The following is a 72,089-nucleotide window of genomic DNA, read 5'->3' on the forward strand; positions in this document are numbered from 1 at the left end:
ATTGTATTGACCTATATATTTTTATATTTACCATGTAGGGTTTGAGGTACCGATTCTTTCTCCCCTAATTGTTTATATAATCGAGATTCTACCGTACCATGTTTGAATATAACAATTATATCTGTAAGCAATTAAAATGTGCGATTTAAAAAATGAGTTAGTGAGAAAAGCAATACATGTATCTAATCCCAATATGTATGTATAAGCTCAGTTGAGAAGCATCATGTTGCGACCATATGTAAGATTGAAAATTACAGTCACAGTTGAAGATACCTGTTTCCAATTTATGATTTTTATATACAAATATTCGGGAACACAAATAAAAAAAAGGTTTGTGGAAAATATGTTTAATCAATAAATGATTTGACAAAAATGTCATTAAATTTTGAAATCAAATTACATTGCTAAAATTTTGCGCTCCAATTTTTTTTTAATAGTAGTTCATAAATAAAATTAATCTTAGATTAACAAATATTCAAGTAACTTCGACTTGATGTATTAAGAATCGAGAAAAATTTTCAGAACATAAAAATGTCACATTGTTTGATTTTTTTAGAAGATGCATACATAAAACTAATGACTCGTTATACATTCTGTAAATAGCTATCAGCTGATTTCTCGATATGATGATTTGAGAATAAATTTGTGTTTGTTAACACACTTCAGACGGCAAAGGTATTTCATTACGTTTGGTCGATGAATGCTTAACTTAAGTCAATAAAGACGAGAAGGGTATTTTTACCTTCTGCGCCGGCCTCATTTCAAAGTCAGAATATTACATATTCAATGTTTTTATATGAATATTATGTACAAATCTCTTTGTTAAGGTCTTAACTATATGTACATAATTATCAAATCCCGTCGCCAGTGGTTCGCAGGTGTAAAAAAAACCGTCCGAAATGTGTTAACACATTAAGCCGAAGATAATATAGGATAGAATCGGAGGTTTACCCTCTCGATAAAAGTCACACTACCCCATACTGGATACAACAAGTAAACTGCCATTGTGGTAGGGACAAGGGGTACAATCTAGTGTCTAGACGTAATGCTCATTCTTAGAAGACCTTTATCACAGTTGGAATACGTTGAATATAATAAGTTCACACGATACCATAGTCCCGGAGTTATATATCACCCTGCTTCAGAACCGGGTTGTTCTTTACACCTGACATCGATACGGATACAATACGTTCGACAATTAGAGCTCATATGCTTCACACCTCTGTTCAACTCTAGTTTTACACAAGCAGTGAGTTAGTAAAAATCGATTTTAGAGTAATGTGACAATCAAACACGCTAATTATTTCCTTAGTGTATAATCTGACATTTACTGAATTATATTCATAATGATCAAAACAGATTCGACGATACTCCCAAACAGTAACACATGTGAGTGATGCATGATTGTCCCATACACCATATGAAATAAACACACACACACACATAACTTTTAAATGTCCTTAGGGTGATGAGTTTGATTGAAATGATTGTCACTACAATTAATGAGAAGAAAATACAATTGAGTCTACAATGCCATATAAAATATATGTACTCCTATAAATTTGTCGAGGCCCCTGTACATTAAATTATGAAAATGATGCTTTATTTTGTAGATAATTTCCCTCACAAGAAAAAAATACATAATGTTGTAATTATCAATTCTTTCTTGCACACGTTTAATAACTATGATTATCATTACATAAAAAATATTCACAGATTATGGGATATTTTTGTATAATTCTTGGCTCTAATTTGTAATTAGAATTCTTACACTGGGTACAAATTATAATTTAATGGTTTTACCAAATTCAATATACATACATATATATATATATATATATATATATATATATATATATATATATATATATATATATATATATATATATATATATATATATATATAGCTCAACTATTTACAAACAAATAATACACTTCTGAAGTTATAATTTAATTAACATAATGCAAAATAAGATGATCAAATGATTGACAAAATTACTATTATAATTAAAACAGAGACACAACTCAAGACATAAGAATTAATATGTTTTATGATTGTATAATTATTGCACATTAAAAAAACACATGCTTATTGAACTATTCTACTGAGTAATTTTAGTGGTCGAATATTTTAAAGACTACCCTTAATTTATATAAATAAATACATATACCCATGGGTTTTCAATAATTACAAAATGCAAGATGTTTACAGTCGATTCTGCTTAATTGAACCACAGCTTATTTGGGGCAAATCTTAAAGTATGGAAACTGAACCAATAGTAATCAGCAATATTTCGTTATTTTCTTTCAATTTATATTTCATTACGAATTTATCATATTAACACACTACGGATGGAAAGGTATTCTACCCATTCGGTCTATTGATGCTTAAGGACGGGAAGGGGACGTGGCACCTTATGTGGCAGCCTCATTTCAATGTCAGAAAAGAAGGAATTACATATTTAATGTTTTTATATGAATATAATGTAAAAATCTCTTTGTTTAGGTCTTAACTATATGTACATAATTATCAAATCCCGTCGCCAGCGGTCCGCAGGCGTAAAAAACACCCGTCCAAAGTGCGTTAAGACTAGGACAAACAGGGACACCAGCTAAATTGAACAAAATGTCTCGATCCCAATGTGACCCAATTAAGCAAATTCGACTGTAAGTAGAAGTATTTTCCGTGCATTAATGAAATTGCTTATAAGTAAATACAATAAGAAGAATAAAGTTATTATCGTTATAAGAAATACAGGTCACCTCGGAGAAGAGAAACTTGAATAATCACAGCAATATGCAACAGCGCACCTAACCGTAAATCATATAAATAAACTCACACTGATAAAGTATAAATTATATTTAAAAAATTTTAACGATAAATTCTAACATGTGTTATAGCACATTTCACAGTAGAGCGGCCGAGGACATCCTCCGGCCTTCCAAGCCATGACACGGCACCAAACTTCACACACTTTCACCACTCATGTTTCTGCATACATTTAATTTACACCTCCGCCCTAAGAGAAATACTTCCTAAATAAATCCTTAAGTTAACATAAGCCAAATTTGTAAGTTCTTCAATGTTGTTCGTTTAGAAAAAGACTTAAGTACTTTTCTTATTCTCCTAATTTAGTCCGGAACTATCTCTTCCCATCTTGTTCCCCACCTAAACAGATTCCAATATACACTTATCAAAGGACCCATCTGTAGCAGTACACACAAACATATCACAATAGTTTTACAACACTCTCTTGTTTGTAACGCATAATTAAATAAATTATTAATATATATATATATATATATATATATATATATATATATATATATATATATATATATATATATATATATATATATATATATATATATATATATATATATATATATATATATATATATATATATATATATATATATATATATATATATATATATATATATATATATATATATATATATATATATATATATATATATATATATATATATATATATATATATATATTATATATATATTGGGGAAACAAGATTCTATCTAACAAAATAAGGTATTTTTTCATTTAACTCTAACTTTATTCAGATTTAAATTTTGGTTCTATCTGTATAAAAATTACAACAGAAAACCAAATCAATCATCAGAAATTCAAAGGGAAACAAAGTTGTTCTTTCCCGGGGGCAATGGTCTAATTGCCCGGTTGGATTTTATGGTCGAAAATGTTTAATAGATTTAAATATTTACTACATTTAACCGAGAAGTTGCTAGTTATAACCGTGAATTAAAAACCAGAAACCAAAATTTCAATGAATGTTCCCTCGTTATATGCGAGATCTTGCTAGAACCGTACTCATATTAACCGAGTTCGACTGTGTATATATATATATATATATATATATATATATATATATATATATATATATATATATATATATATATATATATATATATATATATATATATATATATATATATATATATATATATATATATATATATATATATATATATATATATATATACTTTTTATAAGTTGTACTTTATCCTGCCTAAACAGATCTTAAGGATTATTTACTGTTCTTTAGTAGAATCCATATTAAGATATGGAATTTAATTTAGTCTTGGGGACATTTGACACAAACCAATTTAGAAATTATTCAAAATCTGCAATATTCCATAGTCGAAAATTGTACCCAGTCATATATATAATCAAAGGGACAATCCAATCTTGATATTTAAACATTTAAAATTACTGCCGGTGCGTGGAATATTGTGGATGGGTATCATCGTTGAACAACAAACTAAACAAAAATATTGAAATCTTCTAGTACACAACCAAGATACACGATTTACACGCATCAAAGGTTTGATAGTCCCAAGAATTAACAGGAAATATGGGAGTCGAACAGTTCAAAACAAAAATTTGTAGCCGACGGATGTTAGAGGTCAAAATAAAATATGGAACAAAGGCAAAATAAAGGAATGGGTAAATGATCAAGAGTTAATTTTATGAAAATTGTAAAATAGTTTATATTCTTAATTTTTCTCTCTTTTTTGTGTGTATATTAGGTTAAAATGGTTAAAAACAATAAAAACTGTATGTAAAAAGAACTCCACCGACAAGACACATAAGGTGGCTGGCTTGGTGGGTCAGTGCAATTATTTTTTTTAATGTTTAAAATTGTTCTTTAAATAAATGTATATAATTTATGTTAATACAAAAAAAAATATATGTAAACATATATACAATATATATATATATCTGCAGAAGCGAAACAAGAATACTCTAGGCTCAATAAAGATATACAAAGACATTGCCGACGAGACAAAAATAAACAAATTTCGGATATCTGTGCTGAGATAGAAGATAAAGCGAATAGCGTCACTACAAAGGATCTTTTCCAAAAGGTTAAACTCTTAACCCGTGCCTTCAAACCTCAGACATGGGCAATAGAGGACCAAAATGGAAGCGTTCTGACGGACATTGGCAGCGTCTTGGAGAGATGGCGAGGTTACTGCTCCGGACTATATGCCGAGACCTCAACAGCAGGAAGTCCTTCCTTTGAGAATCAAACCATGGAACCCGACATTTTGGAAGAAGAGATTCGAAATGCACTGAAAAAACTAAAATGCAACAAGTCCCCCGGCAATGACTGCATACAGGCCGAGCTTCTAAAAGAACTAGGGGATAAGGGCATAAAAACAGTGCTGGATCTCTGCAACCTCATATGGAGAACGGGAACATGGCCTCAGGAATGGGCTGAATCTGTTTTCATTCCTCTTCACAAAAAATCTCCTTAAACGAGTAGAGATTGAGAGCAAGGCACTGGGACTAGAGATTAACCAAAGCAAGACCAAGATCATGATCATAGATCGATCTAAGAAGTTTGGTGATCTCGGGAACTCACTGGAAGGTTTAGAGATAATAAACGAGTTCCAGTTCCTTGGATCTCAAATCAGCAATGAAGGAACTTGTGAAGGAGAGATTAGACGTCGTATCGCCATCGCCAAAAGTGCCATGTCTAAGCTAGACAAAATTTGGAAAGACCGGGGTGTGAGTAACAACACCAAGATGAAGCTTGTCAGGAGCTTGGTCCACTCCATTTTTCTCTATGCTGCTGAAACATGGACTATAAAAGCAGCAGAAAGGAGAAAAATTGATGCCTTCGAAATGTGGTGTTGGAGGCGCATGCTCCGAATTCCATGGACAGCTAGACGCACCAATGAGTCCATTCGCCAGGAACTACGCTTGGATGGCTTGTCTCTGGCCAATATCTGTACCCGACGGATTCTCCAGTTCTTTGGACACGTTGCGCGTGGCAACGAGGATAGCCTGGAACGCCTAGTTGTGATCGGTAGCCTGGAGGGAAAGAGAGGGAGAGGAAGATCCCCCACACGATGGACCGATCAAATTAAGGCAGCAGCAGGCACCTCAGTGGTTGGAGCGCTACGTGCAGCGCAGTCAAGGGATAACTGGAGAAGAGTCATTGCTTCTGCAAGGGTCACAACCCTCAGCAATGAGGATTAAGACGGAGAAGAATATATATATATATATATATATATATATATATATATATATATATATATATATATATATATATATATATATATATTTACATAAAAAGTTTTCTATTATTTATTTTATATAAAGAGCTATTACAGTGGAACCTCCTGACACAAATGGCAAATAAAAAAACCTGATATTAAAATGTCACAAATTTGCAAACTGTTTATAAGCCGAGGTTCCGCTGTACATTAAAGCTAACAGAAATGCTACCAATATTTCACAACACAGTACGAACAGTTGAGACGTTCTGCGCAACACATTCTTTTGGAAAATAAACCTTCCTGGAAAAGCCAGTCCTATTTCGGAGCGCAAATAACACACGTCTAACATACTTTATAAGGTGATATACAGATATTTATTTGTTTTATATTAATTATTGTGATTACTTACACATAAGTTCTAGCAAACCAAAGTGAGATCTTAGTAAATAAACACGACTAAATCACACACAAGCGACAATTGTCGGATGTCTGAACACAAATATTATACAGACGCGTATACTTTATATTATGTATTGTATAATAAACATTTACAACACCTATATATGTTTCTATCAATCCCACAACGTTATTTTATTATTTGTCCCTGAAGATTGCTGATTATTTCCTTATTTCTAAAATACCACAATATTCATTAAAATCGAGAGAACATTTCAAATAGCGATCTCAAAGTGGGCGATACAGGGCACTAACAGGCGATAGGAAGATATCTACTATACTTGGATATTTAGACCTCAATTTGAAGAAATCACGCTGAGAGTTTCCAAAATTCTCTTAAATCTTAAAGGCTACATCCGTACTTTGTACTATTTGAGTGAATTGAAATTACAATAAGTGTACACACACATTTGTTTTATTATGACTTAGGTGTATAAAAACGACAAAGAGCACTTATGTATTTATAGATATTGATTTAGTTTCACAGGATGCCACCTGAATTTTGGCCTTTATGTTTTATTTTAAATTTTATTTATAAGTAATTAATGGATACACAAGTGTTGGTGGCGCAGTTATCGGATTATTGTATTAATTCATGGACTAAAGCCTGGATATTAAAATAAACTGAAAATCTTCAGAAGTAAAAATCAATTTAAAAGTAAATATGTTACATGCCTAAATATATAGCCACTTAAGGCTACCAAAAGGTAATAGCGGGCATGAAGAACCAGCCTGACACACCAAGGTATTGCGATGCTAACATCAACAATAATTATATGTATATACATATGTTAAACTTTGAAAAATAGAATTAAACGCCAAATCAGATAATTAAGGCTATCTTAAGATTGCAAATTTGTTTAATTGTACTTTTATTCGGTAAGCGCACATTGGATGTTAGTGATGCTGGTGGAATTTTCCATATTAATTAATGAAATGCCTTAAGAAATATGTACATCTTTGTGTTTTTTAGGTTTCACATAATATATCAACTGTTAATAGGTAAAAACACTTTAAGCCACAATCTAAGTATTGAGGTGATTTATTAAATCATTAGCTATACTAACACTGCATAACGGAGCACTAATAGTAACTAGACGTGGCAGACCAAATAAATAACTTCCAAAAAGTCATCACTTAATTCAGTTTTTTTATTCAATCAATTGAAGCCAATCACGCCAATCAGCGCACAAATAAGGATGCAAATTGGTTATTTCTAGCCCCTAATATATTTGACACCAAATACTTAAACTGGATAGAAATATAAACCAAGAAAAAGTAATGAATACCATCCCAATAAAGTAATAGTTACCCGTTAGTCAAGCTCTAGTACCAGTTCAATGCATAGAAATAAAAACAAAAACAACAACAAAAAAACTAATTTAAAAGGCAAATGTGATTGGAAGTGCAAACCAAGAAAGATTGAGAGAGACGTGGTATCAAATACTAGATTGCATTATCCCGACTTTTACGGTTGCGCCTTAAATTTTTCCTATTCAATTTGAACCCTGTGGCATTTAATCAATATATGATATATGCAAAATTGATATACTTCATTCATCCTCAGGACCACCGACCCCTCCTTAGATCAAGAGTTCGTTACTTTTGGATTGTCATAACTCTATTTTTACATTCTAATTCTATCCATCTCCCCCCCTTTTAGAACTAATATGATATTTTTAGGTTTTTTTTTTTAATAATGAAAAAAATTACAATGACAGAAGTATATTTCGATTTTATTTTAATGTTAAATGAATTCCCTAAATGTGTTGAAATTTTTGATGTTCCAAATAACAAAAGTTCTGTCACAGATGTTGACATTGGATAGAAAGAAAGTTCAACTGTTTACAAATTAAGAAAAAGTTAAATAAGTTAATATTACATTACAAACATTATATCCATGGTTTCTGTTTGCACAATAACGGGCATTTTACTATAGTAACACCAATAGAATGCACAAATATTATTTCATATACTCAATACATTTAAACGATATCCTCAATGGAAAACACCCTATCGCTTAAAACCCAACTGTTTCAAACCTACAATACAGACATTTCATTGGTTAAGTTTTAACCTCATTATGGCTCTTGAAACCCCGGGAAAGGCAACACTATTTTGCATACCTCTTTAGCTTAGTATACAAGTTTATAAATGGGATCCATGTTTGGTCATCTCAATATAATAAATTTTACATACATCATAACTTGATAAAAGACCACGTTTGATGTCTATTTGTCAGGCGTTTAGTTAAATGGCTGACATCGTGGGCTCGAATCTCGATAATAGTAGTAGAATCTTTGTAATACTTTGTGAATAAGCACTTATATATGTTACTAGATGTAGGTTTCGTGGTAGAAGATACCATTATGGCGATGATATGTAAAAATGTATTTTTTATTTATCAAATGGGCATTTTACTAATTACTAATTATTAATCAAAACATAATTAATTTATGCGAAAGCTGTTTTGACTTGCGAGGGCATTTCAATAATGCATTAATTAATTCAGTAGCATCACTAGTTGTGTGTTGATTTGTATAAATAATAATGATAGCCATTGTTAAAGTTTAATGAAACATTTTAACAAGAAAACATAAAACAAGTAGTACAAACATAAGCATAAATATCTAGTGACTAAAATATATTAACTTTAACAAATTATTTACAGAATTATAAATAAATCGATACAATTTGTTCAGAGATATATGTACAGTAAAACCTCATTTTTAATTTCCCACTTTTATGCTAAAAAATCATATTCCTACTGCATCTTCATACAAATACTTGCTACTATTTATGCCGGTAACACTTTAAATTACTTCGGTTTTACTTTGTATCACCTCACTGGAGTTTTGTCAACATGTCATAAATGGATAGATATCATCAGTGCATTTCATACCATAACGACCAAGGAGCAGGTAAACATGCCCTTTTCTAAGATTCAATATAATAATTTATCTTTAGTTAAAGATCCCTTATTCGACCACAAATATAATATGTATAACATTTATTTTTATTTACACATACACATACTATTCAATTACACACATACCATTGAACATTATTCATTTCTTTAGTTTTATACCATGCCAGTCCTTAAAAACTGTAAAAAGGGGGTTTTACTGTATTAAAGATTTGATTACGATTACGAGAACTGATATTTTTAGTTTTTAATTGTTACAGATTCTGTTTATGTTTTATACTTGACATAAATGAACTCAATAGTTTTGTAGTATTTACTGCATATATCACAATATCAATTACATATTGTATTATCACAATATCAGTGGATGACTACTAAGTTAACATTATTATTGTGTTTCTATTAAATAGTTACAAAATTAGAAACGAGTCCTTATACATAACCTCAAAATTTTGCATCTACTCCTTTACTCCCTCTAAATGTACATAAGTAATCGCACTTGGATATTCCATAACTTAATGTTAAGAAATATATATTTCATTACTATTCAAAATGTGATTGCGAAACAACATTCTACACAAATTAGTGTCTAATTATTAATTTGAACACCTAAGCCAAACTTACCTTACAAATGGACATTTATTAAGGATTCTGCCACCATTTACAATTATTTGTTACAATTTGATACAAAAACGACAAAATTTATGACACTGTGAGTAATTAAAGGCCTCACAAAGTAAAGGAAAAAGTAAAGATAATTATATAAAGCGTGACGATTGATGTAGGAGAGTGGGCTCTGCGAGAAGACGAGGAATGGCATTTGAGATGGTCAGCGATCAGCCGGGATCTCCGAGTAGTAGTGCGGAGTGCTCAGGTAGTCCAGGAGGCGCCGCGGGAGGGGAAGGCTATTGATCAAGTCTATCCGGACGGCCTTCAATATCACAAACCTGCGTAAAAAATATTTCCATTATATATCCGAAAGCAAAGCTCATATCTGCATTTTTCTATTATAAGCGGTATCTTACGAGGGTTGTCTGAAAAGTTTCCGACCTAACAATGATAGATTTTTTTTCAATTTTCTACGTAATCTCCTTTTACATGTATACACTTCTCCCAGCGATGCTCCCATCTCTTCAACCAGTCCAAATAGGCATCTTTCCATGCGAAATAGTCATTTACGAAGGTGATGGCTTCCTCATTCGATGAAAATCTCTGTCCTCGGAGCGCAATTTTTAGCTTAGGGAACAACAAAAAAGTCGCTCGGGGCTAGATCTGGTGAGTAAGGAGGGTGGTGAAGTAGTTCAAACCGTAGTTTGTGAATTTTTGCCATAGCAGCCGCTGAGGTGTTAAAAGGCGCATTGTCTTGATGAAACATAATTATTTTCTTCTGCAAATGTGGCCGTTTTTCCGTAACTTCTGTATTAAACTTATCGAGTAATGATGTATAGTATGCTCCTGTAATAGTTTTTTCCTTTTTCTAGGTAATCTATGAAAATAACTCCGTGACTATCCCAGAAAACAGTCGCCATCATTTTCCCAGTCAAAGGAACAGTTTTTGCCTTTTTTGGAGCCGGATTCCCTATTCGCAGTCCACTGTTTGGACTGTATTTTTGTTTTTGGAGTAGCATGGTGTATCCAAGTTTCTTCTACAGTAATTAATCGGCGCCAAAAGTTTGATTCATTGCGCCTAAACTGCGCCAACAGAGCTGTGCAGATATTCATCCGAACACGTTTTTGGTCCGGAGTTAGCAAACGCCGCACCCAGCACGCGGGCAGATATCTCATCCCTAAATCTTGATTTAGTAAGCAACAAACACATTCTTTCGACATCTTCATAGTCTCTGCAATCTCTCTAACCTTGATTCGACAGTTGTTCAACACCATTAGCATTGTTATCATCAGTGGTAGTAGTTTTTGGCCGTCCCAAACGTTCATTGTCATTCAAGCTGGTACGTCCACGTTTAAATTCAGCTGCCCAAAATTTTACAGTAGGAAATGATGGAGCAGAGTCCCCGTATACAGCGTCCAACTCGTCTTCAATTTGCGCAGGCGTGTTGCATTTCAAAAGCAAATATTTGATGACTGCTCGATACTTAATTTTATCCATTTTTAACCGGATCCACGCGGCTCGCATAACCGTATGTGTTTTAACAAAACATGCCCCATACGCGGCTGACATAAGCGTATGTTTTTTTACTTTGCTCCAAGTTTCGAACCTCAGTTCAACTTGGACGGATTTTTTCATGGTGTGGAACTTTGGATAAAATAATACGTCAATCCTTGGCCTTTTGACATCTGTTGAAATATCTGACTAATAATTTGTAACATCACAAGGATAAATAAAAGAACAGATCCCTGATTTTTCTTGAGGTCGGTAATTAGTCCGCGCCATAATCATGCCCTATATCTGTCTCACTCTCGGCACTACGCATCGCCAGTGGGTAAGAGTGACACACGATGCGTGCTTTGATTTATTTATGTTACGATCTTATTAGTTTATATTACGATATATTTCAAGAATAATGTGACACACGTGTAGTATAGAGTACCAAAAAGGCGCAATGAATTCCATTGAACGTTTTTGTATAGGGAAATAAATCGTTTCTTAACTAAATACATGATAAAAGTAATCATTTAAAAAACGGCAAAATACCGCCGTGCACGGGCGTCTCTCAGGAACAAAGTTAACGCGGTTAAAATACGCTCACGGCAACTCACTCAAACGACTGTCAAACAATAACTATGGGTTCAAAATGGCCATTTTTATTGATAACTACTGCCAACTTCATGTTGAGGTCGGAAACATTTCAGACAGCCCTCGTATATTGACTAAATAACAAATGGCTACTTTTAAGGGGACAAATTTAAGAGCTACAACAAAGTTGACATATTTTATTTTATAGGCGCTTCTTAAAGAGGGATTACAAAATACAAAATACATTTTAGATTTAACTTATAAAACACAATAAAACAATAAGTAAATTTAAAATATCAAATAAAATAATGTTACATAAAAGTACAATACAAAATCTACTTGTGAATAAGTAATATACCTGCACATGTGCTGTAGACTTTGGACCCTCATAAATCTAGATACCGGATACAGAAGTTGAACCCTCATAGGTCCTAGGACGGGCCTGAGATTGAGGAAAAACAGATATCTGCCACTGCGAGACGTCTCCACTGCGTTTTCAATAAAGTCCACGATGGTCCGGGCTTTGAACATTGTGCAACTGCCAAAGCAGAATTTGCCTGCAACAACAGAATTGCCAACTGACTATGGTTAACGGAAAGGGGACTCATCGACCTTCATTTGAGCGCTCCATGTCCACAGACGGTTTGGATTCAATAGTAAACTAAATGCTGTACATTACATACGATCGAATGGATCATCGGTGCTATCTGACCTATGTAACTAAATGTTTGACCAAAATAACTATACACAAATCACATTTTTTATAAAGCAATAATACGCCATAGTAAAATACGCACACATAAATAAATAACAAACGTGTATGATAATAGTTCGCATAAAGAGGTCAAACAACATCGCAGATAATTTAAAGGATATAAAATAAAGAAAGAGAAATGCAATATGGATACTCTGGTACATGGTTGAAAGAGAAATGGGACTTCTCTTAGGAAGTGAGAACTACTATTCTCCAACTGAGACCCGAGCAACCAGCTGAGAAGGCGCGTAGTTCCTTGCTATATGGGAGTGAAACCAAGAGTTATTCCAGACCTTTGAGATGTGGCTCTATATTCACAAAATCTAGATACATGTGATAAGAACGAGAAGTGCTTTTTACCACTAAAATAGGGAAGGCGAGTATAAGATATATGTTATTTATTGATTTGCCAAATATAAAAGTAAAACACTCGTATGCTACTATTTTTTTAAGTTAATTAATGTAAACACGACTAGTCTCTATAGATGAAAATACAGTTTATTTTTCATCAACATGTGAAAATACAGATCGTATTTTCATCCGTTGATGAGAAAATCTACAGTTCTTGAAACTAGTCATGTTTACTTGATAAACTCAAAAAAGCAGTCTAATACAAGAATATAGATCGAGTAACGTCATGAAATGAAGGGCAGAGGAAATCAAATACACCGCATCTCTTGGTTTGTGAAAGGCTCGTGCAGGTGCACAACAACAGTACAGTTTCACGAAGCTCCTAATGAAATTCCATTTTGATAGCTAACCTCTGATAGAAGTTGGCACAAGAAGAAGAAATTCATATATTTATGTATAAATGATCCTCCCCTTGAACAGGATGTTGCCAATCAAAATAAATCAAAAGATCTTAAAGATGTTCACATCCGATAAACTGGAGCACCAATGAATATATTACCATGACTTCTCATTCCTATAACAATTTTAAATAATGCATACAGTGTGGTATTGCAAGATATGACATGGCTATTTATTATAGAAAACAAAATACTTTCAAGATATACGTAATTGAATTTGAATTTTTCCAAATTAACACAACATAAAAACCCGAAGTAAAGTTCATTGTTGGCGCTAAATAACATTTTTTTACTTTCCATATTTCTATATTCTGGACAAAAATCAGCAGATTTTTTTATTGTCATAACCTATAAATGGAGATACGGTATATACAAAAAATGTATCTAAAATAAATGGACGAATATAATAAAATTATAACACAATAATACATTTTTGAAAAATGGGTATGGAAAATTTAGTTTGAAAAACCAAAAATGGAACAAATCTAATTTACTTTAATTTTTAGAACTAACTTTACCAGACCACATGTTGCTGTGACTCAGCCTGGTTAAATGAAAATGAAATAAAACAGAAATTACACATTTCCGATATGTTTAATCTCATAATGCTTGTGAAGCATTAAAAATATTTACAAAATCAATGAAACAATAATAAAATCGAAAATGTTGCGTGACAACATTATCAAGAAGCACGCTGTGCATCATGGGCATGTTTAGTATTGAGTGTGTTGTTGTTATGTTCAACAGATGGTGCTGCCATCGCTGTAAACAAATCATTTTATCTGTCACAGGTAAACACACCTTTCACAGGTATATAAAAATACATACGCGCATTTCCGAATGCAACGTATCAAAATTTTTGTTACAGTCGAACCTGAATATAAGAGACCTGAGAATAAGTGAAACTACTTTAAAATAGAGCTGGCTTAGGATCCCGTCATTTTACCTCTCTGTATACAGAAAGTATGGATATAAGAGAGACTTGTAAAAGAAAAATGTCCCGAATCTTTGGGCTCTCTTATATCCAGGTTCGTCTGTATTCTTATTGGAAATATGAATAAATTTAACAATGCATAATGGCTTGGAACGGTATTTGGCGAAATAATTGGCAAGAAAAATTACATTCAATACTTTATTCTTCATTTTAACCTTTCCCTTCCGGTGCTAAAAAAAACTACCGCATGCACTGATATGTATTTTGTACATCATATGAAAATGTAGTTTAAAAACGGGAAAAATGTGAATATTCCTAAATGTTGCTTTTATTGACCATAGTTGAGTAGCCGCAAAAGCTAGCGTAGCGACATGACCGCTGCGTACGACGGTTTGTGCACTACTAAACTTGCAACGACATGCATGTATACGCAAAGCAACGGCACGCACACAGAGAAATGTTTGTGTTTGGGGATTTTTTCACAAATTATTTATTTCCGTCGCTGCAAATATTATAGCACTTTCACGTTATACATAATTATATTATAGAGTAATACCAAAATTCAAAGCTCGTATCTACTATATTTTATATTGATATTCTCATTTTAAAAGACGAGTTGTTGTAAATACATATAACCGGGAGGGGAAGGTTAAAGATAGATTAAATGCCATCCCAGAAAACACATTATTTTAATGCCACAATGCTGAATGTTCACAATTGGGTTGATACCCAATAAAGGCACATCTACCCCACGCAAGTGAAAGTGGATGAGAATGATGCTTGAAACATACCTTGGTCATGTTCGATTCTCACGTGCCGCATACCATTCAGTTTGAATGTGAGGGTGAAGATGTAACGGTCATCACTGCTGTCTCGCACTATGAAGGACCCATCCGGCTCTTCTGATAATATTTTCTCAGCTTGCTCCACGGATATTGGACCCCAATACCAGCCATACTGAATTTGTATAAAAAATACATTTTTTTTGATAATTATAGGAATTGAGTATTTATGATTTAAAAAAATACTTTTTTCATAATGTTACAATTTGTGAATGATTTGATATTATTTGTGCTCATTATAAATGTATCATAATGGCTCCTGTGGTGCATAGGGTACCACATCGAATCGGGACGGTGTTAACCTGATAAATGATTATATGAAGGCAGGTTGATCAGAACTGCCCTACAGAATTTGAGATCTAGGAGTAAAATACAATTGATGGGTATGTACAACATACATACCTAATATTCATGTAATAGGAATGTGAGCTCTTTCATTTTAATTCATGTATAGTTTAATGTAATTATTGTGACTTTTTTATTTGTGAATAAAGTATATATTTACTAAAATAGCAACAAAATGGTAGGAACTAAAATAACTTTGCAATAGTGAAGAGTAAAGGTACAAAAATGTTGAAATACTCACATCCTTAACTTTCTGAATGGAGGTGGCAAAGTCTATATGTGTTTCCTCGTTGTTTGCGTCGGGACTGGGGAGCGGGGGCAACGCTCGCGGGGCGTTGGGCGCCGGGAGCGGCGGAGGGGGTCGGCTGCCACCCCCCGCGCCCCTCTCTCTGCTACGGCTCCCCAGCCTGAGCAGACTGCACAGAGTTTGCTTCAAGTTTAGGGACAGACTCTTCGCCTGAGACTTCTTCAGCCGAATCTGCTTTGCCCCTTCCTCCTTGGACTCGTCACTCGAGGTTTTCGGTAAGACTGCCTCCTTAGACTTTTTGTTACTCTTTATATTTATTATGAAAGCGTTTTTCTTACTTTTACGAATGTTATTGCCATCGGTTTCGTTAAGTTTAGAAATGGCATCTAAGTTGCCTTCGAGCGATTTATACTTAAAGCTATTATTGTTATCATTGCTGTTGCTTTTTAATTTGGTTTTAAGCGCGGGTTTTGTGGTAGAATGCTGCGTTTCCGACTCGCTGGAGCTGGAATAGAGCGTGTGCAGATACTTCCTGACTTCGTGTAAGGTCATGTGCATGGGTTCCTGGTCTCCTCCGATGTTAGCGGCAGAAATGCACTTTTTGTTCATAGAAGTACCGGGAACACTGTGCCTCTTGTTTTCTTCGACGGCGTCGGGAATCCGGACGCAGTTCTTGGAGAGTTTTGTGCCGTGCCTTTCGATGGGATGGGATATGGACTGGGAGACACTGCGGCCCCGTTTGCGGTAGCTTCTCTGCGATTGCTTGGCTTGGTGTCGCGGCCGCACCATGTCAATGGGGATGGCGTAGATGTCGCTGTCGAAGGGGACGTTGTAAATGTCCGCGATGTCGGCAGCGGCGCTAGACAGGGTGTGGTGCGAGATGGCTTGCGTGATGAAGCTCGAGTCGTCAGGCGGCGCGGGCGTGGCCAGCGAGCTGTGTGAGCAGGACAGGCGCGATGAGGGCCGCGCTCCTCTACGGGATCCGCTCTCCCCCTCCTTCAGACTTCCGCATTCCCACTCACCCTGTGTATGCTTACTCAGTATCGGGCTATCCTGTAAACCACTTTATATTTACTAACTGCGCAGATAACTTTCTAAATCAAAACACATATTTAATAAACAACTTAATCGTAATAAACTGAAATAAGATTATTTTATTTTTAAAATTATATCTTGTCTTGAAAAAAACATTTTGTGGGAGTTGTTAATATAAAAAATTTATAAAATGAAATATAAATAGTTATTTATAGATTTTGCGTATAATTTATAGAACTCCATTTAACTTTATGTATTAAATATTAAATCAAGCACTGATTTTTTGAGTCTACTAAGTTGTATTTTATTGTTGAAATAACAAAATTAAATAAAATAAATAAATAAATAAAATAAAATTGTTTAATAATAACTAGACGAAACAATTGTCACAAAATTAATTCTTATGCATTTCTTCAACAATAAAATATAACTTAGTAGGCTCAAAAAATCAGTGTTTGATTTAACATTTAGTACATAAAATAAATAGTTATTATTATGCACCTTCATAAATTGTTTTAATATATTTTGACTTTACTTACAATACTAACAATATAGGTTTTATAGACACATTATATTTTACATTTTCTCAATTTTTTATGATTTTTTTTTTAAAAAAAGATTAAATTTACAATATTTAGCACACATTCAAAACATAATATAAATGTGTATCACAGATTTTATTCAGTAAAAAGATCGACACTGTGTTCACTCTGTGACTCCAAATTTAAGACTAACAGCAGCATCCTCTTGACTTGAGATGTGTAGAGTGATTACATGAATAAATATGCACAAAAAATATATATACATAGCACATATACGTATGTGCTACGTATCTAATGGATATATTGTGAAGGTTAAACTGATTGAATAAATGCTAAACAAATGTTAGGCAAGCGAAAAACAAATTGTTATTCGCATTCACAAATAAGATCAAGTTGACATCTCAAAACCCAGTGGGGATTTTTAACACAATTGTTCTAGAAAGAAAATAATTATGATTTGTATGCACTAGATATATTTTTTTAAGCACATACAAATTTAATAATTCCAGTATATAAAAGGAAAATGCTAATCATATGTTTTTTTTTTGTTAAATGTAAAACATTTTTCTTCTCACACTTGTCCATAGGGCACTACATTAGTGTTAAGTTGTACGATAATTAATAAGTCATAATTTTGGATAATTTATGTAGCGGTAATAATAATCACACAAAGGCGGGGAAACTTAACACGTTGTCGTCGGGACACGCCATTTGCCGTTTTTCGCGGACCTTCGATCAATTGCGGGACACGGCAAATGCCGTTTTTGTCCACTGGCGGGAAACGGCAATATACGGGTTTGTTATCAGCGTAAAATAAAACGCGTTGAAGGGTAATCTGCTACCTGGGTGCTAGGCGACAGTCTGTCGACGTTATTTGAGATGCCTTGTCCGGATTGGCTAGTGTGCCGCTTGTAAAGGCGTCGCCAGAAATCTAGAGTTTAAAAACATCCGCTATAGGCTAGAGTCTATTGTTCGAAGCGCCCAACTACAATAATGTGTTAAAATAAATTATAGGGTGGAATTGGTGAATCACCAAAAAAAGTTTTGTATGCAGAGAATGTAACATTTTTACACTAAATTGAGTTCATCTTCTAGTTATGCCCTGTCAGGTCCCCACAAAGTTGGTAATCACTCTGACAAAAGTTTCGCGGTCTAATAGTCGTACGCTCTTTTGGTTCTGCTTTCTCAGTTCCAAGTCTAATTTCGGCTGTGTGGAACCTATATTTGCTGTCAATATTGCACTCCTTTAACATTTCAATCAAATCAGTATGACTCACCCCCTATTAATTACCTTCTCAAAGTCAATGAAACAAGCGAATACCTCCTTGCGTTAGTCTAGACATTTTTCAATTAAAACATTTATTGCAAACAATGCTTCCCTGGTTCCAAAAGAATTTCTAAACCCGAGTTGTAAATCGTCCAGGTCTTGTTCACATTCGGTCCTTATCCTGGCATAAATGATCTTCAGAAATAGTTTTAGTGTATTACTTATAAGGCAAATTAATCAATAGTCATTACATTTTTAGGGTGTTTCTTATTGGGCAGTGTGACGAATGTCGACATTTTTCTCCTTGACTTATTTATTTTTCATAATTAAGTTGTAATTTTGTTTTGAAATCAATATAAATATTTTATTATAACTTAATTATAAAGTCTACCGGTTTCGAAGCTAACCGCTTCTTTATCAAAACTGCTTAATACTAAAACACTATCTACTAAACTTTTTATTTTTGTATTAGATACTGTATATATGTATTTTATGTATTACTTTAAAGGCTTCAGCCCTTCAATAAATAAATAAATAAACAATATTCAAAATATTTTGACGGTTAGGGAATGAAGCTTAGGTAGATCTTTAGTGGCTTTATTTTTTTTGTGTTGATTGGCAGTCACAGTCAGCTTTAGTATTAATCAGTCTTGATGAAGAAGCAGCTAGCTTCGAAACCGGTAGACATTATAATTAAGTTATAATAAAATATTTATAGTGATTTTGAAAGAAAGTTACATTTTAATTATAAAAATGAAAATCACAAAGTTAGTGCTTCAAATATAAATTAAGTTTATTTTTCTTTTATGTACATTATAATTTTCATATGCACACATATACACATATTTGCATGTATATGGACAGGTAGATAAGATAAGAAATATTAAATGGACATAACGGAGAATTACTGCAAGTAGTATTTTCCTCTTGAAGGCACCTACACCAATGTGAAAAGGGTCGATATACATGGATATACGGTTGAGCAGAGATACGCCCTCCCAATTGGCATTACCATTGGCAGGTTGGTTGTTCTGACTGGGTGACAGAACAACCTAATCTCCCGAAACCTGAGATTAACAAGTTTAACTAACCGAAACCCTGACATTAATCAGTCGTGGCGAATAATCCCTATGTCATAAATAGTATTAAAAAATTTACAACATTTTGAGTGTGTTCAAATACTTGTTCACAAAATCTGGATTATCTCCAATTACAGGAGTTACTTTCATATTATTTTTAGACATCTCATCAAAGATGAAGAGGAATATAATACTTTGGGCGTTTACGGGGCTGACGACCGTCATAATTTGAGTAGTGTGGTTGTCAATAATGGGTAGAATTGGTGAATATTACATGTGTGTAAAGTGATCACTTAAACCAGCCTATGACGGTCGTCAGCCCCGTAAATGCCAGACTTCCATATTCTTCTTCATTTTTGATGAGACGTCAAAAAATAATATAGTATTAAAGAAGTTTGGTATGTAGTCAATACGAGGTGTGGCCATTAAATTTAGAGAATTTAGTTGCGAAGTGCGGCAACATTGCATGATTGAGGCGCATCTGCCTGGTTAGATAGGTCTTTCCACTCAGTTGCAGTAAAGATTTCATGGTTATCGGACATCTGGTTTGTTTTTATGGGTGTTCTTTGGATACAAGTTATTTAAATCGGTCACAGAAATGAAAAACAAATACGAAAGTCAATTTGCTGTCTCGCATTGAGAGTGATGGGAAGTGTAATGACTGGTGATGAATCCTGGATATTCTAATATGATCCCGAGACTCGTAGACCTCCAGTGGGTGGGGAGCGCCCAACGAAAGCAAGAATATTAAAATCACAACAATCCTGATAATTTTCTTCAATATTGATGGCATTATTCACCATGAATACGCTCTTGAGGACCTAACAGAGACGGAAAAGTTCTATGTTGAAGTCTTGGAGCTGCTGCGAAAGCGTGTTTTCCGTAAATAACCCGAATACAATGCCGCAAATGACTACCTCTTGGACCATGATAACGCGCTGGCTCATTCCTCTTGATTGTGAAAGAATATTTGGAAAAAAAAAGTATTCCAACATTACTGAATCTACCCTACAGCCCCGACTTGTTCCATCATACCTCGTTTCAGCCAGAAAAAATGAACTGATTTTACACTTAGATAAAACTATATTTAATATATGGGCATTATACCAAATACAAATAGCCTGAGGACAAAACTTAAATTTTTTGTTGCACCCTGTTTCTTACCCCAGACATGACGTTTGCGCCATCGTAGCTTTGCGCGAATAATTTATTTTTGCAGTCATAAATATTTACATAATGCATGATAATTTCGGCAAGTACATCTGAGGTTCGATTTTCGGACACATCAATAAATCCTAAAAATCGATCATGTATATCATTTCCAGAGAAATATCTAAATATCATACATAATTGTTTTTTATTACTAATATCTGGGGTTTCATCTATAATTACTGATACAAAAGTGGACATTTTTATTTCTGATTCTATTTGATTCTTCATTACTTTCGATATGCAGCAAATAATATCATTTTGTATTTTATTAGAAAGGTAACTAGGACCCAGTTTGTCGCTTTGCTGCATATGTTTGTGGCTATTATCCTCGGCTATTCTCAGCTCATCTCGGGTACTACGAAGAAGCGCGCGATAATTTAAAAACGGCCATACATTAATTATGTATTTTTTTATCATTTGGTCCAGATTTAGTCATTTTTAATTGGAGTTGTTAGGCAAGCCGGGCTTTTGGGCTTCTATGGAAGTACCGGCACTGCTTGCCCCAAACTGGTTAGTCTGCCATGTGCATTTGTGAATACATTTGCTAGTGTGTAGGAGCAATAACTCATTTTGCTGTACTACATTACTTGAATATTTGACAGCGCCCTTGAGGTAATATTTTACGAGAATAGCGCTAAATAAATTATCCAAAATTATTATTATCACTTTTATCCTTTTCCCTGACTTATGAGGGATAAATGTTTAATGTTTATATAAATATTTAAGAACATTCCAGTTTTATAAACATAATTTTTTTAAATATAAAATTGTGATTTGATTTATAAGAAATATATACCGATGCTTTGTAAAAAAAAATATATTTACCTGGAACTGAGGAGGTGGTTCTATCGCAGAAATAAGTACTTTGGTAGGACCCTTTTTAACAGTGTTAAAATTATCACCACACATTCGCTCTGATGTTTCTTGACTATCGTAATATGACAGGGATTTTTCATCATAATCACTTTCTTGGAGCTAAAACAAAAATTTATTTAAATTGCAAGTATTTTTACAAAGTCATCTTGAATAACAGCCAATTTTTATGAAGATGAAATAGTGAGTAGACCAAACTATTATCCCACTATTCAAAAAAATGTTTAGGTGCTCACTTCAGATGCAAGATGAAGCCAGCCGCTGACGGAATCACTGGAGACAGAACCACTGGTAATGATGAGCCCGCTATCTTCACTCAGCAGAGGAGCTTCTGAGTGCCCAGAGAATGATGGCGGCGAGTCCATTTCCACATCATCCTAGAGACAGAAATAACCAAAAATATATATTTTTAAACCTATGCAAAAGACTTTCATAATGACAAAATTAGTAGTCGGTTTGAAGTGGTTTAAGCTTAGGTATCTGTGATGTGCGTAGCTGATAGGGATGTGACTAATGGATAACTGTTACCCTATTGGGATGGTACTCGTTACCTTTTCTTAGTTTATATTTCTTTCCAGCTAAGTTTTGGTGTCAAATATGTTAGAATATACAAATATCTAGAAATACACAATACTTTTTTTTCTCAATAAATAAATTTGCATGTGCCCGATTTACTGTGAAAAATAGACAAAAAAAAACCTCAATTACACATGCTGATAATTTTAAGTTGACAAAAATGTATTCCCATCCCAAGGGCGCAATTTACAATACTTTTTTATAATAAGTGTTTCCATTAATAATTTGTCTATCATGAGTCATGTAATCATGAATGAAAGTACCAAATGATACAATCCATTTTAAATCTACCCGCCTCCATTATCCAAGAGTTAAAGGCTCTTTTAAGCAGTGTTATTATTTAATTACTTTATAGATAATAGAAGCAGGTTATACAGCTTCATTATGTATTGAAAGTTCCTCTGATAAAACGTGGTATATGTTTAATTTTTTTTTTAAAGGAATAACCCGCAACGCCTCTACTTTTAGAGGCTTGTCTGCAGGTAGGATAGTGAGGATACGGAAGTTAAATGTGAAAAATACATCACAAACAACCAAACCAATTGAAAATAAATCTTTCTTGAATTTATTTTGCCCTTGGCGGGAATCAAACATGTGACGCCAGTTTCCTAGTCGAGCATCTACTTAACTACCCCATGGCGCCTGTCTGTGTTTCTGTGATTTTAGTGTAATTTTGCGGGGATGTGCTTTCTTGTGATTTGTGTGAGTAATTCTCAAATGCATCATGAGAATTTTGCTAGCCATAGTTGTTTGACTGTAATGAAATCTAATTTGTTGAATATTTCATCTGTCTGTTTCAGGAATTTAAATATCATTTTCATTATTAATTTATGTGCAAATCAACATTATTTAGTAGTCTGTCACTCGTACTACCCCATCCAATAATCCCATTACTATATAATAGACTAACATAAAGCATAAAAAAATATTTTTTTTGGATTTGGGATGTTACATTTTGCCTTAAAATGTAACCAAGTTTTTCAGTTTTTTTTGTACCATTTTCAGTTTATAAATTCCGTTTTGATCAAACAGGTGAAAAACCGATATTACGAATCGATAAAGCGACCTTGTTTACATTAATGTATTTTTTTATTAATTGTAATTAAGTCAATAAAAAAATATATGCCATAAAAATACATAGATAAAAATGAAAACCGTTTGAAAGTTATCGATTAAAAAATTATAAACTAAGAAAAAACTGGTAAACGGCCTATTTATATGTCGAATACAATCGAGAAAGTTATTGAGGAGAAAATGATATTGAGTGTACTTGCGTAGTAGTGTCAAAAATATTTATGCCTGAAGCATCATGAATATTACAAAATATTATATGAATGACATCATGAATAAAACCAATAATAGTATTAAAACGGTTTATAGGTTCTTTAAAACAAGGTATTTGACAAAATTATTTTTGACGTTTCAGCGGGTGCATTTTTGTTTGGGCAATAAGAGTCAAGCGTTCCACTTTAAACCTGCGCAAAAAAGGAAGTTCATGGAAATTGTTATTAATGAACTTTTTGAAACGTATTCTACAACAATTTTAAATTTTAGGCAATCAAAAACCACCTTGCTTGTTCGCTGATGATTTAATGATGTCCAAGTACGTACCTACTGAGAGTTAAGTAATAGTTTTGCTAACGAATACACACAAAATGCATCAATTACTGTCGGCGTGATATGAAACAATATTTATAAACGTATTTTTGAATAAATTTACTTGAATATTTACCTGTCTAAAACACACAGACTATTATCGCACCTAACGCCATATTCTGATTTTTAGATTGATATTTCGCAGGATTTCATGTTGTTTCCTTATTTTTTCTATGACTTTCATGACAATAATTGTAATGTGGCCAAACATAGAACTATTTTGCTTATTTTTTTTAGGTAAGTACTAATAACAGGAAATAACAATTTCCATATTTCCATTACGGATTACGGGCCCCAACGGGAGCAATTACACTTGTAGAGGTTTGGATTTAACTTCAGTATTTAAAAAAAACTCAATCATACTTTTTTATAATCCTTATTAGACTCTTACATAAATTTAATATACAACTTACACAAACAATATAAGTACAAATATGTCCCAAATGCTTTAGACATTGTTCATTTATCTTTTTCCGCTCTTATGCTACCTTCTTTTCTTCCTCCATTTCCTTGAACGATATCGGAATTATGTCCGTCACTTTTTTCACCTGCATCCTTTCAAACTTATTTGGCTCTTTTATTCATAAATCCGGAACGATGGACTAATTATTATATACAAATAATCACGATCAAGTTTACAGTGTTGTTTCGGAGCGGTGCCCTTTGCACCACTTCGGTACTTTAGAAAGTAGAATAATAATTTTAAACAATCATAATCACATCTTAAATCATAAGAAAAATTCAGCAATCAATCCTTTTCCGGAATTTTAAGAAAATGTTGACATTTTTCCCACTTGTGTACGATAAAAAAAAATAAAAAAAATAATCTCAGAATTTATAACTATAAATTATAAGAAATCACAATTAGTTTCAACATTATTGTAAATCTACTCACAAAAACAAATAAATAATGAAACATATAAAATTTGCGCCTAAAAAGGGGAACGATAGGCTGTATTGCATAAGTCATTGCTAGAATAAAAAGTCTCTTAAATATTAGGTATTTTTAAAATAAAACAAAACATCAGAAAATATTAATTTCTATTAAAATCTACAAGTTACCTCCATTTTTTGACCGCTATCTGCATTTAAATAGTGCAAAGGGTGTCCTCTATGCACCCCTATGCTTCGATCAATGCAGTGTTACAAATAATATGAAGGTAAAGTTGTACCCTTTAGATCTGTGAGAGGGAAGAAATGAATTTGAAAAGTTACATATGGGATCAGTGAAGAAGCTCACGGCGAAGGATGTTTCTGCAGAAGGAAACAAAATGAAGGGGGAATAGCACGTAGGAAAAGAAGACTAGCAACAGTGGCTGGGCCACTTGGGTTTGCATACCCGTACTTGTACTAGCTTGAGTCACTTAGACATTTCTAATTTCTGGGAGTCAATAGTTGCCCCATCAATAATTAGTGGTACTTACATGACATCATCTTATGATAAGTACATTTTTTTTTAAATCCTACAAACTGACACATCCTGGTATATAATCTTTGGACACATCGCTGCCCAATATTTATTTATTATATATATATATATATATATATATATATATATATATATATATATATATATATATATATATATATATATAATATATAAAAATACATATATATATATATATATATATACAGTATCTACTCAATGAATTAGGGCCACGCAGAATTTCGCGCAATTTCTCAATTCAAACAGGAATAACTCAGAGAAAACCTTGAATAAAACAACATTGAATTTTATTTACACATGAACACTTTATTACGCTTAAATTATGCATATATTTTCATATAAATATAGTTAGTATTTAGTATTTCCACCTTTGGCAGAAATAACTGCCTCAATTCTTTTTGGCATACTTAAAATGCACTGTTTTATCATGTTTTTTATTTCTTCGTCTTCTGACCAAATTTTTTGAACATTTTTTTTAGACAGTCTACTGTCGGATTTGGAAATGAGTATACCTTATTTTTTAACATGCTCCATACGTTTTCTATAGGATTAAGGTCCGGAGAATTTCCAGGCCAGGGGAGCAAAGGCAGATTTTTGTTAGACAAAAATTTTATTATTGATTTAGCCCGGTGGCAAGGTGCCCCATCCTGCATGAAGGTGTATGGACCTTCTATTGGGTCGAGTGTATGGTAGAAGGGCAATAAAATTCGTTCGAGGACCTGCTTATAGGAATTTTGGTTCATTGTTCCTTCCACGAAAAACAACGGTCCAGGTAAATTGTTAATAATACATGACCATATCATTGTTGCCGGGGGTTGTTTGATAACTTTTACCACACAGGCCTCATTGTAACGTTCCATTGATGTTCTCCTGATGAATTGACGGCTCTCTGTCACGGCTTCTAACCGGCACTCATCACTAAAGATGACCTGAAAAATAATGAAAATTTAAGTTTAATTCAAATATATAAGTTTATTTACTAAAATGATATGTTGAAAATTCAATTTAAATAAATACCTTTTTCCAATCATCAACCGAGTAATTTCGATGTAGCCTGGCCCATTTTAATCGATCCGCTTTCATTCGTGGTGTCAATTTTGGTACTTTTACAGGGCGCCTGCATTTCAGATTTACTTCGTAAAGACGTCGCCTCAGTGTTGATACCGATATATTTATACCCTCTTCTTCCAATTTTATTTTTAATGTTTTTGCTGATGCACTACGGTTTTCTAAGGCACTTTGAACGATTTTTCAATCAGTCCTCGGTGTTGTTTTTCTAATCCTACGACAGTTCTTTCGCCGATTGCTGGTGGCGGGTGACTGATTTTTTATTGATTTTGAAATTATGTCCACTGTTTGACGAGAAACGTTTTCTTTTTTTGAAATTTCTCTATTAGATAGTATTCCTAATTTCAGTAGCACTATAACACTAGACTTTTTTTCCTCAGAAATGTCTTTACTTTTTCCCATTTTGTCCTTTTCAAAAAAAAACACTTGTGTTTACAAAAAAATTTTATACTTTATGAACTAAAATTAAAAATTAAGTTTTTTTCACAAGACACGATAACTATATAACCTCTCTGAACAAAACAACAACCAGAACTCAAGAAACTTCACTAATAAATGAGATAGGACTATTATTTTAACTTTCAACTATCTGTCTACCTTTGCTAATTAGGGACCTTTCTCAGAAAAAGGGTTTGAAATTTTGTAAAGGCTTAAATAATCCAGGTATATTTTACATATTATTGAAGGTAATATACATGATATTAGATGTCAATAGAAAACTTAAAGTATTTATGTAAAATAAATATAATAATCCAAAAGATTTCAGAGTATTCAAAAAAATAATGGGTGGCCCTAATTCATTGAGTAGATACTGTATATACAGTATCTACTCAATGAATTAGGGCCACGCAGAATTTCGCGCAATTTCTCAATTCAAACAGGAATAACTCAGAGAAAACCTTGAATAAAACAACATTGAATTTTATTTACACATGAACACTTTATTACGCTTAAATTATGCATATATTTTCATATAAATATAGTTAGTATTTAGTATTTCCACCTTTGGCAGAAATAACTGCCTCAATTCTTTTTGGCATACTTAAAATGCACTGTTTTATCATGTTTTTTATTTCTTCGTCTTCTGACCAAATTTTTTGAACATTTTTTTTAGACAGTCTACTGTCGGATTTGGAAATGAGTATACCTTATTTTTTAACATGCTCCATACGTTTTCTATAGGATTAAGGTCCGGAGAATTTCCAGGCCAGGGGAGCAAAGGCAGATTTTTGTTAGACAAAAATTTTATTATTGATTTAGCCCGGTGGCAAGGTGCCCCATCCTGCATGAAGGTGTATGGACCTTCTATTGGGTCGAGTGTATGGTAGAAGGGCAATAAAATTCGTTCGAGGACCTGCTTATAGGAATTTTGGTTCATTGTTCCTTCCACGAAAAACAACGGTCCAGGTAAATTGTTAATAATACATGACCATATCATTGTTGCCGGGGGTTGTTTGATAACTTTTACCACACAGGCCTCATTGTAACGTTCCATTGATGTTCTCCTGACGAATTGACGGCTCTCTGTCACGGCTTCTAACCGGCACTCATCACTAAAGATGACCTGAAAAATAATGAAAATTTAAGTTTAATTCAAATATATAAGTTTATTTACTAAAATGATATGTTGAAAATTCAATTTAAATAAATACCTTTTTCCAATCATCAACCGAGTAATTTCGATGTAGCCTGGCCCATTTTAATCGATCCGCTTTCATTCGTGGTGTCAATTTTGGTACTTTTACAGGGCGCCTGCATTTCAGATTTACTTCGTAAAGACGTCGCCTCAGTGTTGATACCGATATATTTATACCCTCTTCTTCCAATTTTATTTTTAATGTTTTTGCTGATGCACTACGGTTTTCTAAGGCACTTTGAACGATTTTTCAATCAGTCCTCGGTGTTGTTTTTCTAATCCTACGACAGTTCTTTCGCCGATTGCTGGTGGCGGGTGACTGATTTTTTATTGATTTTGAAATTATGTCCACTGTTTGACGAGAAACGTTTTCTTTTTTTGAAATTTCTCTATTAGATAGTATTCCTAATTTCAGTAGCACTATAACACTAGACTTTTTTTCCTCAGAAATGTCTTTACTTTTTCCCATTTTGTCCTTTTCAAAAAAAAACACTTGTGTTTACAAAAAAAATTTATACTTTATGAACTAAAATTAAAAATTAAGTTTTTTTCACAAGACACGATAACTATATAACCTCTCTGAACAAAACAACAACCAGAACTCAAGAAACTTCACTAATAAATGAGATAGGACTATTATTTTAACTTTCAACTATCTGTCTACCTGTGCTAATTAGGGACCTTTCTCAGAAAAAGGGTTTGAAATTTTGTAAAGGCTTAAATAATCCAGGTATATTTTACATATTATTGAAGGTAATATACATGATATTAGATGTCAATAGAAAACTTAAAGTATTTATGTAAAATAAATATAATAATCCAAAAGATTTCAGAGTATTCAAAAAAATAATGGGTGGCCCTAATTCATTGAGTAGATACTGTATATATATATATATATATATATATATATATATATATATATATATATATATATATATATATATATATATATATATATATATATATATATATATATATATATATATATATATATATATATATATATATATATATATATATATATATATATTTCTGTGATACTCTATGTTTGTCTCTGCGTCGTTTCCATATGTCATTGCACGTATTTCCGTATATAGTCTGTGGTATTTACCCAGTGGTTTTTGCGAATTTTGGCATTCGTTAGTTTAGGTTTTTATCGCAATTCTCAGTTCGTCACTGCTAATATTAATATTTATATATTTATTCGAATATTGGATGTATAAAATGGTAGGCAGCTGCATAGTAGAAATGTTCATTTTTATGTTGAAAATCATTTTAAAAACATTCACAATAAAGTTTGCAAATCCATTCTCTTATCTGTATCACAAAATCCTTTCTAATCTATTTCTAGATTGTATTTTCACTCTTTAATAAAAATGAAGAGCTACTTTTACCTCGTGCGTGGAGTATTTGTAACTCACCTTTGTTGATTTGATTCATATTTTTGCACTTAAGATAGGTAGCACTTTTCATTTTCCTTCTGATAATCTCATTTTTATCTCGACGCAATCTTTTTTGCGTTATGGTAAAGAATAGTGTTTTTTAATGTACATTTTTTAGATAGTCTTGTAATGATGTTGAATTTTCCAGGTTTTTAGTGAAATGGCACAATGGAAACATATCCACTGAAAGGTAGTGGTTCATCTCCCTCCGTCGCAGGTTCAACCTATCATTCAGTATTGGGAAAGGTGCTTATATATTTGAGTATATTGTGAGAATGTTCCTTATAATGAAGACCTACCAGTATTACCCTTTTGTTAAACCATATGTTTGCCACCAACTAGCTCGACGGCCATGTATATCTTTAGTCAGCCTGTTTCCAATGAACTCTCTTGATTCCGATAAGCTATTTCCAGTTTCTAATGAATTCTCTCCTGTTTCCAAATAATTCTTTCTAGTTTCGGACGGGCTCTTTCCGGTTTCCAATGAATTCTCTCATGTTTTTAACACATTGAATGCCATGTGAGTTAATTTAACTCACACTGTGTTTGGTCAAGAGGTTGCGTGAGATAACTCTAATCATGGATTGAATTTTACGTTCTGTGAATTGGATATGCTTCACGTGTGCCATGTAATGTAAATGTATGCATGCAATGTAAATGTATGTATGTGGCCCCTTGGACAAATTCCCGAAGTTGGCCCAGATATTCAATACAAAAAAAAAATTCAATACAAAAAAATGAACCGCAACCTTCACATTTGTATGCAGTTTGTTTATAGTTGTGGCCCCAAGGATGTTTTTTTTTCTAATTTAGCAGTCAATGTGTTAATAAATTCTCTCCAGTTTCCGATGAGTTCTCTCTAGTTCCCAATGAATTCTTTCCAGATTTCGATGAGTTCTTTCCAGTTTCCAATTAATTCTCTCCAATTTTTAATGAATTCTCTACGTTTCCCAATTAGTTCTCTCTAGTTTCCGATGAATTCACTCCAGTTCCGATGAGCCATTTCCAGTTTCCAATGAATCCTCCTTTAGTTACGGATGAGTTCTCTTTAATTACTGATGAATTCTGTCCAGTTTCCAATGAGCTTTTTCCAGCTTCAGATGAACTCTCTCTAGTTTCCAATAAACGCTCACCAGTTTCCGATCAATTTCATGCAATTTTTATATAATAGTTTTAGGCAATGACATTTACCTGCTTTTGTGTAACGTATACTTCTTCTTTTTACCCTCATCTGCAATGGTGCATAGGGTACTGTATTGTGCATAAGCAGTGTTATCTTGGTTTTTAAAATTTAAGAAGGAAAGATGATAGTCCCGCGCTTTAAGTACCACTCCGGAGTAATATTAAATAAATAATATTATTTTGACCTTCCTTTGAGTCGAGCCCGGGACATTGACCGTAGCTAATGCGCTGACTACACATTATGGATATCATCGGCTAGCAATTCACAGCTCTGGTGGAATGCAAACCCTTTGAATCCTGAGCCCACTGAGCTCCTGATCAATTTTAAAAAAAAAAAATATTTGACTAATAATGCAATTTCATTTAAAAATCAGTTGTCAATAAGAGAACTATTTTTTAGTTAATAATAATTGCAAACTGTAGCAAAAAAGTGAGAAAAGTTTAAAGTGTATTTGCTTGTAAATATAATATATAAATAATGAATGAATATAATGTAACCATAAGTGATAATAATGTTTGTCTCTAGTATTCAACTTTGGTACGTAGTGCAATGGTCAGCACGCTCGGCTACCGTACTGGAGGTCCCGGGTTCGATTCCCAGGGGGGGTCAAATAAATTTTAGTGATTTTTTTCACTCTTAAGGTGGAGACTGACTGTCGTAACGTAACACGTTACGATGCGAGCATTCAGGCAGTCAGTAGACCGAGCCGAGCGCTCCAACCATAGGTTCAGATGCTCGGTGATGCTCGCCGCGAGCGATGTTATGACGCTATGTTACGACAAAATGCTCCGGTCAGTCTCCACCTTTATATTTATTCAATATTACCTTGGACTGGAACCGGAAGCGGAGGGGTGATCACCTTTCCTCCATGTGTCAACAATCAAGATAACACTGTGTTTATATGATGCAGTGCCCTATGCACCATTGGGGTGCGGATAAGGGTTTGAACTTTGGAATGATAGATACTTAAAAACAGTTTTTTTCTGAGCTCGCATGATTTACACCAGTATAAGTTTTTTGAATTTGTCAAAACTGTCGTATATTTTTTTTGTGTCTGATATTCTGGGCTGTAGGGAAATAGAGAAAGATGTCGAGGCCAGTAAATCAGACATTAGGGTATATGTCCAGCCACATCAGGCCGGCATTTAGGGCTCAAAGGTTTAGAAATAGTTAAATACTTGTATGTAGAGTAAATAGTGTGACTGAGTGGCCGTTGGGCAGAATAGTGCTGCCTACCTGGACAAAGCAAAATTCAGTAGATGTTGAATGTACTACAATAAAATATAAATACCTGGTCAGTTAGCTTCAACAACTGTTATCTACGTATGTTTTATATATTTCCTTAATTTGGCTTCATTTTTATTCTGATGCGACTTGCTTCAGTTGTTTATGCAACTCATTGCATACAATAAATACTTGGAAGTGGACACTGCAGGAGTCTGAAAAATATACAGACAGCGGAATGCAAAGGTATAATGGTATGAGGAATGGTGCTATAATTGAGTAATTTTGTTAATGGGATATACATATAGCAAATGACTTTTTGTTATTAATGTGGCGTGAATCTAAAGAAATAGTGGTATGAAAAGCAGAATGTAAAGGTATGAAGAATGGCGCTGTAAATGAGTAATTTGGCTAATGGAATATAATGTAGTTAACAATGATATTTTGTAATTAAGGTGGCGCGAATCGCAGCAGGAGGGGAATCCCCTAGCGGGGATCAACCCATTCTCTCTCCCAACCACGGGACATTTTCTCGCAGTATGTATTACTTATTTTTACTATTTACTAGCTATACCCGGCTCAGTCTGGTCAAACGGAAAAGAAATACAATATAAAGCGCACATTTCTAATAAGCTCCATTTCACAATGCCCGTGAAATAATGGAAATGTTAATAATCCATGGAACAACAATGCAGTAAAAAATATCAAAATACTACATTACAGCTATCTGCCACAATATAAAGCGCACATTTCTAATAAGTTCCATTTCACAATGCCTGTGAAATAATGGAAATGTTAATAATCCATGGAACAACAATGCAGTAAAAAATATCAAAATACTACATTACAGCTATCTGCCACAATATAAAGCGCACATTTCTAATAAGTTCCATTTCACAATGCCTGTGAAATAATGGAAATGTTAATAATCCATGGAACAACAATGCAGTAAAAAATATCAAAATACTACATTACAGCTATCTGCCACAAGCAATTTTTTGTGTTCTGTAAGTTGCTGTTGATTACACGATGGCCCAATCAAATTAAGGCAGCAGCAGGCACCTCAGTGGTTAGAGCGCTACGTGCAGCGCAGTCAAGGGATAACTGGAGAAGAGTCATTGCTTCTGCAAGGGTCACAACCCTCAGCAATGAGGAATAAGACGGAGAAGAAAGTTGCTATTACATTCAAAAGATTGCATTGCTATTCCAGATGTTATATTTTAATTTTAATTGATGGATATTTAAATTCACTTTACCTTGTTATATGTATTACTTTGTATTTCTCTTTCTCTCATAACTTCTCTCTTTACCCATGGAAACTCTTTACCAATTTTAAACTCTCTCAGCCCGTGATATTTTGAGCATTTTTCTAAGGCACCACATTTCAAAGCTTCCATCTTCTTGTGGGAACTTGGGTGAAAGTCCACCTTTTGATGACGTAAAGTATATTACATGATATTGATATAAAGTACATTACAATATGGAATGCGTCTCTACTAACAGCAAATGCGAATCTGAATCAATTTTCATTATTATTTATTTGAATGGAATACTATCGCACTGAAATCCGCTGTTTTATATGTGTTATGATCTAATTAAGCATTACAAAGAAAGAAAATCTTTATGAAAGTCAAAAAATAATATTTTCGTTCCCATTTCATCTTTTAATGACTTGGTTGTTTTGATATAAAAAGATACAATTAAATATACGTTTTTAATAATTAATTATCTTTTTTTACAGGCCCGTCTGTGAGATATACTGGGTCCATTTCGGGTAAGTTAAAAAAATATTACAAATATATTTTCGGTATCAATATGAAGGAGTTCAGTTATGAATGGTTGGAGTATTAATATAATATATTAATGGAATAATAGTAAGAACTAAGATAACTGACCTACTATTAGTATCATTGCCTCTATTCTACATGACAGCCTATCAGAGAAGGACTGTGACTGAAATTGTCAGCAGTGCATTTCACTTTAAAATTGGTAGTTTGTATAAGAAATAAAGATGAAATTTGAAATTCTTGTGATAAACGTGTGAAATTGCATCCAATTAATGATTTTGGACTGTCATAGAAACTCCTTAAAAAACATTTGCTTTTTGAAGATATTTCTTCATAGACAAATCAATTTCAGTAACAAAATCTATTAAACAAACTCACTTTTCACTTCATTATGTCCTCTTACACCTAAATTGATGTTTATCATAATATTTTCATTTTGAATAATTTTAAAGTAAACATTTACTTTTGAATTGCCCAGGATAGTTGCGTTAACTTGTCACGTTGATATATCGCTTATTCCTTTCAACAATTTCATATATAAAAAATTGACTACATTCAGTTGTGCATGTTTTCGAAATGCCCAGAAAATGTACTACATATATCCCAGCAAAAGAGGCATATTTTTAACTTAATATTTACCCACTACAAGGTAGAAATTGTTGTTTTTTTTTATATTGAAGAAATAGTATTGTTTAATTATTTTTTAAAATAAACTAAATATTTTTCAAATTGAGAAGTAATATTCAGGTTTTGCCTAAAAAGATGTGTTGCACAGTAAAAAGTTCAATAAGCTTGATCTTTATTTTTAATACATTTTATTATATTTTAAAACGATCTGAAAAATCAAGTTTTTTGAAATATGACATTCAAAGGAGTGAGCGATATGCAAGTGTGCGTACTGTCCGTAAAATATATACGATTAATTTCCATAATATGCAAATGCATCACAAATTATGTTCTGCATGTACAAAATAACTTGTCACCAATACTTTTATGAATGCGCTGGTAATGCACGGAGATGTATTATCTTCACTGTTCTAACACACAATTTGCCCCTAGAGCGTAGACTGACTCAATCATGTCACCATACTGAGAAATGGAAAGATTCGCATATCATGAGAATACAAAATTATGTACAAATATAAATATGACAGTCACTCATTTGTGCATGCGTGGCGGTATAGAAGATAGTTTGGCAATAGTTCTAGTGGGAACCTTTCTTTATACAATATAAAAAAATACTAGATATTAAAACTGAAATGCAGATCCTGGTAAATTTAATTGTGTGAGGGCAAGTAGCGCATACTGCGAAACCGTGTGTGATACCTATACATATCAAAAGTTAGTGCAAGTTGGGTACCTGATTGAAAAAAAATCACCTTAGAGTTTTTGGAGGTCTGTGGTAAAAAAAAAATCCTAGGTCAACCATTGACATAGTTGTTACTGGGTATGAAACTTGCGTTTATCACATGACCCTGAAAGTAAGCAGGAGTCCACACAGTAGCATTGAAAAGGTGCAGAGCATGTAAATAAATTTAATGTTACACAATCTGCTGGAAAGGTCATGGTTGCAGCTTTCTGGGACGCTTAGGGAAATTTGCTGACTAAAGGAAAAGGAAAATACTACGTTAGTATTCCACACTAACTCTGAGAGGTGATTAATAAAAAAAGAGGCATGCGAAATGACTCAGAGTGATCCTGCTCCCCTAAGACAATGCCCCGGTGCACAAAGCTGCATTTAGTGAATATTTGGTGGAAATCAATAACCCACCGAATACCACAGACTCGGCAACCAGCAATCTAAAGAAAGTGATAAAACAACAATGACGCTTGCAAGACGGTGATTAATAAGCACGTTGACAGCGAACAGGAATCATATTTTTTTACTTATTAACTTTTGAAAATAAGAAGTGCATAGACATTAATGAGAATTACATAGAGAAATAAATAATAAATTGTTAGTCTAGATCTTTTCCTTTATATTGATACCAAGAATGTATTGTAAGCCCTTTACATGTATATCAATGTAACTTAAGATGCCTCTTTTTCATAGTACTTATATACTTTTCAGTTGTAAATGGATTAAGATAAAGATTCTTGATGTTGTCAATTAAGTAGATTGGTTCAGTTGATTATAATTTAAATGAAAACCATTCATCATATTGTTTTATTTTTATTTTTTTAATTTCTTGTTTGTTATTTAAAGAAATTTTCAGTTCAGTTTTCAAAACCTTTTTTTAATATATTTTTTTAATCAATTTAAAAATATTAAAATTATTTTTAACCTAGACATTTCGCAGAGTAAAATTTGACAAACTAGCATTTATTATTTGACTGCATATAAAACTGTTGATAAAGCTCAAAATTTAATTCATTAAATTGTTATAAATATTTTACGCTGTCAGAAAAAGAAACAAAGAAATCAGTGTTCAAAACAGTGTACCTGTTTTAACCTAATTAGCAGAAATGTTTAGACAAAATCAATATAGGCAGTATTTTCATGGCATTAAATATGTGACTAATATTAAATATTCACACATAAAATCATCAAGGTCAGTAATTTTAGAGGTGTCAATAATACCCCAAGACCCTTTGATATTATACAATTTTACTGGACAATTTTTTTTTAAATGAAATATAAAAAAAAATGTGTTTTTCTCACAATCATCGAAAATTATGTCTTTAGAAATATTTTCATTTATATTTGTTAATGTCTTATAAGTCTGCTTTTACTTTATTTTACATTTTGCTGTAAAAATACGCAATATTTGTTTTTGTCCAGTCCACCTATTAGTAATTACGTTTATTACAATACATACATCGTAAATCGACTAGCCCCGTTTTTTTACATTTAAAGGTTAGCATTTTTTTCTACTTGCAACACTGTGGGCTTCCTTCATTTTGTATGCAATTCTGTCAAAATCGTTTTGACTTGTCATATGTGGGCGCGTAATAGATATTAGTCAGGAAATAAAGGCCCATGATTACTGTTTTCAATAGTAAGAATGTTTTATTATTTTATTTTTAATAATATCTAGTACCTTTCCGACACTGTCCGCACCTCTAGTGCGAAATGTTCGCTTCGTTAATTTTTCTTTATTTTTGTTTTCTCAGGTGAAAGTGTTACGTTCTCCGGCATGCAAGGTATTTTGTAGTTATTAATGTTAATTTTAATATATTTTTCTAATTTTTGGCACATTAAAATATTTTTTTATGACTTTTATTGCGTTTTACCCGAATACGAAAAATACTTCAAAATGTCACATTTCATTGTTAAACCCCCTTTTTTCTTCTACGAATCGACTGTTTATCATATTTCTTAAGTAAGACGGTTGGATATTTACCAAAGGGTTATTTAAATTTGTACTTTTTCATATCCAGCTGTTGATAAATCACATGTGAATTTAATTTAAAAAAGTTTAATTTCCTATAAATGTGAAGCAGGACTCTGCACTGGACAAATATATCACTCGCACGGCTTGCCACTTAAGAATAGTCTATTGTTTGTGAAATGTATGCTATCGGCACATCAATCTAGTATTTATAAGTCATGTACATTTTAGTACCGCCTGTGACCTCCGAGTGAACAGTCGTACTTTGTTGCTCCGCAATGTTTTTTCCTTTGAAGTGTACGTATTGTAAACATAAAAAAAAACTTAACTCTTTGCATACTAAGGATTGATCAGAATTAATTTAAATGTTGACTAAAATATAATTAATATTATTTGAACCGCTAATTTAGTATTTTACCAGATGGTAACATGCATAGTACTTTTTTTGTTGTTTTCAAATGTCACATTACATTATAAAATTATAATCATTGCTATTGTGTTTATGTATCACAAATATTTAATGAAAATATCCAGTGCAATATTTTATAAATATTCTAGTTATATTATCTGATTCCAACTAACTATAGATGATATATCGCTCACCCTTTCAGCAACGTCAAATATCAAAAAAACTTGATGTTTCAGGAGATCGTTTTTAATGTTTAAAAATACAGTAAAATGTATTAAAAATAAATATCAAGCAACTTGTTGAACTTTTTACTGTGCAACAGATCTTTTTAGGTAAAACCTGAAGGTTCTTTCTCCATTTGAAAAATATTTAGTATATATTTAAAGACATTATTAAACAATACCTTTTCTTCAAAATGCAAAAAACAACACTTTCTGCCCTGTAGCGGGTAAATATTAAGTTAAAAATATGCCATTTTTGCTGGCATGTTTTGGGCATTCCGAATACATGCACAACTGAAAATTGACAATTTTTGATACATGACATTGTTGAAAGGAATGAGCGATATGTTTTAGGAACATAATGTGAAAAAAGGTTATTAGTATCCTGTTTCAAAGTCTTAACACTTAATTTTGAAATTTGTCTTTAAATTTACATGGAAGAAGTATGCATAGCAAATAATTAATTTTAAAGTTGTTAAATGGTTAGTACAAATGCCATTTTGAGTTGTCATTGCGAGCCTTCCATATTTCGGTGTTGCTAAATTGTATGATCTAGCAGCGTCATATATCAGTCTAGGAGTGGGAAAATATGGTAATATATATTGAGATTTTGTTAAGTATTCAATGGGGATCACGCAAATAGAATATTGCTTTGCCCTCTACATTTTTTGAGTTCATTTGACAATAACTCTATTTGAATATTTAAACTTTAACAGCAGATGCCGATGATATACCGGGCATTGGACAGTATGATGATTTCCACACGATTGACTGGCAGAGGGACATTGCCAGAGATCGCATGCGGCATCGATACATCGTCAAGAAAAAACAAGATTCTCTATGGGACTTAGTCAAGGTAAAGAGTTCGAGAAATTGTCCCTTGTCCGCACCCAATCGTGCAAAAGGCACTGCATCGTATTGACGCAGCGTTGTTTTGATCATTACTCATATGAAGGCAAGGTGATCACTCATGCGCTTCAGGGACCAGTCCAGGGTAATATTAAATAAATATTAGAGTGTAAGATCACTAATATTTATTTCCACCCCTCCTGGGAATCGAACCCGGGACCTCCAGCACGGTAGCTAAACATGCTAACCATCGTATAGAAGCGGTGTTATCTGGATCGTGAAGTATAGGTGATCAGCCGTGCGCTTCAGGTACCAGTATTATGTAATATTAAATAAATATTTGACTGAAAAAATCACTTACATTAATTTTGACCCTCCCGGGGATCGAATCCTTCAGCATGGTAGGCAAACATGCTGACCACTACACTATGGAGACGGGCATTGAAGGCAAAGTTTCAAATACTCCCCTTCGCTGTAATTAGATATTCATTCTATAGTTAGAATAACATTTACTTTTTACGTGAATATGACTTATGTTGTTGCTTCAATAACAACTTCAAGTAATAAAATACATTATCAGTAAAAGTGTAACTTTAATTGTTCTTCCAGACGGTGATTATAAAAATAAAATAAAGTTGTTGGTAGTTTTCTTGGATATTTGAATGATTTTAAACAATACTGCGCTTTATTGAATGTTTTGGTATTACATAATTTACTTTACGAGACATCGCAATATAGTATTTTTCATGATTATAGATTATCAAATGTAATAATTAGAGAACAAAAACAATTAGAATACATATTAACCAAACCGCATAATGCGATGAATTGGAATTAAGTCAGAAGATGTAGGTAGAAATTATACAATATTTTTATGTAATTGTTACAGTTATTCTATTTTATTATGAAATCATTTATTATTTCTTGTATTATTTTATTTTTTCTTAGTTTCATCCAATATTCATTGAATAATACAAGTTGAAGCAAAATTAAAATTGTAACTGTTGATGTCACAAAAATACAGACTGAAAATGGATTATAATGATTCAACATGATAATTTTATGGAAATAAATGAAAATCACTTTTATTTTTTAACAACCATTTACGTCATTACAAGTGGCATAGCTCAGACATTACGGACTCTATACTCTTTGTCTACTACAGAGTTTGCGCTAGATCTGACATAAATAAAAGCTATTTTGCATCAGTTTTAACGGCACATATACCAATTTTTGAAAAAACATATTTACATACATTCAATATTTCTCTCGAGTGTTCATATCTTTTTTTATATTTTTGAAAGAGTATTTGTCAAATATGAGTTTGGATTTTAGGGTGCCCACGATGCGTGGTCAGGATGGGTGTGTGTCCTGCTCGTGGGACTCTTTACGGGGGCGTTGGCAGGTGTTATTGACATCGGCGCAAGTTGGATGACAGATCTCAAGTTTGGCATCTGTCCGCAGGCCTTTTGGCTCAACAGAGAGCAGTGCTGCTGGTCATCCAATGAAACCACCTTCGACCATGGAAACTGTTCCCAGGTAAACATTGGTCTGAATACAAACTGTTGGCGGGCGCATTTTTTCTTTTTAAATGTTTTATTTTGAAGAAGAACCATTCTGCTAAGATTTTATTTGCTGCGATTTATTTGCCAATTATTATTTATTTTTTATTTCTTTTGGATTACAGCGTTTTTTTGTATTCTGCTTTGCGATACATATATGTATTTAGTAAAGATATAACAGCTCCTTTCTATAACATTACACTAGAGTTTACAATATCCGAGTTTCCACGGCTATGTACCAGGTACCTCAAAATTGCAATTTTTTAACTAAGAAAAACACAAAATATTTCATGAAAATGAAGAAAATGGTTTATTGAAATACTTTTCCCATCTGTCAGGCAAGTTATGTATACTCTGCCAATAAAAGCCGTCGGTTTTTGAGGAAAACCAGTTGTCAAGCCATTTCAGAATGTCTTCATACGAATTGAAGTGCTGCTCAGCAAGTGCACGGCTCATCGACGAAAACAAGTGGTATACGGAAGGGGTCGAGTCTGGTATATAAGGGTGGGTGGTAACTCACCTCCCAGCTGAGTGCCTCCAAGTTGTGAAAGAAAGTTGATGTATGCATCGGTGCATTGTCGTGGAGATAAATTTGCCTCTCGTGTCTTTGCTGGTAACCGGGAATTTGTCGTGCAGAGTTGGTTGAGTTTGACCGATTTTGATTAAGCATTGAGCATTGACAGTTTCCCCAGTTTTAGCAGCTTGTGGTAGACAATACCCTTTTGATCCCATCAAACACGGCATTGTTTCTTTTCCGAAACAATCTAGTTTGGCAGATAATTTCGCTTGTTCGCCTATATCAACCCACAATTTTATGCGTTTGTGATTCTTGAAAAATATAAAATTTTTCATTGCCAGTAACAATTTTATGCAAATGCTTTCCTTTGTTTTGTGCGAACAGCGTTCCTCAGGTGTTGCGACGTCATTCCTGCTTCTTTTTGTCCAATTTGTGAGCCACCCAATTCCCAATCTTCTGAATCTTTCTCATGGCATGCAGGCGCTTAAAAATGGCAAGGCGAGAAACACTTAGTTGCATGGCAAGCATTTCTTGCGTTTGGGTGTGATCCTTGTCCAAAAAAGCTTGCGATTCGGTGTCCTCACACTTTTTTGGTCGATTTTCCCATTTCTGGTCTTTCAAGTTGAAATTTTCCTTCATTGAACCGACTGAAATAATATCGGCAACCCTTTTCCAATGGAGCATAGGCTTACACAAGCATTCTATGCAATTCGTCAACGGATTTCTTGAAGTGGTAAACCTTTTTACTGTGCAAAATTCAACATGATTACCACAGAAAAAACTACTTTGCTGTATGTTGCTGATTTTTGTTGACAGATGTCAAACCTACAAAAAAACCTCACGACATTTTTAAAAAAATGGCTTACAGCATGTAATGCCACCTATGAGCAAGTGGCAATTCTGAGGTTACAGACTGAGTATATTTATTTTTATATAGTAATTTTACTATACTATAAATTTTGGTAATAATTGGACAAAAGCGTTCATATCTAAAGTTTTTAAGTTTTACATGCAAAATTACTGCGTTTTATAAGAATTTTATGGCCATTTAATAGTTTGTAAATGAAGATTACATCATTAAACTGAATTAATCACTTTGTTATAATGACTCCATTTTAGCTATGCAAATATTCTAAATAAAACATCTTACATGGGTTTGTTGGGAAATGTCTTCCAGGAAGTGAATTTTCAGTTGTTGTGATTCTGCTATCCGGGCCGTTGCGCTGGCATGCACTTCCTGCTGACATTTCAGAGCTGCAACAATTGCAAACAAGAGAGCCTTGAACAATTATTGTAATTTTGACCCGATTCAACGACATCACTTATTCAATATGCATATTACATTGATATAAATTGTTTATGCAATCCTTTTACTACTCATGATCTTGGGCTACATGAATAGTATATTTTGAAGATAACTTAATAAATAATTATTAACCTTCCTTGGATTGTACATTGTCTGTTTTCAATTTAGTTTAATATTGCATTTTTAATAATACAAGTGGCTGACTATTATAGAATTGTATTTTTAAGTCTTTAGTCAAATATCAAATAATAATGTAATTATTTTCTGGGTGTAATCATTAAATTGGTATTTTTATTTCAAAATGTGTTTTTTCACTCTAATGTTCATTATATATTACTCTCTGGCCATGAAGTGTAAGACTGATCACCTTGCCTTCATAAAATTAATGTGAACTTAACATTGCATCAATTTGATGCAGTACCCTATACACCATTGGGTGCAACAGAGTTTAAACCCTCTTTTGTATTCCAATAGATATTTGAATTTCAAAAATGGGATTAACACCAATGTTAGTAAAAACTAGTTACTTTTGGAATGTAACCACGGAAAGGAATTTTGTATTTAAAAAATATTACAAGAAAAGGCATATTCAATTATTTTTAAATATTGAATGTGTACTAGGTAGGTATGATGAAACGTTTTTGATATTATCGCGCTTTCTAAGGTTTTCAAAATATGGTATTAGGTTGGGAGTTTACCGTATTTTTGTGTAGCTAAGTATTCACTACATTGCTAACATATAGCACATCTTAAACTACTAAGGATTGAGCTTGCAACACCTGCGAAAATGTTAGATCCACAAGTATGTTGTTGGAGAAGATTACTGTAAATATATCTGCCAGCAGCCACTGTAAGCGTTACTTGTTCATAAACATGTACCTGACTGGCACGATGTTTGTCTGCTCCAGTGGTTGACGTGGCCTGAGGTGTTTGGCGAGTCTCGCGAGGGCGCTGGTGCGTACATCATCTCGTACCTGCTGTACATCGCATGGGCGCTCGTGTTTGCCGCTCTGTCTGCCTCGCTCGTGCGCATGTTTGCGCCCTACGCGTGCGGCTCTGGTATCCCGGAGATCAAGACCATCCTCAGCGGCTTCATCATCCGCGGCTATCTGGGCAAGTGGACGCTGGTCATCAAGTCCGTGGGACTGATCCTGTCCGTGTCTTCTGGACTCTCCCTAGGAAAGGAAGGGCCCATGGTGCACATTGCTAGTTGCCTCGGTATGTTATCTCTGTTTATTTTCATGAGTACCTCAACAAAATAACTATATTTGCTTTAAATGGATTTTACTGCATTTTTACAATGGACCACTACTATACTACTTTCAATGCAATGTAAAATACTTGTATAACAGTATACTTTTTTTACCTTTAGAAAACACATTGGCATTTAAATAGTTTAATAATATGGTTAGTGCTAGTGATTATTCATCGCATTATGCAGCATTATCTGGATTGTAAATAATAATATATCAGCGTAATTAGTCTTATAAGTTAGATTACCAGTTCCATTATCCTTGTCGCCAGTTTAGTTACGCTGGCTGCTGCAAAAAGTTATTCAGTTCTAAAATGGAAACCCTTGTAAAATAGTGTTAAGTTTTTTAAAACAGTTGTAATATGCTCAAATCCAACAACAGTTGTTGAACACTTTTGGGGATTTTCCAGTGTCATATTTCATATTCCGCTGACTCTGAAATAAGTCAAGTGTGGATGATGTCAGTCAACCCTCGTAGTCATTTATTTTGTATGAGAAAAGGGATATTTAATTATATTTTTCTTGTTAAATAAATGTTGATTTCTTGCAGGCAACATTTTGTCGTACCTTTTTCCGAAGTACGGTCGCAACGAGGCCAAGAAGCGTGAGATCTTATCAGCAGCTGCTGCAGCCGGTGTGTCCGTTGCTTTCGGAGCTCCGATTGGTGGAGTGCTCTTCAGCCTTGAAGAGGTATTGATCCATCAATTGTCTCTATTTCTGATCGCCTTTTATTGAAAAAAATTAATGAGAAAATTAAATTAAGATCCTAAAGGTTGGAGTATAATTTAGAAGATTGAGAAAGTGTCTTAATAAGGGTTCGGAACAAAATTGGTTTTGACGAGCACCTTGAAGAATTGATTCTATTTAAGATGTTATGTTTATATTTCAGGTATCCTATTACTTCCCCCTGAAGACATTGTGGCGATCATTCTTCTGCGCTTTGATAGCGGCTTTCATCCTGCGCTCCATCAACCCATTTGGAAATGAGCACTCGGTCCTGTTCTTTGTGGAGTACAACAAACCGTGGATATTCTTCGAGCTGGTTCCGTTTGTGGGCTTGGGAGTCATTGGGGTAAGCATATAACTAATTCTTCATGGACCTTTTACACATGTCCTCTAACTGAAGAGAACTTTTCTCTTAACCACTGTCTATGGCTTGTTGGCTGACAAATAATAAATATTCTTTCAGCTCAATTAAGAGAGACTAATTTTTATTAAAAACAAGAAAAAAGAGCGTTCCTGTTATGTCAATCGTATTAAATATATGTTAAAAATTTCAGCATAGGTATTGTGTGTTTGACTTTAAAAAAATATATCAAGTTTTTGCCAATCATTTGGGCTAATAGCACAACCAACTGTCAAACTTATGTTTCTTAAAGGAATAGATAGCATGGAGAAAGTGCAAACAATAGTTTATTAAAAAAATTTACGTGTTGGAAATTTAGTTTAGCTGAATATTATTACTAGATATATTGATCAAACTTGTAACACAGTATGCGCTAGTTCACTTCAGCCATCTATAGTGGGATGAAGATGATCTATGCTGAGATGTCAAAAAATAATGTAAAAAATACTCCTGATTGGAGATAAATCAGATTTGTGAACAAGTATTTGAACACACTCAAAATGTTAGAAATGCCTTTATCGTAGTCGTGCAGGAGAAAGTGACCAACTAACAAAACGTAAAATGTTCAGGAGGGCCATATTAGTCACTTTTGCTTGTCAAAAAAATTAACATTAATGCAGTTAGACATTTCTAACAAGTCATTATATTAAACTTCCAAGTTTAAAATCCTTCGAGATTTTTTTCAGGGCAATATTAAGCTAGTAAGATATCAAATAGTCAGTGATCACGTTTTTGTAAAAAATGCACTTTTCCTGTATGACTACGATATTAGTACTTAGCCGTCCCACTATTGGACAATTTCCCAATGTTTTAATTTGGTGTTTGGTTTTTAGGGATGCATTGCTGCCGTGTTTATAAAGGCGAACATCTATTGGTGCCGTTACCGCAAGTTCTCCAAGCTCGGCCAGTACCCCGTGACCGAGGTGCTCGTCGTGACCGTGGTGTCTGCCGTCATCGCCTATCCTAACCCCTACACGCGCATGAACACCTCGCAACTTATCTACTTGCTCTTCAACCAGTGCGGTATTTCCAACTCTGATCCCCTATGGTTAGTTACTCAAAAAAATCATATCCGTTCCCTGCGTCCCAATCTAGGGTTATATACATTACGTATGTACAAAATTATCCAAAAAATAAAAAGTCTGATTAATGACCATAATAAAACTGGCGTTTCTTAGTATTTTCAATAAGAATCACATATTCATTCAGGAAGGCTTCTGCTAACCAACAAATTTCAATTGAGATGTCACATATCGCTCACTCCTTTCAAGAACGTCATAAATAAAAAATTGTCAATTTTCAGTTGTGCATGTTTTCGGAATACCTAGAAAATGTACTATATCCCAGCAAAAGGGGCATAATTTTAACTTAATATTTACCCGCTACAGGGCAGAATGTGTTGTTTTTACATTTTGAAGAAAAGGTATTGTATAATTATTTTTTAAAAAAATACTAAATATTTTTCAAATGGAGATAAAACCTTCAGGTTTTACCTAAAAAGATCTGTTGCACAGTAAAAAGTTCAATAAGTGGCTTAATATTTATTTTTAATACATTGTATTGTATTTTCAAACTTTAAAAACGTTCTCCTGAAAAATCATGGTTTTTGATATATGACGTTCTTGAAAGGAGTGAGCGATATGTGTAGAAATATTTTTTTCGATAACCGATTAAAAGCAAAAGAAGCCACTCAGACTATCTGCGAAATCTATGGAGTTGTGTTGCAACTTCTAAAATGTCACAGATGGTTTAGAAAATTTCAAACTGGTCATATGGGATTGAAAAATGCCTGTAAATCAGGAAGAACTATAAAATTTGATTATGACGTGTTAAAATCAGCAGTGTTAATTTTATTTGCATATCGAAAAGTTTTAAAATATGTTACATAGATGTAACATAACTGAATGTAACAAACTAAAACATCAAAATGCACTTACGGCAAAGTAATAAAAAATGTTTTACAGTAGGTACATACGATGCAGTGAACTACGAAACTAAACTTAAGCTTGGCTAAAAAAGCCCGTGATTGTCTTTTGTTTACTTGCTGTTTGTCGTTTTCTGGCCGCCAAATATAATGTGTGCAGTCGGGTAAAGGAAAGGGGCATCGCCCTGGTAGGTCAGATAACTCGGAAGGTCGGAAATCCGAGACTCTAGTGTAGTTGTTATTTTATTTTATAAATCTTGTTTGATCTGTTGTTCCTCCGCCTCCGTAGTGTAATGGTCAGCACGTTCGGCTACCGTTCTGGAGGTCCCGGGTTCGATTCCCAAGGGGGGTAAAATAAATATAAGTGATTTTTTCACTGTAATATTAATCAATATTACCATCCTGGTACCTGAAGCGGAGGGCTGATCACCTTTCCTTCATGTGTAAACGATCAAGATAACACAGCGTTTATATGACACAGTGCCCTATGCACCATTGGGGTGCGGATAAGGGTATTATTATTATTATTGATAATAATTTGTACCTTTTTCATTGCAGCGATTATAACCGCAACTTCACGGATGTGAATTCAGCCATTGAGATAGCCGCAGCTGGCCCCGGTGTGTACCGCGCAATCATCCACCTCCTGCTGGCCCTGGTGCTGAAGCTCCTGATGACTGTGTTCACCTTCGGCATGAAGGTCCCCTGTGGCCTGTTCATCCCCAGTCTGTGTCTCGGAGCCATCGCTGGACGTATTGTGGGGATCGGTAAGAGCTCATCTCATGAATCAATCTAATTCAGGATCTAGCAATTAATAAAAATAGTTTTCGCATTTTTATGGACATTTAGACACTCAGATTTTTTTGTTTTTTGAGTCTACTAAATTGTTTTTATTCTTAAAAACACATAAAAATACAATTTGTGACAATTGTTTCGCCTCTTATAGCATTTTCAAACTACTGCAAAGATTATATGAACTCTAAAAAAATCAGTGCTTGACTTTAATATTCACTATATAAATTAAAATGGAGCTCTACAAATTAAACGCCAAATACAAGTTTTTTGTTGTAATTCAAATTATTTTTCAGACCTTGGCTCCATCAGTTTTGATTCAACAAGCTTTTACTGTACACTTACCTCTTTTTTTCTTTGAGATTATAGTATTCAACTCTACGTATATCATAGTTCTGTAAATATGTTTAGTTCTCATTTTAAAATACCGCGTTTTAGCATAGTGAAATTATTTCATTAATTGATTCGGCAGTCACTTTGTGGTAAAATCTATCCATTTTTAATTTAAGTTTTACTTAGTAAATACCACTATTTTTTAAAATCTTCGGTGACACGTGTTTCGATGCAATCCGCATCATTTGAAACGCGTGTCACAGTAGATTTTAAGAATTAGTGGTATTAAATAAAACTAAAATTAAAAATAATGATATTAACCTACAAAATGAAGAGTGGTGGGCTGGTGTCTGTTCTGTTACATCCCATTATGTTACGTTAGCAAATTAGATGTGAATTAGGGTGGCGATCTTCCCTGCATGATAATTTGTGTCAGTATGCTGCGATATAACACGGTCATGTGCATTGCAATAAAGGTATAATGCAATATCTAAGTCACTTAAAGTTTTACTTATCTAGGTTTGTGTTATTCCAGGAATGGAGCAGCTGGCGTATAACTACCCCAAGATGTGGGTGTTCAGCGGGGAGTGCTCCACGGGAGATAACTGCATCACCCCCGGCCTGTACGCCATGGTGGGAGCGGCCGCTGTTCTCGGAGGAGTCACCAGAATGACTGGTAAATCACACTTTCAACATTCAGGCTTGGCACAAATTGTTTTCAAAGGTTCTTCATTTAATGAGGTGTAGCCGATTACTGAAAATTGCCATTTTTTATAGAAGATGTATTTTCACAATTATTGCATTTTTATTTATTTTTTTAAATTAAAAGATAAATATTAGTGTTTTCGTTATTTACAAAATACTTCAATTTCAACATTTTGAGTGTGTCCAAATACTTGTTCACAAAATCTGGACTATCCCCAATTACAGATTTTGTGAACAAGTATTTGGACACACTCAAAATGTTGTAAATAAATTATCTGGTCAAATTATAAGCTTAAATAATAAAATGAAAATGGTATTTTCTGACGTTTCTCATGTGTGTGATTATAATCCAGGATTCGGACCTCACATACTGATATAAGAGTTTCTGCTTAGTGAAAAGCTTCTTTACATCTAACCAATAGATGTCTCTAGTGAAGTTCTAGTGATTCAAGAACAAGGTTTCTAAATTGGTTCATATATATATTGAACTTACAAGAATTTGAGTAGTGTGGTTGTCAATAATGGGTAGAATTGCTGAATGTTACCCGTGTGTAAAGTGATCACATAAACCAGCCTATGACGGTCGTCAGCCCTATAAATGTCCAAATTTCCATATTCTTCTTCATCTTTGATGAGATGTCAAAATATAATACTTCAATTTCATTGTATTTCTGTGAGCCTAAGCGGCTCATTATTAAAAATAGGTATCAAATTGTGGTAGAGTGGGTTCGAACCCAGAAACTCTGACTCAAGAATCCGCAACACTAACCACGGGACCACAGCGTACGGTTTCCAACTGTCAGTGTTTCTCTTAGTCAATGAATTTGCTAGAACACAAACCATTCATGAAATACAGTAAAACCTCGATATAACGGACCTCTATTTAACGAACTTCGGATATAACAGATAAAAAATCCGGTCAAATATTTAAAAAAAAACTCCTGGTAATATTTTATATGCTTAAATTCAAGTATCGACTCATACAAACAATTTTTAGCAGCCCTGACAATCACAAATTATGTCTCAAAACTTCTCTAAAGGCCAAAAAAGAATTGATATTTGACAAAAAAATCCAATATTTTGTTTGTATTATGTATTGTTTCTCTATATTTAAATACAGCGTTCGCATTATAAAAAAAGTATGATTTATTTGAAATCTATGTTTATATAACGGACTTTCGGATTTAACGGACAAACCCATTATAATAACTAATTAGCCCATTATATCGAGGTTTTACTGTATCTTTATTTTGTAAATATTTATGATATTTTACATCTTTGTTGATATTTTTGACAACATTGTCACCTAAGAAATGTAAAATCTACAAACCTGTAAATATCGATAAGTGACTGCGTATGCAGCGATTTTATTCAGATCATGTGTGCTCTGATTATCTGTTATCCTTGGCATCTAAGCGCAAATAGAAAATAAGTTTCTCAGTGACTGGGATTGAGTTGCGTGTTGTGTTGTTGCAGTATCCCTAGTGGTGATAATGTTTGAGCTGACTGGCGGGGTGCGCTACATCGTGCCGCTGATGGCGGCCGCCATGGCCTCCAAGTGGGTGGGCGACGCACTCGGCCGCCAGGGCATCTACGACGCACACATCGCGCTCAACGGCTACCCCTTCCTCGACAGCAAGGATGAGTTCCAGCACACCTCGCTCGCTGCCGACGTCATGCAGCCCAAGTGAGTGCAACCTCAGGGATAAAAATAATAATAATTTGGATAATATTTATAGCGCCATTTTTGTAAAATACTACCTCGAGGGCGTTTATAAAGACTTGGATAATAATAATAGAATGATGATGATAATGATGTCTACTTCAATCCTTGGTGCGAAGTAGACTCGAGACTGGCTCCATGATTTGGGGGCCACACGAGCTTAAGTACTCTCTTATGGTAGAGAAAGTCCAAAAGAAGTTTCTCAGGTATCTCTACATGAGAGAGTACGGCTATTATCCTTTACCCGACCGAGTTTCTCCAGGGTATGCTTGGCTACAATAGTTTAGAGACTAGAAGGTATGTGTATTTGATTATGCATTTTTATCGATTGTTGCGCGATATGATCGATAATCCTGAAATAATCCTGAACATTGGTCTGTATGTTCCCGATTGTTACCTAGGACAGCGTCAACATACATAGATTGTTTCACATTTCTATACACAGGACCAATTTGCCGATGGTTATGCCTGTAGGAAGAGCTACCCCTATGTTGAACAATATCTCATTGGATATTGATTTGTTCCATGTGTCTGAAGGAGTTTTCCGAAGCGGGATTCTTCTACACCTCTAGCAATAGTTCTTGCATATATTTTATTTTAATGTATACCAATAAAAAAAATTATGGTTTGTAATGTATATATTAATTGAAATAAATAAATTGAATTGCATGGAATTGAAAAAATTAATAAAACAAAACGTCGTCAATCAGTCTTGAGGCATCGAGTTGGCTGTCTGGAGCGGGGAAAAGATGAGCCGACAAATTGTAACGCCTTCCTCGTGATCCTCATTGGCTGGAGAATGTCCAAGATGTTGGGTAGGAAGTTTCCCTGAGCGATGGTCACGCTGGAGAGCAGCTTGTTGAGCTCCTCGTCATTATTTTATAAAAATTGCACTATATAAATTATCCAAAATTATTATTAACGTAGAGAGAAAGAGAAAAAAAGCTGTACATTAATATCACTAGCTCATCCCTCGCTTTGTCTAATCTTTCATCAATCCTAATACAATAATTTTTTTATAGGCGAAACGAGACCCTTAGTGTCATAACCCAAGATTCGATGACAGTGGATGATGTGGAAGTCTTGCTGAAGGAAACAGAGCATAATGGATATCCCGTGGTAGTGTCCAGGGAATCTCAGTACTTGGTCGGATTTGTACTACGCAGGGATTTAAACCTGGGAATGGGTAAGAATATACGACCATTTCTATCCAGTTGTATTCTCCTTGTTTTTAAGTGCCCTTTTTTTAATAATCTTATATCAAAAAATTGTTCGTACCTGCCATAACGAGATTTTAAATGACAATTCATATCCGTATCTACCTTTGTAATATTGAAAAAATTGTCTATCGAGTCAATTTGAAATTAATGTTACTTTTACTTTGCACATGACTAAAGCTCTTCTTTAATTTCAATAAAACCTTTGAACCCAAATTATGTTAAGATAATATTACAATAATTTGTTTGATTCCCGAGTGAGAATCATCTTCTGTTCATGTCATATCAGGTCCCCTTGATATCGACTATCTTATTAAGAGTAACTGTCCTCTCAGGCAGCTCTAAACAGCACCTCGACGGTCCTGATACCAATCTCGTATATTTCAGGGCCAGGAAATCTGTCTTCTGCCCACACCGCGTCGACCCTCTATTTTGCCTTTTATGATTAAGCACAATAGCACGTACTTCTCTCCTCTCAGCACATGCCTTAGATAGAGGACACCTTCTGGACCTTGATATCAGTCAGCAACTGTCTCCCTGCTCCTGCTCTTTTGAGCACATTTGCGTTGCTGACCATATCCGTCCATGGAATGGGTAGCATTCTACGATGTAGCCACATTTCAAATGCCTCTAGTCGGTTCATAGTGCTGACTTTGAGGGTCCACGTTTCTACTCCGTATAGAACTACTGGCCAGACATAACACGTAACCTTCAGATTAAGGCTGTCGTTACAGAATATATCGCTCACTCCTTTCAAGAATGCCATAAATAAAAAAACTTTTTCAGGAGAACGTTTTTAAAGTTTAAAATATAATAAAATGTATTAAAAATAAATATCAAGCCACTTATTGAACTTTTTACGGTGCAACAGATCTTTTTAGGTAAAACCTGAAGGTTTTTTCTCCATTTGAAAAATAATACGTATATTTAAAAAAATGATTTAACAATACCTTTTCTTCAAAATGCAAAAACAACTCTTTCTGCCCTGTAGCGGGTAAATATTAAGTTAAAAATATGCCTCTATTGCTGGGATATAGTACATGTTCTGGGCATTCCGAAAACATGCACAACTGAAAATTGACAATTTTGATTTATGACTTTCTTGAAAGGAGTGAGCGATATGTCTCATCTTATTAAAAACTGTATGAGCGGCCTCTATTCTGCACTTTACTAGGTTTTCAACAAGGAGTGAGAATAAGAAGCAGAATTAGAATGCGGTTTGGTTGTTTCAGCCAACGCTCGTCGCATGATGGAAGGCATTGGCGGGCAGTCCCCGGTGGTGTTCAGCGGCTCGGGGCCGCACCACCACGCTGCGCTGGGCCCCTCGCCCGCGCCGCCCGTACACCTGCACAAGATCCTGGACATGGCGCCCATCACCGTCACCGACCAGACGCCCATGGAGACCGTCGTGGACATGTTCCGCAAGCTCGGCCTCCGCCAGATACTCGTCACCCACAACGGGTAACACTTGCATTCTTATCAACACATTACGGACGGGTGTATTTCCTCCGCCTCCGTAGTGTAATGGTCAGCACGTTCGGCTACCGTTCTGGAGGTCCTCCCAGGTTCGATTCTCAGGGGGGGGGTCAAATAAATAAAAGTGATTTTTTCACTCTAATATTTATTCAATATTACCCTGGACTGAAGCGGAGGGCTGATCCCCTTTCCTTCATGTCTCGATTATCAAGATAACACTGCGTTAATATGATGCAGTGCCCTATGCACCATTGGGGTGCGGGTAAGGGTTAGAAGTGAAGAAGAAGAGGTGAAGTATTTTTATACCTACGGACTGCTGGCGACGGAATTTAATAATTGTGTACATATGATTTAGACCTTTCCAAAAAGATTGCCAGAAGGAAATTGTAACTTTGTTTTACAATCAGTATAAATTAAATTATAGTGATTTTAAAACAAAGTTACATTTCATTTATAAAATGGAAAATTACAAAGTTAGTGCTTCTAATATAAATTATATTAAATAATTCCTTATTTTCTGACTTGGAAATTAGGCCGGCGCAGAAAGTAAAAATACACTTCCCGTCCTTAAGCATCAATCAACCAAACGGGTAGAAATACCTTTTCCATCCTTAGTGTATTAACTATTTCAAATGCTATTATTAAGCTAATATAAGCCCATATCTTCAGGGATGCTACAGTCAAATGTGGTCTTATATTTACAAAATTTGTTTGTTTTTATACTCATTCATTCATTTTGGATGTATGTAGCTTCTTTTGACATGTTATATTGAAATATCAGGTGGAGCGCTTACATTTTTGTTGAATATTCTTCTTCTAACCCTTATCTGCACATAATGGTGCATAAGGCACTGCATCGTATTGACGCGGTGTTATCTTGATTATTACTTACATTAAGGCAAGATAACTCCTGCGTTTCAGGGACCAGTTCAGGGTAATATTAAATAAATATTAGAGTGTAAAATCACTAATATATATATTTTTTCACTCCCCCGAATCGAACCCGGGACCACCAGCACAGTAGCTAAACACGCTAACCATTACACCACGGAGGCGGACAATTTACACACTCATATTTAAATATCGCGATACGGGCTACCATTTTTGTTGAATATCAGAAGAATCAATTCGTGTCTCGTTTTTAAAATATCCGCCACTTTATATTAACACATTGTTTGCGGGAAACGCTTGAAAGCGTCTTCAACATGCTGTTATTAGAGAGCGGGAGACGCTTATGAGCGCTCTATCTAATTACTTTTGGGACACTGTGAGATGTCAAAAAACATTGTACAGGACAGAGTCTGGTTTGGGGTTACTTGTGATTAGTATACGACCCTAATAAGTATACTAATTAGGGTCAGGGTTTATGAAAAAACCACCCGCCAACAATATGTTAAGCGATTAATTTCATTGGATGTGAAGGGTACTCACCGCATCGTTACGGTGATATCATTTAAGTGGAAATGATGTAACTACAGTGATGCGAACTAATCAAATTCATTAAATTTAAGAAATATCTATATTAAAAAGTCAAATGCATAATGCTCACCTTTCCTCTCCATAGTGGTTTGCGTGAAAAGAATAATGTTTAATTAGCTAAAAAGTGTAAAGGCACGAGATCAGTGCTCTATAGTCAGATACTTACTTGTACACTGCGTAGTAGAACAATTACAGCAAAAGAAGTTTGTTACATGGAAAGTTCTTCATGTAACATAGAAGAAATATAATATCAGTTTTAAATAAAATTACATGTAAATGCAATTCTTTAAAAATAAATTTGAAATAAACAACACTAACAATAAAATTATAAATATAAATACTCACAAAAAAAATCACAAAATATAATTAGTTTTTTTTTTGTAAATAAGGCAAACTACAGAAAGATTGTTTTTATATTTCCACGCTTGATAAAAACATGTTTTAAGAGAAAACCTTTCTAAATAAGAGCTCAACCGTATTTAACATTATCCATGAAACGTAGAACTATTTACCTTGTCTACAGATTAAAAAAAATAATAATAATTATCTATTCTTGTATGTACCATCTTAACAGATTCAAAAGTTGAAATTCCATCTTCCAATTTTTTTTGTAATGTCCCGCAAAGCTAAGGATAGGGCAGCAAGTTATAAAGAATACCTCATAAACACCCGGATCAACTAAAAATATTTCTTGAATTTATTTTGCAATTGACGGGAATCAAACCCGCAATGCCAGTTTTGCAGTCAAGCATTTACCCAACGCCACGGTGCCTGTCATTATAATTCTTACAATTTCTAATTGTCGCAATATTTTAAATCCTTATTCAAAAATTTCTAATTCTTGCAATATTTCGACTATTAAAGTTTGAATTAACCAGCTTTTACTGTAAAGAATAAAGCCAAAGAACCGATCTATTCAATAATACATTCAATTAAAAATTACTGCATTTTTCCAATTTTCTAAAAAAACTAATAATATGACGTTAAATTTAGAGAATTCAATATGAATAAGAATAAGTATTAGTAGTTCTTGAATTTGAAATTTGTCATTCTTTACTTGTGCAACTTGGCGGTCGAGAGTCGACTCATATCACACATATTGTAGGTGTTATTCCGTTGGACAAAGTTGAAATATCGTAATACAAAAAATGTGTTATCTTTCCGCAGGCGTTTACTTGGAGTCATCACTAAGAAAGATGTCCTTCGTCACGTGAAGCAGATGGACAATGAAGATCCGAACTCTGTGCTATTTAACTAATGAATTTTGAATAGTTTAATTATGTAATGAAGCACATAAAAAAAAACTATTTATATAGTATTACCCTATTTAAGAATTTAATGTTTAAGTGGTGTTATATCAAAACTTATCAGCGTGACTGATTATCACCAAAGAATATTTAATTACCAAAATCCATGTTTACAATGTCATCACTAAACTCATCTCGCATGTAAGGTGCGGTACATATTGTACATAGTTTAGTTAACGTTTTCTTAGAAACCATTATTCATAGATAAACATCTAATAAGATAAATAAATATTTACTATGATTTTTAGACTAATTTAACTTTTAAGAAAACCCTTTCTTCCGACAACACTACCTTACTCAATATTCAAATCACATTACTATAAAACGGGAGTGTTTCATCACATTTGAATTAAACACATAAATCTTCACTTCATGTACAACATTACATCATATTTTTCATCTATTTAATAGATTTTAAGTCCATGGCCCACTGTTGAATGAAAAAGTTTGTAATTCAAGAATCTATTACATCACAATCAAAATATGATATATTTAATGGTTCAAATTCACAGATATCGTTGTTCATTAAACATGTGTATTAAAATGTGCACATATTATAGTAATTAATGTCCCAACTTGAAGATTAATCTGCTACAGTGTCAAATTAGGTGTTAAAGCGTAGATTTGTATTTGAAATATTAATGTATAGTGTATTTTTGTCGCCTTGGTAAGTTTTGATATAAATCGCCGATAAGTTTTAATTTGTGGAAAATGATATTCGAATGAATTATATATGCCATTTGTTAAATGTATACTTATTGTATATATATTTATATATTATTAAATATTAATGATAATGTAATACTTATCGATAATTTTTATGTTAATCTTCAGGTGTATGTATCCAAAAGTAGTTAACGGTTAAACTCAAAATCTTTATTTATTTGCAAAACATCTAATATTTTATTATCGCTGAAATTGAGTTGTGTCAAACTGGCTCCTGTCCCGTGATTAGTGTTGCGGACTCTTGATTACAGATTACAGCCCTCTTTACCAAAACTTGATTCATATTTTTATTAACAGATTGCTTAGGTCTATAAATTTTAAATATTTGTGTATATAATGAAAACACTAATAATTGTTTTTTTCTTTTAAGTTAAAAGCATTATTTACTTTGTAGTGTAGGAATATAACGCTTTCCTTATCATTCATTGTTCTCTTTGTGTAAAACCACTCATAAACATTTTTTGTGTTCATATAAAATACACAATGTTTTGCTGTCTTCAATACTATTTCAAAGAAGCCAAATAGTTTGTGTTTAAAAATTGGAATAGATTGTGGCTGGATGGGGTTTGTAATATCCGTATGCATTTTATTCCAACCGATTTTGAAATGAATTTTTTAAGTTTACTAATCAAATCATAAGTTAGGCTTTTGTACAATATACATATCGCTCACTCCTTTCAAGAACGTCATAAATCAAAAATCGACAATTTTCAGTTGTGCATGTTTTCGGAATGCCCAGAAAATGTACTAAATTCCAGCAAAAGAGGCATATTTTTAACATAATATTTACCCGCTGCAGGGCACAAAATGTTGTTTTTGCATTTTGAAGAAAATGTATTGTTTAATTATTTTTATAAATAAATTAAATATTTTTCAAATGTAGAAAAAACCTTCAGGTTTTACCTAAAAAGATATGTTGCACGGTAAAAAGTTCAATAAGTGGCTTGATATTTATTTTTAATACATTGTGTTTTATTTTTAAACTTTAAAATCGTTCTCCTGAAAAATCAAGTATTTTGATTTATGACGTTCTTGAAAGGAGTGAACGATATAAGCAGACCAGTTATGTGAAGAAATGCAATCATTTTGCACTAATTTTGTAATATGAAAGTGGATGTTTTGCTAAAAAAATAAATTACACGTGTCATTTAGAGTGATTTCTTTAGTTGTTAGTTTAATTGGTGTTTTAGTATAGGAATTTGTGATTGACACTGGGAATACGTAATTTGTGTGTTGTCTCGGCTTTTCCGGTCCCTGTTAGGTTAGGTTACTTTTCCTGCCTGTTCACAGCTGCCAGAAACTGAACTGAACGCTAGATTGGCAGACAGAGCCCATAGCATAATTTAACCTGTACATTTCAATGCTGTCATAATACAGTCATAATACAGTTTACAAGTGCTGCGAGTTTGTGTGAAGTCTAACTATATTTACCGTTATCCATTGGTATGCGATAGCTGCGTAAACCTGTAAATATTACGTAATTACGTGATATCATATCGCTCACTCCTTTCAAGAACGTCATAAATCAAAATACTTGATTATTCAGGAGAACGTTTTTAAAATTTAAAAATATAACACAATATATTAAAAATAAATATAAAGACACTTATTAAACTTTTTACTGTGCAACAGATCTTTTTAGGTAAAACCTAAAGGTTTTTTCTCCATTTGAAAAATATTAAGTTTATTCAAAAAATATATATATACCATACATTTTATTCAAAATGCAAAAACAACACTTTCTGCCCTGTAGCGGGTAAATATTAAGTTAAAAATATGCCTCTTTTGCTGGGATATAGTACATTTTCTGGGCATTCTGAAAACATGCACAACTGAAAATTTACGATTTTTGATTTATGACGTTCTTGAAAGGAGTGAGCGATATGTGGTATCCTAATTATGTAATATATATAACATCATAATAATTTTTGTGTGCCTATTTTTGTTTATTATTATTGGTTATAGATTTTTTAAATATATTTAATATTTATACATCTCTACACTTTTGATGTTAAAATTTATATGACAAGGTTTTTATAAAAAATGACTATTTTCTATGAAAGATAAGAGTTCCCATTGTAATTTTACCAATTGGATAATAATTTTTATGTGCATCACAGAGTTCCTTTTAAAATTTATACATTTTTACAAATAATGACTTTTGAAACATCATGTAAAACTTTTTTAACATCACTAATTTTATTATTTCGACATAATAAATAGCATAAATATATATATATATATTTATATATATATATATATATATATATATATATATATATATATATATATATATATATATATATATATATATATATATATAAATTCCTTCGAAAATTAAGAATGTATATAATCAATGAAATAATAAAAATTAAGAATGTACATATATAATCAATTTCATTCAGTTCATTTATGCAAATCTGAAATGCATCACATTTGTAATATGTCTATCTTAAATTACATTATGCCTATATACATTTATTATTTTTGTATACCAATACTACAAACATGCATACATAGCGATATGCAAATACCTTCTATCTAACAACGATCTTATTTAACTTTTCATTGTTTCAATAATTGTATTAAAAAAAGTCTTTATAATTGATTGATAAATGAAATAGAATATTCACATAATTGTGGTATGCTATGCAAAATTTAATTCATGTTAGAACTGCATAAATAACTTTAAAATTTCTTAAATGTCAGATAAGAGGTATTTGCACATCACCATCGATACATGTATGATATTATTTCAAAATTGTGTTCTAAAGAAGTTTCAAATATTTTTTGGTCAACTTGGTGCAAAAACCCAAGAAAGGAACAACTTCTGACTGTCTGTAGATATTGTTGAAATGAATTCAGTTAAAATTACCTCTGCCTCTCGTAATCTTGCTTTTTAGGTAGCTGTTTTCCAAGTTATTAAACTGTTTAGTTTAATAACTTGGAAAACGGCTACCAAAACTTTTATTTTCATATTTCAGAACACCTTTTCACCAAATGTATTATGTAGACCCTTATTTGATCTTTATATATTATTGATCGCCAGCCTCGTGAGAAAGATAACACCCGGTTTGGAAACTTGGAACTATTTGAAACATCCTTGGCTAGAAATAATAAATTATTTTTATTGAATATATTTTTTTATATTTGAATTTATTGTATTTCAATTAGTTAGTATGTTACTTTGATACCTAGAGCAAATAGTTGCAAATATAAATCATTTCAATTATACTCCTTTTATTTGTTCACAATGTTATACACTGCACTTCTTTTAACAACAAAACAAAAAAATATTTATGAAGTATTTTATTTAAATAATATATGACAATGTGTTTAGAGAAAGTTTACATGATTTCTATGAATTATATAATTGTTAACAATTTTATTGAAATCTTAAATAATTTAACATAAAAAATAATTGCAAAAGGTAGCTACATAATAAATATCGTAAATTCATATTCATATGGTTTTATGCAGAAAATAAAATGGTGATACAATATGATTTGTTTATTTTTAGCCATTTTCAAAACTCCTTAAAATGCTACTCATCCGAGTAAAAAGTTATAAATAAAAATAATAAAACACACTAGTGGTTTCAGCGACCACTTTCACAATTTTTTTTCATCCATTTTTACATGTATTTTCATTTCTGTTGATCTCGTTCAGTCTCTGCATTTTCTGAAATCAAAATTTCAACATAAAACAATTTTCTTTCATGTACTTTTTCATACTGGCTTGTAGATAGTTATTATGAGCAAGTTTTATTTATGAATCCTAAATTTGTGATATTTGATTTACATTTATTTGTATATAAAGTAATTAAAAGAAAATGAAAAATACTTGTATCCAAATCAATTGAAATTATAAATTTCTTGTTACATCACCATATTATTTGTATATCACAAAGTGGTCGATTGATATTAAAAGGCATTTCTACAGTAAGTTTAATTTTTTAAATTTATTAGAAGTGCTTCTGGCAGTATTAATAGATTCATTTATTGTAAATTAGATTCCTGTAGAATTTATTACATTTTACATACATGTTTTGTGTATATTTAGTTCCAAGTATATATATATTATAAATAAATTGTTTATCCACATACTCTTTTGTTTTATTAATTTAACCCCTATAGTGCTAAGAGTCAAATTATCAACTTTGTAATCCCACCTCAAAATTGCGAAGGACTTAATTTCCAACTCTGGCTTCAGTGTGTTTTTAGTGGTTGACCTTGGAGGTTGTGTCGCAGCATTTGTGATTATCATAATTTATTTCATTAATTTACTAGACAAATTAACAAATAAAAACTATTTTATCAAAAACAACAAAAAACTTAATATCTTTTTTTAATTGTAAAAATTGACATTGCATGTCGATGTTTTGGGTTGGAAAAATTACCAGGGAGTATTGGATGGCGGACAGCATACTGGCACATGGTGTGTTATAAGTGGTTGGCAATGAACTGATTCTGAGCCCATTTGGCGTCAGAGATAGATGGTCATCCTCTAACGCTAAGTATTCTGTCAGTGATAGATGAGGCATCCTCTAACGCTAAGTATTTTGATGATGGGTTTGACAGGCGTAAGATAAGGGACATAACTGAGCAGCGAGGTGGTCGTTATCTGGGGACCCCTCGAAACATCCAAAAACATCATTTGCCCCTTATGTGCTTAGTACTGCAGTATATCAGCCTCCAAATATTGACAACTGGACAAATTAAAATACAGTGGAACCTCTCATAACGAGTAATTTGCATAACAATAAAAAAAAATCTGAAAAATTTTCTGCCTTAATGAGCAATGTTTCCCATAATGAGTGACAGAGAAAGGGCATTTTTCACGACATCCACTTGTGAACCGGGACTTTTGCGACTTGGGAAGGATTTACCAACAGGTCCTTTACTTCTGCTTGGAAAAACTTTGGCCAGATAGTGTTGTCAAATGTGATTTTGAAACAGTAACTGTGGAGCCTACAGTCAACGAGATTGTGTCATTAGCCAATATCATGGGACTCGAGGTGGAAAGCATTAATATTGAAGAGCTTGTGAAAGAGTACAGCCAAGAGCTGACCACTGAAGGGCTTATGGAGTTGCATCGTGTTTCACAGCAATACATTACAATATAAAGAGAAGAGTTTAAAGCATAGAAAACTGTCACATCGTACATTAAGAAGCATCACCCTAATAAAGAGGTGTCTATTTAAATTTTAAATTTATTCATTGATTATGCTGTGATACATTTTAGTTAAATTTAGAACCGTCGGCAAAAACAAATGTCTGAAAACAGTTTTCTAGTTAAAATGGATAAATTGTTTGTCATAAATTCATATCTTAATTATATTCCAAGTTTTTACACTCCGTAACAATTCAAAGTAATTTTATTTGAATAAAAGTAAAAAAAAAACTATATAAAAAATCAAGTTTTCTTTCGGCCTGGAACGCATTATCGTATTTTCCATTGATTTCTATGAGAAAAAATGTTTCGCTTAGCGAATATTTCGCATAACGAATAAGATGCTGAAACTCGTTATTAGAGGTTCCACTGTATACCTGAAGGTCCTGAATCATCACTCTCTCGGCTATCGTACTTACGTTGAGCAGACTCTTCCTGTATGGATGTGGTGTTTAGGGGGACCGAAGTACTTGGCTTGGCAAGAAGGCGGGATGAGTTCATCCGGGAGATGGCGCATAGTGTCGCCATTCTGCCAACTGCCCTGATGGCATTTCCTGTCATCTGTGCAAAGCAAATCTCAAAACACGTGCGACATGCAATATTAATAGTGGCCATTCGTCAAACAAAATTATACAAGTCCTCTACGCGAGATCCTTTAACATGAAAACTTTCAAATATATGAAAGCCTTTACATTTGTCATTTCTTTTGAGTCCTATCTGCACCTAGATGTTGCTCAGGGTATTGGTTGGTTCAACCCGCATTAATTTTTTTTTAATTGATCAATAAATACTTAAGGCAAGCTGATTAGTTTGGGGTCCAGATTATTTAATTTAATAGTAGAGGAAACTTGATAGGATGCATTTGATGTAAGCGAGTGAGCTTATGGTGAAGGATAATACTGTTATATCAGAAGAGAAATGGAGGGGTAATATTACATAAGAATAGGGGAATCGTGGCAATGGCCATGTATGTAGGGTTGCATACCCATACTTGTACTGGTTTGTGTAACCTGGTAAATGTTAATTTGCAGGTATAATTTGAATCCCTTGCTCAAAGGTTGTTTTCAGATTTTTTATATGTTTTATGTAATCTAACTTATATTATTAACTTTTATTATTTAAACTGATATAACTTATATTATTTTATACAAGTTTTAGTACATATGTAAGTTATATGCTATCGTTTTATTTTTATTTATTTTTTCTTAATACTGCAAGTTAAAAACAAAAGATGAATGTGTATATAGTGATGTAATGCATTACTATAATCAATCCAGAATTATAATGTAGTAGTAAGCGATTTTGGCTACCATGCTAAAGGTCCAGGTTCAGTTCCCAGTAGAGATAAAATATATAAAGAACGTTTTTTGCCCAATTATTTATGGCTCAGTCTGGTTAAATGGAAAAAAGAGAAAATATATAGCCCACATTTCTTAAGATATGTTTAATAATAAAAAAAATACTATTTAAAAACATATCTAAATCACAGTCACAGGTAAAAACACCCGTTACCTGTTACATTTTTTTTCATTTATATAGAAAGGCAAATACACATACGTATTTGAATGTAATAATCGGTGAATAACTTAATAAATAATTAAGATTTTGAACAAACGACTATTCACATTTTTATTTATATAGATTAACATGGACTTAACATGACTTCATATAATAAATGACTAAGTTAACATTCCGTCTGCATCACTGGGTGCGGATAAGAGTCAGTAGAAGAAGAGAATTAGTTTTCATTCAACACTCAAGAAAAACATAATAAAAAGGTATATTAATAGACTTATGCAACTTTTGGATTCCATTAGCAACTACATCTAATAACACCATTCATACATGTTTGTAGTTTAGATATAAAAATAAAACATCAGTATAAGACCACTTTTTTGAGTTAATCAAAGTCGACACGACTAGTTTCAACAATTACAGATGTTCTCATCAACAGGTGAAAATACAAAGATTATTTGTATTATTACATCTGTAGCCGTTGAAACTAGCCGCGTTTTCATTAACAAACTGAAAAAATAAATCTTATGCTAGTGTTTTTTTATTTATTTTAAAATGTTTAAATCATCATGTTATGGTTCCACAAAGTTAAAGTCAAATCAATGAATAATACATTTAGTTGCTTTATTTACCTGCCACTTAGTTTGGATAACAAATTTCCTTAATTTCTCAGTACTCAATGCAGTACTATTCCTTTTCTCCCGGTGTTGATTCATCCACTTAGTCTTCATGCACTTTTCAGCTGAAGGTCGTTTGTCCATAGGTTTAACGAGTAAATCCTTTATGAACTCCTTTGCGTCTTCAGAAATATTGTCAAAAGACTCATCATCAAAGTCATACTTCACTCTTAAGATGTTTGAATAGGTTTCCTGGACCGTATCACCCGCGAATGGTGACAATCCCGAAAGTCTGAAACACATCAAAGTTGACATAATATGTTCATCTTTATTGTTTGTTTGGGCAGCAAATCGATGACGATAGAATTATAAAAAAGTATATTTGCAAATCTGATTGTGAAAACAGAATGAGGACGGTGAAGAAAGATTTGGCACAAACAAATTCATCACATCCTGAAATCTGGGTGTGTCAAAAGGGCATGTATGATCAGAGGTATGGGATGCAGAGAGAGCTAGGAGTATATATCAAAACAGATGAATGTGGCAATCCTTTCCTTTTCCCTTTCCCTGGAGTGAAATGATATGTATTTCATTCAATTTACAAAGTTTACCAATAACTGTATAAAGTTGTGTTTTAGCAGTCATATTTTAGTAATATTTAGAGAAATTTGAAGAAACACTTTTTTCAATTGAATTTTATTTTTAATGCGTTTAGTTTTGTCATTTTAGAAATTATGACCGCAATTCTAGAATTAGGTTCAGAAAGAAGGGTGGTAACTTGGGTGGGGAGTTGGATTTCTGCCCGCGTTAAGCTATTTAGAAAGTTCTCCTTCTCCGTTGTGAGCGGACACTGAAAGAACGTTTGGTTTGCATCCCCTATATCTTGTCCACATTCGCAATAAAGTGATGTAACGCACTTTATCTTATAGAGATGCACAGGCAGTGAGCAGTGCCCAGACCTTAGGCGACATAACATTGAGATGGAAGGTCTAGACAAAGATAAGTTCCAGTACCATGGTTTGAATGTCTCGATTATTGCATTAATATTTTACAACTCTGATATGGGATAGAAATATTGCTAAATATCTTGATTTTATAAGAACGGCAATAAAAAGATACTGTATTCTATAAAATTAAGACCTTAGTAACGGAAATCAGCATAATGTATGTCATTTTGTCGGATCACCTAACGTTGCAGGTAAAATTAAATATAAATTTGTTTTCTTTGTATTTTAAATCATGTATCTACCATATAAACCTTAAAGGTTTGAACCCTCAACTCAGGGTTTGGAATAAAGATAAATAAATAAAAATTGCAAGTAGGCAGTGGCATGTATTGAGTTTTTAATCAGAGTAGACAGTAGAGGTGGATAGTAAGATAAGATAACCACTGGTTGTGTTTCTATATGGCACACGAATAAGGTAGGGTAGGCACTGTCTTATTATACTTATTTAAAAAAATATTCATAAGGTTTAAAAAAAATAACATTGTTAAAAATTTAACTTACAGTATGTAGCAAATAACTCCAATACTCCACATATCTGAAGCCGTCGAAATTGGGTCAAAATTGACCACTTCGGGAGCTATGAACTCTGCTGTACCGCACAGAGTTCGTATCTCCTCGTTAGGATTAAGACGCCTCGCCAATCCAAAGTCAATTATCTTAATTTCGTGCGATGGTCTCGTGTGGCACATAATGTTCTCCGGCTTCAAGTCCAAGTGTACGATGTTCTTAGAGTGCATGAAGCCCACTCCCTCGAGAATCTGAGTCATGAAGAGAATGCAGTCTCGTTCGGTCAGAGTGAAGTCTTCTTCTGAAACTCTTTCAAATAATTGTCCCCCCGATATACTGTAAAGAGACAAAAAGATTACAGGTGGTCCACGACATTATGGTACGTTACATTAGATTTGATGAGTACATAAAAGATTTATTGCATTCTACAATAATATTAAACTATGTGTATAACTTTATAAATTAAAAACCTGACAGTGCAAATTTGTCTCATTGAGCTAGTTACTATTGAAAAAAAGAGAGTAGTGACTAAGAGTAACTGTGAAAAAAGTAACCTGATGGGATGGCATTCTTTCTCAGTTTTTATTTCTTTCCAGCTTAGGTTTCTTGTGTCGAATTGTTAAATATATCAGGAGTAAGAATGATGAATTTGCGCAGTGATAACTGGTTTAATAAGATTTAAAAAATCTAACAATTTATTTTAATTAAGTTTTTTAATTGGATGTGAATGTATTTTTGGTAAACTATCTATTGAATGTGATTATTTACTTAAAATGAAGCAAACATGTAAAATAGAATCTATTGTTTCTATTTTCAAATTCAGATATGGTTATTTCTGTCGGTTTATATTTAGAATATAAATCTTAAATTATTATCATAAATATAATAAAACACGAGTATAAAGTATTGTTATACTTACTACTCAGTTACGATGATCATTTGATTCGTCTTAACAAAAGCATCGATCAGTTGAATAAGTTTAGGATGTTTTAAACAGTGCATAATTTCCAATTCTGAAATGGTTATTTCTTTGTCCTTTGGTTTGACTATCTTAACAAACTTGGCGGCCAATTTTTCTCCAGTCTTCTTATCAACGATAAGTTTCACAGAGCCGAAATGTCCCCGGCCAATAACATTGTATATTTCGTATTTTGAATTAAATAAGTTTCCATCATCAATGTTATAAAGGGGCTGTGGTACGGCGTCAACTATAAATTGAAATAATAAAAATGATCACACTTATGTTTACCCTACATTATGTTTATATGACAAGAATACAATTTTATTAAATTAACATTACTGCCGCTATAAACCTAAAGAGTATATTCAACGCATTTAGGTGAAACATGCAAAACCGGATGGGGGGAGACAATAATAATCATATTTTAGCCTTTAAAAACCGTGCACAAACTATTTTTTTAAATTACACTTTTTGGAAACCTAACTTTTCACTCTTATCACTTTCAAGAAGCTGAATTTTTGAAGCTATGAGAAATCTATTGCAAACAGTATCTATAATATGTTTTATAATTAAAAGAATTGGTTACACTTTAAGATTTAGTTTTTATTTTGTTGAATTAATAGTTTTTCCGGTTTTTATTAACAAATACAATTTGTGATGTTACATTAGCATTTCTTCATTTCATTTGAATTTCTAAATATTCTGAAATATATCTGAATCCATATTTGAATAATATACCTTCAGTATCTTCCACTGTCACTTTTGCTGTTTGTGTCCTTTTCCCGTGAGAGTTTTCAATGGTGATTTTATATTTATCTCCATCAGTTAACTCGGCCTCTTCAATTACTAGTTTTGTCATTCCGGGTAATGTTGTAATCTTAATCCTGTCATTGGATATCAGTTCTCGATCCTTAAATATAATATTTTCAATTATCACCATAAGAATTAATTTTCATGACTACAAATAAAACATTATAATTATTATTTCAAATATATGTATTTTAAATACTGTAATAAAAGTCTCAGTATATTTTTTGCATCGCTAAGAATTATAAAATGTCAGTCATAATAATGGTGTAAATTACACATAACATAATTTTAAAATAATTTATATGATAATTCATAAAAACAATTGTAAAACAACTGAACATTCGCTAAACAAACAGTGTGTGCATATATAAATATATATATATATATATATATATATATATATATATATATATACATATATATATATATATATATATATATATATATATATATATATATATATATATATATATATATATATATATATATATATATATATATACATATACATATATATATATATATATATATATATATATATATATATATATATATATATATATATATATATATATATATATATATATATATACGTATTGTTAAGTTATTAAGCGGAATTGGTTGTAATGCAAAAATAAATATCGCAGATTATAAAAGTATACATACAATAATTCGCGTTTATTACGAAACCGCACAAAAAATATTTTCATAATTAATGCGTATATTTTACAAATATATATATAAATGACATGTAATATATACATAGTTCTTCAGCGGAAAATCGGATGATAATTATAGAATTAAAATATTGCAACCTCACAAGCGAAATAAAATGTTTTGTTGTCATAAAAGCTAGTTTATTATTCTGATAAACTAGCCTCATCGACAACAAAACGTTATGTTGTAATTGATTTTCGTGGTTTTACGGCATTCAGATTGTAGATGAAATTAAAATATTTTAATTTACATTTTACTTGTTAAGTACTACTTTTTCGAGTTGTGCCCTTGGGGCGTTGAAGGGTGAAGAGGGGCGACAAAGTGACTGCCGAGTCAATTAATGAAAAAAAATATTTTGTGCCACTTTTGGATTTCATTGCTTTGTTGGAAGAAAGAGCACCATAGAAATTGCTACTCGGTCAGTTTTTACTCGCTCGGAAATGGCTTAGAGATCATTCCCCACAAATAAGTTTTCTTCAAAGCATCAAAATTAAAAGTTATAACACCAATTCAGTATTTGAATTCATATACGAGTAATTGAGGTCTTCTAATGTATTATGTTTTAATAAATCAAATTATTTGTGACATTTTTGTAATTATGATTGATTGTATAGGTTTTAATATTTTAAACTAATTTTTACAAACATTCGATTACTTGCTGCAGAATTATCGATGGATTAAAAAAATTTATTTAATAATTGTCACTGAAAAAACTCACCGACTTAAACCAGCACACTTCCGGAACTGGGTATCCTTGGAATGATGTCTGAAGGCAAACCTTACCCCCCTTGGGTATAGCAATATCTTTCATTTTGCTAATAAACTCCACTATTATTTGTTTCAGTGAGTAAGCATTGTTGTCTTTTATTTTTGATACGTCTTTCGATTTGTCTTTGCTCGTATCTTTGTATTCGATTGCGACGTCTCTCTTGGGACGGTTGACTTCGTGCAGGTACATGTGTGGTACCACAGTCAGTTGGGTTGTTGACCAGAAGCTCTCCTTGTATTCGCCCTTTCCCTTCGCCACCCTGACTGCACACCTTACGATTCCATTGTCCCTTCCGTCGACGTTCTTCACAGTTATCGAGTGTTTATCTCCTTGGACGGACAACTTGGATAAAAAATACACGTTTGATAAGAAAATGGCGGGGGTTAAATAATATCATGCGATCTAAAACAACTAATGTACTGGATTTGAACTTACTTTATATTTGTGTGAATCTTTGTCTACTAGCACACCACATTTTTGCCAGACAACTTTGGGGTCCACTAATTTCAGATTATGGTCGAGTGTAACTGTAAAGCGGGCATCGTCTCCTTCTTCTACCATCACGGGGTCCGGATGTACACTGAACCCTTCGAAACCAAGACCGGTCGTATTTTCTGCAAAATTATGATCTGTTATGAATATCGAACAGAGTGAATACGCTAAACTTACACAATAAAGAAACATCCAATACCTAATACTTCAACACGACAAGACGATGTATTTGTACCGAATGCGTTCTTGATCAGGCAGGTGTAGATGCCGCTGTCTTGTTCATAAATGTCTTCTAATCTAAGTGCGATAAGGCCATTACCATAATCCATATACCGGAAAACGTTAGAGTCTGGCAGATACTGATTGTTCTTCATCCACAGAAAACTGAAATAGCAGCAATTTTTAACTCTCATCTGAATTTCAGCAGCCTTTCCGTCCATCACTCGAATGTCTTTCAATTCGTGGGTAATGTGCGGTTTGTGATTGCCCGTACAGTGATAGAGTTCGCAATCGAGGATCGTATCGACAACGTTCACTTTGGCCCAGGTCGAGACCTCGCCACTTTCGTCCGACACCACCAACGTGTAATCTCCCGAGTCGGCAACTCGGGCATTGTCGATTACGAGGACGAAGGTGTCACCTTCTCGGACCTCGTAAATTCTGTCGGAGAATTGCAACTGTCGGGCGTGTCTGTACCACTTGGAGCGGGGCGCGGAGGAGCCCCTGACCTCGGCGCTGAGCCGCAGGCGCTCCCCGGGCCTGGCCTCGGAGCCGGTGAGGTGCCGGCGGACGGCCGGGGAGGCGCGCGAGCCGTCCGCCGCGCGCACGCCGCGCGAGCTGCCGCGCAGGCTGATCACGTCCAGGCAGGCGGCCGCCTCCACCCGGCCCATCTCGTTGTCCAGCGTCACCCGGTACATTCCCGAGTCCTCGTACTTCACGTCGGTGATCTGAAGAATTCTGTCTTCGTCGTTTTCTCTGATGGAGAAGCGAGAGGAGACCGGCAGGTCGCACCCGTCCTTGTCCCAGGTGACGATCGGCGTCGGGTGGCCGGCGATGCTGCAGCGGAAGGAGACGGTCTCGCCTTCCTCCGCGACGCGGTTGAAGGGAACGGCGTAGAACTTGGGCGGGGTCATCTTCCAGCGGGAGCCGTGCGAGGGGCTGCGGGACACGCGCTCCCTCTGGCCTGCAACAGGAATGGGCGAGTGAGTGCGCTGCCAGCCTTGCCGGTGGCGGTGGGAGCGAGAAGAGAGCTCTACTCACGAGTCGGCGGTCTGTGCGGCGACACGCTGCGGGCGGGCGTGGAGCGAGGAGAGCCTCGCGGCGTGGAGCGAGGCGTGGACCCGGCCGACAGCAGCATGGCGGGGCGAGACAGCTGTTGGCTCAGCAAGTTTTCCTTTTCTTCGGGAACTGGAATACCAAATAGAGCTTATATATTTGTCAATCGAGAACTATACGGCTATATCGAGCATAAGGATGCGTCTCGTCTCACCGTCTACTATGAGACACGACGAAGTGTAGGCCTTGCCGAGTTCGTTGTGCGCGATGCACGAGTAGACTCCTTCATCTTCCGGGTAGACGCAGGTAATCGAAAGTTTCGCCGTTTCTCCGTCAGACTCCATCTTGAAGTCGCCTCCTTCGGGAATCAGCTGTAAAACATGGCAAATATTTTTTTAACAATACGGCGATGAAAATAACAAAGAACGTGAACATGAAGGGAGGAGTCTAGTTACCAGGCCATCCTTCTCCCACTGCACCGAGGGGGCGGGGGTTCCCTCCACGAGGCACTCGAAGGTGACAGCGTCCCCGTCGCAGCATCTCAAGTCGCGGAGCTCGCGACTGATTCGGGGAAGGATAAATACCCGCCTGAAAAAGGAGAATCGTGCGCTGAAATAAGGGTCATTTACGTTTTCACAGAAAACAGGATCATGGTTTCTTTATACTTCAAAAGATTTAACGATGCAACCATAAAAAAAAACAAAAACCATTAGAAGATAATGTAAAACAAATTTAATTAATATAATTAGATTTTTAAAATAATTAATTTAAATAAAGTAATTTACGTAGTAAAATAAAAATTGTGTTTTTTAAAATAGCTACAAATCAAAATTAATACATACATTACGAATTGCATTATGTTTAAAAAAAAAAACAAAAAGTGCATCGTGTATCAATCCTTTTTCATTTGAATTTTTAAAAAACTTTAAAATTAAAATAATATTTTAAAACAAAATATTATTAAAAATATATTTAAAAAAAAACAGTGGTGTATACAAATTAAACTGAGACTGCGGAAGTTAAACATTAGTATGATATCCCGAAAGTTCTAAACAAGAATCAGGGAACATGAGTTAATGTTTGTTAATTTTCAGTCCGCTAACCATTTATACATGTATGTAAGTATGTAAATAACTATTACACATATAATAACAATAACGTAGAAATCTTTAAAAAAATATCAATACGAAAAGTCAAAAACTCATAGTTAAGGATATGGTAATGACTAAAGCCTCCCCTCTATCGTGTCTGTTCCCTAAGAAAAAAAAAGAAACAGCCCTTAGCTTTATCCTCCGACGTCCATAACTCTTAAAATTAGTCTTAACTTCACATGCGGTGTTTGATAATGATCCGGAATGCATATTGACACGTGTCGCAATAGATTTTAACATAAACGGGATAGTAAAAATTATATTGACTTACCCAGTTTTCACTGTTCCATGCTGATCCATTTCGTGTGGCCCTGTGAGAAAAAAAATATTGCACGTTTTATGTTTACATTATTTTACGATTCTTACTGTAACCGCAATGGGTCATATTGGTTTATTTACTTGGCACAGTAGTGACTGTGGCTTCAGGACACCCATTAACATATGTGAATGAAGAAACATTTTTACCGCTGACTCAAAAAGTTTTAAACATAATTCTACATTCTAGGTCAAGGCGATTGTTTTTCTAGAAAATTAACGTACGTATCACTTGATTCTCAATAGGGTCTTTATTTTATTGTCTGTTTTTTCCTTCAACGTTTCCTTTTCGTTCAACTGCATGACGGAAAGGCGATCAGTTCTACGTTCTAGATTTTAGGTCTAGGAGTAGAATATGCTTCATAAGATACAGATGACGTTAGTGAAGAAGTAAGTAGATATATGAGAAAAGAAAAAGAGGCGGTGCAGTTGGTGGGAGTAATT

The 72,089-nt window shown here is 33.6% G+C and overlaps 3 protein-coding genes across 6 annotated transcripts in view; 1 reads left to right on the forward strand and 2 right to left on the reverse strand.

Annotated features, from left to right (window-relative positions):
- Positions 1-7,016: 7,016 nt before the first annotated feature.
- On the reverse strand, positions 7,017-24,427 carry LOC148311312 (uncharacterized). The gene is made up of 7 exons (XM_088256871.1): positions 24,371-24,427; positions 22,299-22,439; positions 22,015-22,164; positions 16,049-17,107; positions 15,412-15,577; positions 12,482-12,680; positions 7,017-10,375 (listed from the first exon to the last, which is right to left on the reverse strand). The coding sequence occupies exons 2-7, from the start codon at positions 22,425-22,427 to the stop codon at positions 10,258-10,260; spliced, it is 1,821 nt and encodes a 606-aa protein (XP_088112997.1). The 5' UTR covers positions 22,428-22,439; positions 24,371-24,427; the 3' UTR covers positions 7,017-10,257.
- A 5,113-nt stretch (positions 24,428-29,540) lies between these two features.
- ClC-c (chloride channel protein 3) lies at positions 29,541-55,714 on the forward strand. Of its 2 annotated transcripts, XM_088256872.1 has the most exons (17): positions 29,541-29,672; positions 30,036-30,133; positions 32,750-32,831; positions 34,036-34,068; positions 37,196-37,225; positions 38,760-38,899; positions 40,228-40,431; positions 43,186-43,495; positions 44,080-44,219; positions 44,419-44,601; positions 45,489-45,703; positions 47,138-47,346; positions 48,240-48,380; positions 49,886-50,096; positions 51,155-51,318; positions 52,582-52,810; positions 55,472-55,714. In XM_088256872.1, exons 2-17 carry the CDS (start codon positions 30,056-30,058, stop codon positions 55,560-55,562), a joined length of 2,460 nt encoding a protein of 819 aa, XP_088112998.1. In that variant the 5' UTR covers positions 29,541-29,672; positions 30,036-30,055; the 3' UTR covers positions 55,563-55,714. The 2 variants fall into 2 exon arrangements, with proteins under 2 accessions (XP_088112998.1, XP_088112999.1); XM_088256873.1 differs by lacking the exons at positions 29,541-29,672; positions 30,036-30,133; positions 32,750-32,831; positions 34,036-34,068 and adding an exon at positions 36,981-37,080.
- A 3,846-nt stretch (positions 55,715-59,560) lies between these two features.
- The window catches only part of LOC148311314 (uncharacterized), a 124,454-nt gene continuing 111,925 nt past the window's right edge, over positions 59,561-72,089 (reverse strand). For 2 of the 3 annotated variants that reach the window (XM_088256874.1, XM_088256875.1), the window contains exons 19-31: positions 71,602-71,641; positions 70,635-70,767; positions 70,394-70,550; positions 70,165-70,311; positions 69,104-70,087; positions 68,848-69,026; positions 68,362-68,754; positions 66,855-67,026; positions 66,075-66,363; positions 65,150-65,491; positions 63,657-63,933; positions 61,929-62,070; positions 59,561-60,018 (exon numbers count right to left, since the gene is read on the reverse strand). In XM_088256874.1, the coding sequence (XP_088113000.1) occupies positions 59,984-60,018; positions 61,929-62,070; positions 63,657-63,933; positions 65,150-65,491; positions 66,075-66,363; positions 66,855-67,026; positions 68,362-68,754; positions 68,848-69,026; positions 69,104-70,087; positions 70,165-70,311; positions 70,394-70,550; positions 70,635-70,767; positions 71,602-71,641 (3,290 nt within the window). In that variant the 3' untranslated portion in view covers positions 59,561-59,983. The remainder of the gene's footprint in view (positions 60,019-61,928; positions 62,071-63,656; positions 63,934-65,149; positions 65,492-66,074; positions 66,364-66,854; positions 67,027-68,361; positions 68,755-68,847; positions 69,027-69,103; positions 70,088-70,164; positions 70,312-70,393; positions 70,551-70,634; positions 70,768-71,601; positions 71,642-72,089) is intronic. The other variant, XM_088256876.1, reaches the window with a different exon arrangement.

Source organism: Brachycentrus maculatus, unplaced genomic scaffold (assembly GCF_059751285.1).
Source record: "Brachycentrus maculatus isolate JH-2025_06_01 unplaced genomic scaffold, ASM5975128v1 h1tg000068l, whole genome shotgun sequence".
NCBI classification, from domain to species: domain Eukaryota; kingdom Metazoa; phylum Arthropoda; class Insecta; order Trichoptera; family Brachycentridae; genus Brachycentrus; species Brachycentrus maculatus.

What these genes read in the sequence shown, in the direction of transcription:
- LOC148311312 (XM_088256871.1), bottom strand. Translation starts at nt 22,427, where the DNA reads ATGGACTCGCCGCCATCATTCTCTGGGCACTCAGAAGCTCCTCTGCTG. An exon ending in AACCACCTCCTCAGTTCCAG is followed by an intron (nt 17,108 to 22,014) that starts GTAAATATATTT and finishes AGTGGTTTACAG; the next exon opens with GATAGCCCGATACTGAGTAA. An exon ending in AGTCTACAGCACATGTGCAG is followed by an intron (nt 10,376 to 12,481) that starts GTATATTACTTA and finishes TTTTTTACGCAG; the next exon opens with GTTTGTGATATTGAAGGCCG.
- ClC-c (XM_088256872.1), top strand. Translation starts at nt 30,056, where the DNA reads ATGGAAACATATCCACTGAAAGGTAGTGGTTCATCTCCCTCCGTCGCA. An exon ending in TACGTTCTCCGGCATGCAAG is followed by an intron (nt 37,226 to 38,759) that starts GTATTTTGTAGT and finishes AAACTTTAACAG; the next exon opens with CAGATGCCGATGATATACCG. An exon ending in ATACTCGTCACCCACAACGG is followed by an intron (nt 52,811 to 55,471) that starts GTAACACTTGCA and finishes ATCTTTCCGCAG; the next exon opens with GCGTTTACTTGGAGTCATCA.